The sequence below is a fragment of the Pyrus communis genome, chromosome 1, assembly GCF_963583255.1.
Source record: "Pyrus communis chromosome 1, drPyrComm1.1, whole genome shotgun sequence".
NCBI classification, from domain to species: domain Eukaryota; kingdom Viridiplantae; phylum Streptophyta; class Magnoliopsida; order Rosales; family Rosaceae; genus Pyrus; species Pyrus communis.
The window spans coordinates 18,215,156-18,287,244 of NC_084803.1; the positions used below are offsets into that span (position 1 = coordinate 18,215,156).

At 36.1% G+C, this 72,089-nt stretch overlaps 5 protein-coding genes and 1 pseudogene across 5 annotated transcripts; 2 read left to right on the forward strand and 4 right to left on the reverse strand.

Moving 5' to 3' along the window:
- Positions 1 to 15,007: 15,007 nt before the first annotated feature.
- On the forward strand, positions 15,008 to 16,525 carry LOC137719508 (dof zinc finger protein DOF2.4-like). Its single transcript, XM_068458557.1, has one exon. The coding sequence runs from the start codon at positions 15,259 to 15,261 to the stop codon at positions 16,297 to 16,299; it is 1,041 nt and encodes a 346-aa protein (XP_068314658.1). The 5' UTR covers positions 15,008 to 15,258; the 3' UTR covers positions 16,300 to 16,525.
- A 7,735-nt stretch (positions 16,526 to 24,260) lies between these two features.
- LOC137716923 (uncharacterized) lies at positions 24,261 to 27,730 on the reverse strand. The gene is made up of 6 exons (XM_068456290.1): positions 26,634 to 27,730; positions 25,650 to 25,844; positions 25,425 to 25,558; positions 25,250 to 25,337; positions 25,056 to 25,161; positions 24,261 to 24,953 (listed from the first exon to the last, which is right to left on the reverse strand). The coding sequence occupies exons 1-6, from the start codon at positions 27,728 to 27,730 to the stop codon at positions 24,261 to 24,263; spliced, it is 2,313 nt and encodes a 770-aa protein (XP_068312391.1).
- A 14,238-nt stretch (positions 27,731 to 41,968) lies between these two features.
- LOC137717009 (L-ascorbate oxidase homolog) lies at positions 41,969 to 44,665 on the reverse strand. Its single transcript, XM_068456353.1, has 8 exons — positions 44,519 to 44,665; positions 44,311 to 44,420; positions 43,944 to 44,214; positions 43,446 to 43,545; positions 43,013 to 43,358; positions 42,447 to 42,812; positions 42,267 to 42,348; positions 41,969 to 42,166 (listed from the first exon to the last, which is right to left on the reverse strand). The coding sequence occupies exons 1-8, from the start codon at positions 44,663 to 44,665 to the stop codon at positions 41,969 to 41,971; spliced, it is 1,620 nt and encodes a 539-aa protein (XP_068312454.1).
- Positions 44,666 to 55,368: 10,703 nt separating this feature from the next.
- On the reverse strand, positions 55,369 to 58,383 carry LOC137743017 (L-ascorbate oxidase homolog). The gene is made up of 8 exons (XM_068482942.1): positions 58,131 to 58,383; positions 57,926 to 58,035; positions 57,177 to 57,447; positions 56,975 to 57,071; positions 56,510 to 56,855; positions 56,056 to 56,421; positions 55,894 to 55,972; positions 55,369 to 55,814 (listed from the first exon to the last, which is right to left on the reverse strand). Exons 1-8 carry the CDS (start codon positions 58,281 to 58,283, stop codon positions 55,611 to 55,613), a joined length of 1,626 nt encoding a protein of 541 aa, XP_068339043.1. The 5' UTR covers positions 58,284 to 58,383; the 3' UTR covers positions 55,369 to 55,610.
- Positions 58,384 to 63,696: 5,313 nt separating this feature from the next.
- On the reverse strand, positions 63,697 to 65,900 carry LOC137717335 (pentatricopeptide repeat-containing protein At4g37170). The gene has a single exon (XM_068456657.1). The coding sequence runs from the start codon at positions 65,850 to 65,852 to the stop codon at positions 63,774 to 63,776; it is 2,079 nt and encodes a 692-aa protein (XP_068312758.1). The 5' UTR covers positions 65,853 to 65,900; the 3' UTR covers positions 63,697 to 63,773.
- Positions 65,901 to 68,607: 2,707 nt separating this feature from the next.
- LOC137717255 (probable disease resistance protein At5g66900) overlaps positions 68,608 to 72,089 on the forward strand; it is a 4,314-nt pseudogene continuing 832 nt past the window's right edge.

Here is a 72,089-nt window from a genome sequence, read left to right on the forward strand (position 1 = left end):
AGACAATCCCCAGAAGAGGGCAAACACAGATAACATTGTCACTGTGGAGTCCAATTCTAATGTGCTCATTTTTTTAGTTAAGAACTTAGACAAGTGATAAAGTAGTCATAGGCAAATTGGGCAACATAAAATTAGACTCATACACGTTGAGAGACTAAACGTCACGTATTAACATCAATAGACAATATGTACTGAACAAGTTATTAGTATATTGTCATCGACAAACAAGAATTTTAAAACGTAATGTCGCCATCAAATTATAGAGTTAGAAAAGAATCATAATAAAGAGACATAATTAGATGAAGAAAACCAACCATATTATATCCTTCGTATTTGTACCAATCTTGACTATTGTAACCCACAAAGTCTTTTCTAATCATCCAAATTTATGAGTCTAATTAGTTGAAAGTGATACAACCTCAGATATTGTTACCCACACAGTCTTCCAATGATGGAATATATGATGGACATAAAAGCAAACATTATTTTAGTCTTGTGGCTACATTTTATAAGATGTAGCAATATGTGATAGAATATAAGATGTAGTAACATTGCAAGCAACTATTGCCACCTTATTAATTAGAGAATAGACCTTTGCAATGACTTGCTGCGTTTTATACTTATCTCAATTCATGCTCTTGATTTTCTATTATTCTATTTAATTTAATGTCTATAAAAATTAAAAAAGAAGGTGGAAGAGATGAAAAACGTATGTATAAATCACTTTATTTCACTCGGCTTGTTTAATTATTTACCCACAAAGAACGTACCGAGCAGTTGAAGATATGCAATCCACGTAACGACACGGTGTTGGGCAGTTGGAGAGTACGCAAACGGCGTACTGTAGTAAGATGAACTTTAACGATAATACATTTTGCATATATAGAATTTATGAGCATAAACATATACATTGAGAAACTGAGCTGCATGATTAAGTTAATAATCTCAATGGTGCTGCCGCGTGCCGGCGTGATTTGGACTGATGCGGCGTATCTAAAACCGATTAAATAATCTTGAGTCCTGATACACCTCGCAGTCCTAATTGCATATAGGGGAGACTAAATTGGAGGTTGATTGTCTGTCTTTTTATTTCCATATTTTTTTCATGCTCTCTTGTGATGTGTGATCACAATTAAATCACGTCAATATTTTATATTAAATTTTTATACAAATAATAAAACAAAAAGTAATAGAAATATAAAATGTTGAACTGACTTAACCGTGACTACACAAACAAAAGACCATGAAAAGAACATGAAAATAGAGAGCAGACAATCCACCTCCGACTAAATTAGCTAGTGACTGATGAGAATATGATAGTGATTATATTTTATTGTTTCTGCAAGGATAAAGGATGGACTTTTGTCAACATTGCAACATTGAGCCTCTATGATTGTTCTTGGGACCCCAATCTCTTAGTCCTCTAGGTTTAGGATTTAGGACTTAGGGGCCTCTATGATGGGGTGTCGGGATTTTTTTTTTTTTTTTTTTTTGTGTGTTTGTAATTATAGAATTATGATTTTGTTTTGATGTGTAATTTTTTTAGTTGTTGTAAGAGGCACATTTAATTTGCCTGTCGTATATACGTTTTGACTAACTTTTAATGAAATTTCTTTCACTCAAAAAGGTCATTACACTAAGTGTAATTTCCGTTTACATTTGATCTAATATTCTGGTGAATATAGTGTCATAGTTTTTCTCCTCTAAATTAATGTAACCGATTGGAATCTTCTCCCTCCTTAATAATAATGAAAATATAATTTTAGTTATATTTCTATATATTTGAAGTGCAAAGTAACTTTTTTTAAATGTCAATAATAGCTTTCTTTAAGTAAGAGTTTAGGGTTAGAAGAATTGTTTATAATAGAAGCCAAAACACGTATAGCTTAAATAACCTAATTATCAATTCTTTTTTGTTTTTGGTCTGGACCTAATTATCAATTCAATTGGATTGTGATATCCACAACTAGAGGCTCGAGTTTCAAGGTTTGCTTGATTTTATAATTATTCGTAATCCATATATATAATATTATCTCAGTTGGGAACAAGTTGCATGCTATGAATATATGATTGTGATATCCACAACTAGAGGGTTTGCTTGATTTTTATATATCCATGTATACAATAGCAACAAGTTGCATACTATGAACATATGATACTATATATGACGGCTTCATTTTCTCAAGCAAGAAATTTTCCACTGTTTTGGAATATGAATTGGAGCTTAAGTATATGTCTTCTAAGTGTGAGAGTTGTTGGAGCGTACCTATTCATATAGGTCCAGGGAACTTATTATATTCTTATTTAATGAAGGCTAATTCAAGTTAATCCCCCAACAGAACACTGCTTTAGGTGTTGTATTATTTGTGTGATGGGAAATCAGCGGTTCTTTTTTTTTTTTTGGAAACTATCAGCGGTTCCTTTTACACATGTCCATCCGTCAGTGTTGGGAGAGAATAATTCAGGCCTTACAATACAGTCCATACCATATCACCACTTAGCTTGGTTTATCTACAAAGGCAATAGGCACTAGGCACTAGGCACTAGGCACTGATCCTTTACAAAGTATGAATATTGCGTCCTAATAATTCAGAGTCATGGTAAGATAGGGCTAAAATTTACAGTCCCAATAATGGTCGTTTACATTCAGGTTTGAGATGATATCAAAAAATGAGCTATTTGTTTTTTTAATGTCCAATCATCCATTAAATTGAGGATTTTTTTTGTTAATGTTATGCAAATATTACTTACATGTTAGCTTATATAAAATTCTCAAACTCTCCACATCATCACTTAAATAAATTTTCATACAATCTATCAATTCAAATCGAGCGAAAACCCGTCGCCCGAAACCTTAAACGATGAAAACACAAATTCTTCAGGCAATTTCAGGTAAACGACATATATCTTTGTTAGGCAAACGTGCATTGACCGAATTGACACGACGAAATCCACTTACCCGACGAATGATATCTCATTGGCTAGGACATAATTAAATAAAGTAATGAGCTTCACCTAATGGGCCAATTGTTGGACCAACTCTAAGAAACCAAATTTAGAATATATTAATTTTTAGCGACAAAAAGTATGTTAGGCTGACATATTTTAATTAAAAAAATTTAATTCTATTTTTTTAAATATTTATAATAAATATTTAACAAAATGTTTACCATCAAAATAAAATTTTTCGTACAATTATATTGTAAAAAAACTTAAATTACTGGGCTGGTTGGGGGAATGGTTGCAAAAGCTAGGCCAGAGGCTCGGGGAATCATGATGCTTGAAGCTGAGAAGGACTAGACTACGACAACAAAGTACAGGCGTACTGATTCTCGATCTTTCGTAGTAGCATGTGCCAAGCACGTTGCTTCCTCTTGTATGCGCTCACCTACTTCCTTGTAGCCTGCTAGCTCTATCCCCGCCTACTGAAGTTTGGAATTAGTCTCAGTTAATAGATTAGAGCCCGCTAAAGAAGAAGATCCCCTGACTTCTCGGACTCGACATTCTCTTTGGTCGCGAACTTCCTTGCCTTTCCATCGCCCAACCTCGTCCATCAGCAATTGGAGAGACACCTCTTGATTAGTTGTCAGCTCCTCCATAGGCACATACCGTTGTTGCTTAGAATGGTTGGAGAGGTACTCCTTCTTTTGAATCATAGAAAGCTACAAAAAATAAAAAATAAAAAACTAAGGGAAGTCGATTGAAATTATCGATCATATTTTAAACCTTATTTATTGTAATGAAATTTACAATTACAACATATAAATGAATACTTAATTAAATTTTGTTCACGACCTTGTTGCCATAATTGGCATACGTCTCCCCCAAACCTCCACCTCTAGGAAATGCTCCTCAGCGTTCCTTGACCTGGTAAGATAGGGATCGAGAACCAGAGTGAAGAAGGTATGACTTCTGCATCCAGTTACCTTTATCTGCAGCCGATTTTTTCTGTCCATTAAAAAATATCGTTTAACATACCTAAAAAAAAACACAAAAATTGAACAAAAATTTAAAATATAAATAAAATTAATTACTTAAAAATTTTCACTCTAAAAATGAGTGCACAGCCATAACCACTCGTCCAACCCTCCAGAAATCCTAGGTGGATCGGTAGGAGTTGCCTTAGGCTATGCACATCTTTTGTAGTACTTGTGTAGCTCGTACTTCCACTCCTTATATTAGTTGCTCCACACCTGGTATATGCAATTGACACAAGCCTTGTGTTAGTGGATATTTATTACACATCATTGTGGGCCTTTAACCACCGATAGTAAAACTTGGCAGACAAACATTATTGTTTGGCAACCAACCTAGCGGACGAAGACTAGATTTATTGGGCAAACTATCAAATATTGTGCGCCATTTTTTCTCTCTTCATATCAAAATTTTTCACAACGAATTTTGACTTGCCTTACGATCACCTTCCCTCGCGTAAAGATTTTGAGTAAACTCTAAATCCTGAGCATCTTTGTCCTACCAACCGAAAAATTCGTTGGGTAAGTAAAGTATGTTTACCCGACGAAATTTGATTTATCAGACAAAATTTTGTAGGGCAGAGCCCAATTTTCTGGAAGTGGCAGCTGCTTGCCACCGATCATAAGCTCCTATAGAGAACAAAATCAACAAATCTGTCTGATTATATTTATTGCACATGGTGCTTTACCGCAGTGTCAGAAAGCAATCAAGCATGTGTAGCCCAGTGCGAGTTTGATACCCACCACCTTCTTTCTTGCTTTACAACTAACAATTTAATCTATTAACACTACTGTTTGTAAAAAAATAAAAACAAAAATATTTAGGAGGATTAACGAGACTCTGGTCATGGACTACTGTTATATAATATAGTACATCGGCATCCCGCTATCTTACAGGATGTATGTCATTGATAAATTCTCTTCACTAGTTTTGAAAATTCTACAATGCTTCGAACTTATAATCTGAAGATTATGACCGTTAAATTGTAGTTAGTATAACTATTTTTTGATTAAATAATCTACACTAAATTACAAGAAAGATGATTTAAATGCAGTATGTCAAATCCAAAGGCGATTATTTTTAAAGGAAAACTAATAAAAAGAGTTTGAAAACTTTGAGTTTTGATGATAAAGACAAAATAAAGGGTAAAGTGAATAATAACAGGATTGACTTTTTAGTGTAAAAATGTAATTTTTTATTAAAATAAACAGTACCGTGAACTTTTCATTAAAACTCTCTATTTTTAACCAATTAAACTACAAGTCATTTACAATTAATATATATTTTATTGATAACTTCGAAATAAAGATTGTTCGGAAACAACGTAAAAAAGTTTCACCTCGGCCCTAAGCTCATGAATCACTCACGCTGTTGAAAGTTCTTCTCCTATCCAATAACAACCAATCCACATGCATGAATAGCTTTGTCAAGCGACATGATATATGCTAGCTCTGCACCAAGAATTTTGTACATCCTAGCTTTTGTCAGGTTCGAAACCCTACCCACTCTCTCCCTTTAGGTTTTGCTGAACATGACCTAGCTATTTGACCATTTCATTTCATTTTTTGTTGTATTTCAATGTAGGGGGACCAACGTAAAAGGGAATGTTTAGGATTAAGAACCATCCATTTTTATCCTTTCAAGGAATTTAGTGTCGACCTTTTCTCAGTGTCCCAGCTATAGCTAGTTAGCTGCAACTACACTGACAATTTCTTATACGATCCGTTAACACGATACGTAAAAGACATGAAAATGACAGGTTTTGGGTCAAAACGATAACTAATCGGATTATTATCGGGTCACAAGATAATAACCCATTAATAATGGGTTCTTAACAGGTTTACACAAGAGTGACACGTGGATAACCTGTTTCAACACGATAAGAAAAAAGTTACTTTGATGACTTTAATTTTTTAAACTACTAAAAAAACTTACTGTGAAATACAATAGATATAATGAATATGTATATATTGTTTATTAATTATTATTCTATTATTAATCTATATAAATTTTAAATTTTAAGTTTTATTTATTTATTTATTTTTATAGTATATTATAGGCAAAGATTGAGATTAAAAATTATAAAACACATTAAAAATAAAAATATCAAGTAATATAAAAATACCAAACACATTAAAAAAATTATAATAATTAATTTATGAAAAAAATATTCAAACGCTCGTAATCGCATCTTCTACGCTTTGAGGATGGGTATATGATCGTTTGAATTTTTAAAATCATACAAACTCTCATGAATAGTATTTTTAAGGGAGTTCAAAATAAACAAAATTCATAATCATTAATGTATAAGTTTGAAAGATATGAAAGCATAATAAACATTCATAATTGCATCCTCAACGCTTAGATGATGGTTACATAGTTGTTTAGATTTTTAAAACCCTCCAAATCTCATGAACAATGTTTTTTATTTGAGTGCAAAATTAATAAAATTAATAATAATTATTGTAGAAGTGTGAAAAATGTAATCACTCATAATGAAAAGTTTTACAACTTTCATGAAGGGGTCAACTTCGAAATTTAGTATGTATATACTAATTTAGTATTATGTTTTACATTTTTTTTGGTCAAATTATGTTTTTCATTTTCATTTTGGGAATTATTATTGGCACTCTAAAAATCTCATTTTTCACTCCAAACTTTCTATAATTAGAAAAAAATATATATACTTGTGAGGAGTGTAGAATGAGATTATTGGAGTGCTAATAACAGTTCCCTTCATTTTTATTGATTTAAAATATATTTTTCTTAACGGGTAATGGGTCGGGTCATATTATCTGATAATATTAACAGGTCGAATCATATTATCCGTTTACTTTAACGGGTATTACACAACACGACCTGTTAAGCTATCGGGTATGACACGAAAACGACACGAACACGAGAAACACGACATGAATGCCAGGTCTAATTGAAACTCTATGATATGATATGCATACCTCAGAAAGAGAAATGGGAAGAGATTCTTTTAAAAGTGGGACTTTCTATGAATTTTCTGACAATTTATGTTTTTGGCATAATGTTTTATAATGTTGATTTATAAATGAAAGTTAAACTGTAAGATGACAAAGAGTTCATAAAAAATCTCACTTTGATATAATTTCTTTAATATTTCTCTCCTTGCAAAAATGCAAAAATGATATTTTCGTTCAAGGAATCTGCTTTCGACCTTTTCTCAGTACCCCAGCTAGCTAGTTTGCTACAACTGTATGATATGAGGAGGCAGATTGTCTGCCCTCCGTTTACCATGCCCTTCCCATCCTTTCCTATTTGTACGGTTACGGTTAAGCTACGTCAACATTTTATATTTATATTGTTTTTTGTCTTATTATCTCTATAAAAAATCAATATAAAATGCTGACGTAGTTTAACCGTGACCGTACAATATAGGAGAAGATGGGAAGGACATGGTAATGGGAGGGCAGAATGTGCCTCCATGATATGATATGCATATCCTTATAAAAACGCAGATATGATGTTTGCATATTCAACAGTTTGGAAAAAGATAATATATATCTGACCAGGATCCCAAGAGAGCAGTATGCAAACAAACCCTAATGACAAAATATGTTCTTTATGTGACATTGAAGATTTTGAATAATCCAAAGCGACTAATATTGTTTTTGTGATCGTACGTAAGATTGATTAGGACCATCAAAGGCCCTAGGGCATATATACAAGAAGTGGATGAGTTATAAGATTTATTTTAGTGCAGCGAACTTTCAATTCACCCGGCCCCCTCTATATGGCTAGAGAATATTTTACGTACGAGCTATAGCAACATTCATATATTCTCAAGTTACTATTTGCAGAAATAATGTATACAATTATATTATAGGCTCTGTCCCTTATAACTTTGTTCTTGATATTGGTAGAGTTCGACTTAGTGGCAGATCTAGTATTTTAACATTGAGCGGTCTCAATATAAAAGTTCTAAAATATGGGGGAAAAATAATATTAAAAAATTAAACAATAAATCAAAATTACATTCATAATCTTTATATAGACAAACAATACAAGCTACAAAGACTAAATTTGACACGATGAGGTTTCATACTCTATAAATGTGTCATGATAGTTTCATTATCAATACACATACAAAAAAAAAAAAAAAAAAGAAGATCGATGATGATTTGGAAATATCCAAAATTGGAGTTGAACTATTTGAAAATTAATATGATTTGAACTATCCAAAATTAGAGAAATATTTGGAAAAGGATTTTTAGAACTAATCGATGATGATTTTTGCTGGTGGTGGCATGGGGATCGGTTGGGTGTGGTTGGAGGAAGAAGGGAATTGGAATTGGGAATTACCCAATTGGAGAAAGTGAACACAAAATGAGACTAGGTAGAGATCTCGGGTAGGAGGAAAGGGAATAGACTCTCTTTATTTTCTTTTATTAAAAAAGGTCTCATCCACGTGGCTTAATAGGAAGACTCGCTTTTAATTATTTTGATTTAAATAGGTTGGCTCAATACAACATTGTTTTGTTCAAATCTTATAAAAAAAATAAAAATAAATAAAAAAACTAAATAGTCTTCTTCACATTCGTTAATCATTTGCAAAACATACACCCGCTGGTTCGTTGTTGCACTCTTCTCCTCCACCAACTGTCCAAACTTGAGTGGTTCTCAGAGGTTCTCGCAACCACTTATCTAAACTTCCGGGTGGTCTCAGGACCACCCGGGTTCCTTAATGTATCCGCCACTGGTTTGACTGCACCTAAATGAGCGATTTATGATGTTTTGCAATTGTTATAGTAGCTAGAGAAATGCTTGTAATGTTATCAGATATCAATACTAAGTTTTACTAAAATCAGAGTCATCAATAATTCAATCGAGTCACAATCATATCATCACTAAATTCACAAATCTAGTACTTATAAATTTTTGGAAAGGAAAATGTACTTTTGTCACCATTGGTTTTAAAGGAAAATTATCATTTTTAAGAGAGTTCACGGCATGTATAATGCATCTTATCCTTCTTGTAATACAAAATTGATGAAAAGTGATAAAAAAACATCATGGATTATTTTTATTTTTATTTTGGTAATATTAGTGACTTCCATTTTGCGTAGTCTTTGTTTAAAACAAATGGAATCATGAATGGATGTGATCTAATGCATCTACTTTAACTCAAGGAACTGAGCAAAGCCAAACCTACATAGTCCATAACTATTTTCGTGTTGTATGTTAAACAATTAAGCGGTACATGATAAATCGTTAAATTCCTACTCTAGGAGTTTTGAAAACGAAAAACCATTTATATATGGTTCCTCTTGCATGAATTGTGCAAAGGAAATGAAAGGAATATTAGTTGGTACAGACTCCGAGAGAGAGAGAGAGAGAGAGAGAGAGAGAGAGAGAGAGAGAGAGAGAGAGAGAGAATTATTGACCACTTGATTAAAAAAGGACGAAGGGTGAGCAGCCCCAGAAAAGATGTATTGCCGCAGGGAATATGATATTTTTCGGATTCTCTTTGTGAAAATTTGAAAGATTTATTAATCGTGTTCGTTCATCGTATATCGTGTGATTTAAAATTATTTAATATAAATAGTACCTAACAAAAATTAACTGTACAATATACGATAAACGAACATAATTGATTGATTATCGGATTTCTACAAAAAGATTTGGAGAGGATTTTTGTCCTTGCTGCATAAGGAGAGGACACATACACATTAGTCGGGGTCTATTTAGAATGTGGAATTCTATCGCATCCCATATTTCCAACCCATGTGCATGTGCTCATCATGTCATATCTAATCCCGTACATTACTTAAAAATTAGTGGTATTATCATATACTCTTCTCCTTTATTACTCAACTTTTTGCATGGAGGTCGGAGGATGAATACTAATTACAGTGATTCTTTTTCATTCAATCCTATGAACAACCTGATAACCGTTGGGTTTTACAAGAAGAAGTTTCAATATAATTAAAAATTGTATTATCAATACAATTTATTTGCATTCTTATGATACTATACTAATTAGAGTAAAGTATAAAAAACTACCTCAACTATTGGTGTCACGACATTTTCATACCTCATCTTTTAAAATTGACAATCATACCTCATCTCACGAATTTGTAACAATTTTAGACCTCCGTCAATTTTTCTGTTAATTTTTTTGTTAAGTACTAACGTGGCTTGATTTGGAGTCCACTTTCTATTAAAATATTATTAAAAAAAAATTAATATTTTAAAAATATTAAAATAATAAATTTATAAAAAAAAAAAAACCTTATTTTTCCCTCCCCCCTCTCAAGAAGAAGAGGAGGGGAAAAAAAAGTGAAAACTGCAACCTAGAAAAAAAAAAAGAAGGAAGAAGGAGAAGAAGAAGGAGAAGGAGGAAGAGGAAGAAGAAAACCCATCAACTCAACCCCCCTCCTGGCCCGCCCGTGGAAGAAGAAGAAGAAGAAGGAGGCGAAGAGGAAGAAGAGGAGGAGGAGAAAAAAAAAAAAAAAAAAAAAAAAACCCAAACTGCAACCCAGAAGAAGGAAGAAGAAGAAAAAAATTAAAACACCCCCTCCTGCGGAAGAAGAAGAAGGAGAAAAGAAAAAAAAAAAAACCCCAACCTAACCCAATTCGTCCCCCACTCAACCCCACCCCCCGGCCCCAAAAAACTCAACGCGCACTCATCTCTCCTCCCTCATCTTCATCTTCTTTCCCTTTTCCCTCTACCTGCAACTCAGAAACAAAAAAAAGGAAAAAAAAAAAAATTTTCGAACCCAGTTTCGGCCCAAGAAGAAGAAGAACCCTCTCTGTCTCCTCCCCATCTTCATCTTCGTTCCCTTTTCCCTCTACCTGCAACCCAGAAACAAAAAAAAAAAAACAAAAAACAAAAAGGAAAAAAAAATTCATACCCAGTTTCGGCCCAAGAAGAAGAAGAAGAAGAAGAAGAGAGAAGAAGAACAAAAAAAAAAAAAAAAAAAAAAAAAAAAAAAAAAAAGTGAAATCCAGTTTCGGCCCAGGAGAAGAAAAAAAAGATGGAGAAGAAGAAGGAGGAGAGAGAAGAACAAAAAAAATTGAAATTGGTGCGGGTGAAGGAAAGGGGATGCCGCATCCCTAGGAATTTTTTTTTGTTTTTTATTCTTAATTTTTTGATATTTAATTATTAAAAATATATTTAATTATTTTTTAATTCAGCTGAATTAGTGAGTTGTTTTCGTCACGTCATCATTCACAGAAAAATTAACAGAGATATAACATTATCACAAATTTGTAAAATGAGGTATGACATTATCAATTTTAAAAGATAAGGTATGAAACTGTCGTGACTTCAATAATTAAGGTAGATTTTTGTACTTTACCTTACTAATTAACTAAACATAGTTTCTTTACTTATAGTAACATATTTTTTTACTGTTTGTGTTGTATTAAAAGGAGCGAACTTCAAACATATATATTCTTATTCAACCAACTCTATCCATCCCTTACCTCCCTTGGTCTAATCTTTTGAAATATGTAAATGAAAGTGTATGTTTTCAAATTAACCAAAACATGAGCCTGCCAAGCTATTTTAGAACAAATGAATATTATATATTTAAAGTTAATTGTCCTAATATAATAGAAAACATGGTTATAGATTTTGAGGGTGATTCGGCGCGAAACGGGTTACTGATTGACACAGAAAAAGCAGCTGATGAGGATTGAGCCAGACAGATGTACAGTAAAGCAATAGAGTGCCCGAAGATCGAGGAACGACTGCCCCACTCAACCCACAACCAACATTGACGGCGACCTTTGATTACCAGCGATGCCCGTTCAGCCCCCGCGCGCTGCCCAGTGCCCATTCCCATGTAATATCATTGACGTCTTCTGTCGTCTTCTGCTGCCCTCACGCTGCCCGACCTTCGCAGGTAAAAGCATGTCGGTCTGCTCCTCGTCTATAATATTACGTCTCGCGCTCCGGACGGCACGCGCGGTCAGATACGTACGTAGACAATACCATTAACGTGGAGCATTTTGTATTTTCCTTTTCATGGGACCTTATTTACTTATATTTTGCTTCCTTTTTCATTCACATATCGTTTTCTTCAGAAGCAAAGTGCAATGTGTGAATGTGTGTTGTTTGTGCCGCTTTAAATTGATATATAATTTCCCTTTGCATGTATAGATGTGTTCATGAATTTAGAACCGAAAAAAGTCCTTTGAATTCAAAGCCAGCCTCCTTTCTCAATTTGGTTTCATGGGTAGTCATTATTTGTTCAGAGACTTGATCCGATGGTAGTGCTTTGGTCAAAGATGAAAACTGATCGATCAGTTCTGGCTTTGATGTGCCCGTTGCTCAAGTAAAGTAGTGTTGCATTTCGCTTTAATGACTACTTATTCAGCTTATGTTCTAATGTATGTATTTATTTAATAATAGCACTCAAAATTCAAAGATGTATCATTACACTAATAGTTAACATTAGGTGACATCTCACATGAAAAAAATTTCTCACTATTATTCATCTTTTACAGACTCTAACTATCTTCAATTCCTTTCGCGCTATATTCATGAATATGAATTTTTAAGCTCTTACAATATTGTATATCATCTTCTCCTGATAGAATTTAACAGTCTTTATGTCTAAATTCACATTCACTCTCTTTCTTTTTAAATATAGTTTATAATGAACCTAGGATTAGGTTGTATTAGATCTGTGTTGGACCTACCCGTTAACTAATCCATTCACATGCTTCACGGAATCAATTAGATTTTGATTTACTGTAGAATTTCAATTGAAAATATATTTTTTAAGAGTAGGAATTTCCAAGATAAATCTGTAATCACACATTAGCCTCTGTGTTTTCTTGTAACTTAAGCGATAAGATTTAATCTTCACAATTAACAATCTTCAAACCAAGATGGCGATTGATCACAGATTGTTCCAAAAATCTGAGACATGTAGACCCCACATAACCATTTTAATTCACTTCTTATATTCCTTCCAGATTCTCAAGTAGTCCAAACAAACACGAATCAAAGTAATTTGCATTCAAACCACAAGCTCTTCGAAGGCAGCTCGTTTCACACAATCAATTAATCTGCTATACGTACTGTGGGTTGTTGTCACAAAGTTAAGAGAATAATTGCTCCACATAAACTTGAATAGCGATTGAATGAGCAGCTAGCTAACCAATAAAAGTTACATCAACCTGGTTAATTTTCAATTTGTCTTATGCTAATGTAATTACTAATTAGGTGGCACACTTTGCACGCTTAACCAAGCACACCAGCCAATTCGGTTTTACCTATATGACCAAGGTCTACTAAATGTTGGAGCTTTTAGCAACATTTCATACTATCCAGCCTCTTCAATGTGAAATAGTTCATGATCGGATTAAGCAGCTGGTCAAGACTGCTAATTTATCTGTAAAAATGATCTCCATGAATGTTTTTCAATACTCATAGGTAAGCTAAGCGATTAGTAACATTGTGACAATCTCTATTGTGCCCTCATATTATAACACATGAATTAGTAACATTTAAACTTAATTTTCATCCCACTTTGACTGGGATAATCTTTTGTATGATAAATAGTTCAAATATTTGTTTTTTTAAGTTAAGATTAATGTTAAATTAATGTTAAACTCAATTGCCACGCATAAGTGATTGACAAAAGTCAATTTGGTTTAGATCTCACGAAGAGCGCCGCACATACAGATTTCAAAAATGAACAGTAATTTTCAAATTATTAACAACAAAACTGATTTCATGGATTCTCGACTGCATTGTTGGAAAGAAACAATGATGAATGTTTCAAATGCAAATGAAATGTGCTCTCGTGCAGTAGTTGTTCTCAGACAACAAACCACACGTTCGAATTATTACTTGAATTAGGTTTAATTACTCAATGTGTTCAACCTAAACCCAATGGCCATCAAATATACATCACTCAGACATGAAAAAGAAGGCTACTTCACTATGAATGGTAACATATGAATTGAGACAAATGCGACGGGTGTCAATTACCAAAAACGACTCGACCATTAACTCAGTCAGCTGGGGCTCTCTGCTAGTTAGCTCTTTGGTGTAGTGTCTATGTCTGTGTCTGTGTCTGTGGGTGTGTGGGGAAGGCAAATTGAATCCATAACTTTCGGGCAGTGGCTTTATAGTTGCTATAGGGCATTGGCTTTACACGTACTTCCATGTCATTAGCCAATTCCTCGAACTTATAATGATGATTCTCGAACAGCATCTTCAGGAAGGAAACACAAGAGACCGCCCCCCCCACCACCCACCCCCCCCCCCCCCCCCCCCCAAAAAAAAAAACACACACACAACAAAGATTATTCTTTTAGAAAACTTGATTGCTATTATCATTATATATTCTCTTCTGTACCCCCACTTCCTGTAATATAAAACTTCTCATTTTATAATGCCAATTGCCAAGCCATTCGTTTATAATTGATACAATGCAAAAGCGTTTGTGCACTAATTTAAGCCCCCCACTTTCTCAAAAATTGAGAAGAAATAAACTTAAATACTTACAAAACACTTGGGATTTGGATAAAACAAATTTGGGTTTTGCTCAATGTATCATTTCATTGGGTCCTTAATCAGAAATTTAGCACACTAGTTAAGTAGCTAGCTAGAGTGACTAATTTTTCAGTATCATATTTAGTTGGCCACTCAAGAGCTGCATGGATAATACAGAAGAAAAGGTGATTTGGATTTAATTAAGTTCCTTCGGCTAACTGTTATTGGAATCGTTAGGGAAATAATGCAGTCTTGTTAAACTTATATTTTTTCATAGGACAAAAGCGTTGGATGATCAGAAGGGTAGAAAAGACTAGGAATTTGGGAAAAGACCATTTGCTTCCTTCCCAAATTAACCACTTGCAACTGAATTCCGAATCCACCAAAATTAAATACCACTTTATGCTGTTTAGCTTAGCTATATAGATCGAAGTTGTCATAAATACTGTCTTCCACATGCAGTAACCCTATATATAGTAAAGCTTCCTCCACTATGCAATCCCTCCATTCATTTACACTCCAAGAATATTTGCCAACAAAGTCCCCTACAACTTAAGTCTTTAAGTCTCAAGGCAAGTCATTTTATTTGAATATCTATATTCAATATCCTCGCACATAATATATATAGTGGCTAGATCACACAAACACTAAATACACAACAAAAACCACTTTCTCATCTCTGTAGCTTTCTCTCCACTAAATACTACTACGCTCAAAAAGATTTTATCTTTATTTGTTTTTCTCTTTGCTTTTGGATTGTTGTAGATCTAGGAATAAGAGTAAATAAAAAAACCAAGATGATCCAAGAACTGTTTGGAGGTGCAGGCCTTAGTAACATAGAAGGAGGAGAGAGGAAATCTTTCACCTTTCATGGTGGTACTACTTGTTCTCCTTCTCTGTCTCCTTCACCATCCCCTTCTTCCTCAACAACTACCACCGCCACCGCCACCACAACAATCACGGCAGGTTTATCAAATACTGAGAACTTGAGATGCCCAAGATGCGATTCTTCCAACACCAAGTTCTGCTACTACAACAATTACAACCTCACTCAACCCCGCCACTTCTGCAAGACCTGTCGCCGCTACTGGACAAAAGGAGGAGCCCTCCGCAACGTTCCAATTGGCGGCGGCTATAGAAAAAACAGGAGTGTCACCGGGTCAACGGCTTCCATAGGCAAGACCGCCGCAGGGAAGTTGAAAACGGTGGTGTCAGAGATTGGCCGTTCAGGATTTGGTGGGGGGTTCGATCAGGAGGTCCAAGCAAGCCCAATACTATGGGGCTCGCCCCAGAATTCTCATTTACTAGCCCTGTTAAAAGCCAGTCATCATCAAAACCCTAACCCTAATCAACTTTGTAATTCTGTAAATGTGAAGGAAGAGGGAGGTATGAATATGATTGGGTCCCACATGATGACTACTGAGGCAATTGCAATGAATACTGCTCGAACCCTGGGGTTGGATCCAGTGTGCCAGGCTCCTTCACTTGGCCTGTGCAGCTCTTTCGGGAGAAACAACAACCAAAATCATCCACCTCCAAGCCATCACCAACACCAACAAAACGGTTTCATTGTTGGTCATGAAGTTCAAAGCAGCAATATTGGAATTCAAGAATTGTTTCAGAGGCTAACACCATCAACATCACAATCAGGTAGTTATTATTCCGACCAACTAAATAATGTGGTGGCGTCTTCATCCTCCTCATCATTGTCTTCATATTCCACGTCATCGATTTTGGATTCGTCTCCGGCGGTTGGCGGTGGCGAAATGGGTTACTGGAACCCGGCGTTTACCGCGTGGTCATTTGATCTTCCGACAACCAATGGTGCATATCATTAAGTCTTTAGCCTCAGTTAGGTTCTACTTTTTCTTTAATTTGGTTGATTTTTTGGTTATGTTTGTATGGGTTGTGATACTTATTATGGCTTTAGCCTCAGTAGCTAATAGCCACTCCTCTTTCTTCTTCTCTGTCTGTATGTGTGTTTTAAGGTGTAAAGGACATATGAGGGTGTACCAACTAAGGACCAGGAAATTAAATGTTCTGTTACTTGTTAGTGGTTCTTGATTTTATCATCACATTATAATTTCCATAAAAATTTAAGGGGATCTGCTTAATTAGATGCCTGAAATTTTGATAAGGAACTGAATTGTTTTTTTTTTTTCAATACATGAGGATTGACAAGAGTATCAAATCAACCTCTAATCTCTCCAATGAATCTGCTGTTATGTCATGATCCCACCAATTAATCTCTCCATATTGTTTTATGTAACTAATTAATAGTTATAAGTTGCCCGTTATAGATTGTACAGTGTCAACTCTCTGATTGTATTTATTCTGTATCAATAGAATGAGCAAACAATTGAGCATTTCTCCATAACAGATATTCTTATTATTTGCTCTATTTCCTTTCTGCCGTTGCATGTTTCTTTATATGGTATCATCCTTTTTCCCAAGCTAACGCTTCCCACAGTACGATCCTCTATGGCTTCTATATTACTTCGCACCCCACCACCTTCAACATCTCCCACACAATCAATTCTCTCATGGACATAAATAATTACCTCAGTTGGAGATCTTAATTTTCAGATATTCCTGAAATTCATGGTATGGAAGATGTCCTAACCACCAATTCCAAACTTCTAAAGAAGCTTGCTGATGGCTCTGTCAATCCAAATTATTCTCGGGACAAACTTGTCCGTCCTCAGTTAGATCAAGGCTACCTGCTCACCCTTTATACGATCTATACTGATTCCTTGTACCTACGGTTTCGATGCTTGGTCTCTTCTATCAAAGTGTTTCTCTCCTCTCTCCAAGACTCACATCCGCACTCTTCGTGGTCAACTCTGCACTCTCAAGAAAGGCTCGGAGCAGTCCATGTCCGGTTATTTGATGCATGCCAAAAGCCTAGCGGATTTACTTCACATTATTGGCTCCAGTACTACTATAGAAGAACTCATTGAAAGCCTCTTAGACAGTCTTGGTCCTGAATATAAAGAGTTTGCAACAGCCGTTCATCTCCGGCCCTCTCTTTCTCTCGTATGATGACTGCTACGATCTGCTCATTCAAGAAGACTATCTCATAAAAAAAAAGTCCACTATTTCCTTTTCAAGTAGAGCTGCTTTCGTCGCTTCTCGTAGCTCTGTTGGCTTGGCAAATTTTGCCCCAAATAATCATCGGTCATCTTCCCATCACTCTTTTGAGCAAGGCAACAGTCGTGGTCTAGATTAGCGTTCATCTAATCAAAACCGTCAAACTGTTGGTGTGCAAGTGTAATTGCTGAAAGACTTTTTAGCCAAAATAGTCCTTGATATTTGCATAATTCATCATTTTGGTTTTTTAGATTTGAAATCAATAGAAGTGGTCACTTATTTTGTCCATCATCAATCATTTTGGTCATTCCTTGAAAAATCTTCATTAAATAAAGATAAAATGACAAAAACACTATTAATTTTTGTCAAATCATTTTGGCCGATTGTTTATTAACTTGAGGGTATTTTTATCATTTGGTCCTTAGTTTTTCAAGGAATGACCAAAATGATTGATGATGGACAAATTCGGGGACCAATTCTATTGATTTCAAATCTCAGGGACCAAAGTGATGAGTTATGCAAATCTCAGGAACTATTTTGACTAAAAAGCCTTGCTGAAATTATAAAGAGGTTAAGTGTAAAACTCGGTTTTAATGTAAGCCCTTGGATCATAGTCCAAGTGTGCAGCTACAATGTAATCTTAGGGTAAGTGATGGGTTGTGCCATATTTCACTATCTCATAGGATAGATGAAATGGATGGTTAGATTTACATGATGTAATGCGAAAATATTTCATTCTCTCTTCTCTCTAACGATATTCAGGTGCACAGTATGTGCATGTGAATGTGATGCATGCAGATGCACATTTTCCATTCTTCTTCTCTCTGCAACTTCCTCTCAAATTCCAGAATCCATACACTACTACAATATATGCTATCACCGACGGAGGAAAAACCGACGAGAAATCAAATTTCTGTCGAAAATTTGGCACAAATCCGACATTAAACAATGTAATGTCGCATTTCAATAGCGACACTATTGCTAGCGTCGCGAAAGGGCTTCAGTGTCGCTTTTTGAGCTTAATCCGCCACTACACAGCGTCGGTTTAAAGCGACACTAACCTTAACGTCGGTTTAAAGCGACGCATACTTACACGTGCATCAACTATTTAATTATAAAGTATGCAATCTACTGTCGCTTTTAATCGACATTATATTAAAATTAAATAAATAAAATATCCCTTAAACCGACGTTAGATAACAATTAAATAAATAAAATATAAAATCTAGCAACGGTCTTAACCGACACTATATTTGTTAATAATAATAAAAATAGATGGACAACTGCATGCAATTTCAATTAATTCCAACTAAAATAAATTATATAATCAAAATAATAAATTTTAAGATCTAAATAAACATTAATGAAAATAAATAACAAAAACAATAGTGCCAAACTGTACATCTAACATTTCACATAAAATCCAAAAAGTCGTCCGTCGTAACAAACATTAAATCCGACATTACAAACATAACATAAAAAAACAAAAAGATAGAACAATTATAGTGTCATATTTAACCGACAAGAAAAAGAACCACTTAAACTACCCAACCGAATCTGCGCCTGAACGTCGTCCAGATCCTTCTGCTTGAGAACCTTCTCCTTGAGATCCTCCTCCTTGAGATCCTCCATCTGATCCAAAAATCCTCGACAAGTCCACATCAAATCCAACACCTGCAAGCATTCCAGAAAACCCCCCAGCTGGAACTTCAGGAAAAAATCCACTAGAAGCAGCCATCTCAGGTCGATATACTGGCACTTGATAAGGTGGCTGCTGCATGTATGGCATGGGCTGCGCATGCATCGGATACACAGGATATGGAGGTTGCTGATTATGGCCAGCATACGGATATGCAGGGGGAGGCTGACTTTGGCCTGACTGTTGAGGAGGTTGACTCTGGCCTGATTGTTGGGTTCCCGGGCTATACGGTGGTTGTGGCTGAAATCTTTGAAAAAACCATGCAAACAACTGATTTTGCTTGTTCTTTAGGTCCGAAATTCGTTTATTATTATTTTCGTCCCTCATTTTCAACTCATTATTTTGAGTCATCAGCAACGCCATTGAACTCTTAGATGATCTCCTGGAGGAAATTGATGTAGAAGATGAAGAAGATGCATAAGACACCATATCAGGAGTCACACCTGGACCGTATCCTCTGACTCTATTATGCCTCTCAGGACCCATAGTATCAACATAAACTTGGGTCCTAAGATCTTCACTATCCTCCTGGCCCGACTTAATCAATGTTTGCAGATTGCTCTCCATTGTTGACTTGCATTACAATTTTTAAAAACAAAAATTCAATCGTAAAACAGAAAAATAAGCTATAGATAATAAATACTAATAAAATCAAATACTAACACGAAAAAATCAATTACCCCTGTATGCTCCGATGTTTCATCAATCCATGTTTTATCTTTTCGTGTATGACATTCACGAAAAAGGTTACAGGATCTGCTTCTTTCCCATGCTTCTTCCGCTTTATCAAAAATAAAATTTCATACAAACAACTTAAGCAAACCTCATACTAAAAATAAATATAATTATTTAAAATTAATCATTTCTTCAAAATGTACAATCCATACATATTCTTCCCGCACTCTTGCAAAGGATTTTGTACCAGTGGTATGGTTCATTGATTTCAATCCCCGATTAATCTTATTTTTTTTCAGCAGCCTCCTGAAAAAAAAACGAAAGAAAAAAAAAGATTATATTAGGCAACTTTAAAGTTATAACGAAATAAATCGGGTAAGGTTTACCTTTGTTTTGTCTCTATTCCAATATGCCAACAAATCATCCCACTGGGCAGGAATCACATCAGGAGGAGGCTCGCTGCGCATCTCTTCTGCTCTTTTAGTATAATACTTTTTTTTAAACTTATTTCTAAACTCTTTGTGCGCATGCTCCGCAATCTTAAGCGTCATATGACGGATCAAAGGCATTTTTACTATATCTGCATCTTCAAAAAAAATATTTCCCTACATACATAAAAACAAAAAACAAAAAAAATCACGCTAGTCAATTATTATTACAATCATTGACTTATTCTTCTATTTTCAACTAAAAATAAAAACACCTATACCTTTATTCTATTCCAGAAAGCTTCCTTATCTTCTTCCGTAACCTTACGCCAATCTTTCTCCAACGGCAGATTTCTATAGTCCCTAACCTCCGCTGCTACATGTTTTGAAAAAGCACTAGCATTATCACTAATGCATTTTCCGGACGAATCAAACGAACAAAGCTGTTTCGTCCATTTAGGAATTGAGGGTCCACGCCTCCGTTGAGATGTACCTTGTTAATACAAACACACAATTAAAAACCAAGAAACAAATGTATATTTTCAGTTTAGCAATAATAATAGTTCAAACACACAAAAAAAAAAAAAAAAAAAAACTGAGATTAATAACAATTCAAAAAAGAACCAGCATCAGCCTCATCCTCTTCCAAATGAAGTTCCTCAGAACGTTGATCTTCACGAGAATTATCCATTGCAAAACTTAATGGAAGGAGAAGGAATATGGCTGAAATGGGGGAAAGAGGAAGCCAGAAATGGGGGATAGAGACGAGAGACAGAAGTGGAATCATGGAAGTGAAGGGAGACAAAGAAGATTAAATATGGATGAAAACTTAGCGTCGAAATATGAACACATTACGTCACTTAAAACCGACACAATGTCTGACTTAAACCTCCACACACGTAACCTGACATACTTTTGACAGAAAGCCTGCACTTTTGATAGAAAACCTGCTATACTTTTCAGTGGAAGACTATTGCGTCGGTTTAAACCGACGTTATCTTGCATAACGTCAAAATAAGGACCTAGTGCGTCGGTTAAAACCGACGTCAGTTTGCATAGCGTCGAAATAAGCACAGGTTTGTGTCGCTTAAAACCGCCACTATATCTGATTCGACCTATCTTATAGCCTGACATAGTTTTGACTGAAAGCCTGACATAATTTTCACATTGCATCGAAATAAGGTCACATTGCGTCGGTTTTAACCAACGTTAGGCCTGACAGATTTTCATAACGTCGAAATAAGATCAAGTTTGTGTCGAAATATGAAAAAGTTTGCGTCGAAATAAGAATTATCTCTGACAGAAAATCCATTGTAGCAGTAGTCTCGAAAGTGTATAATTTTGCATCGGTTAAAACCAATACAAGCACGAGTTGACATGCCAATGACTGACAAAATCTTCCAACCCATTCCCCCCTGCAAAAAAACCGGGAAAACTCCCGCCCAACATAAAAATAAAGTTTTAACTTACAAAAAAAAAAAAGGAACAAGGATAAAAAAAAAAAACAAAAAAAATAAAAATGTTTAACCCAAAATTAAAAAATAATTAGTTATGTTATCTCATATAATATTTTAATAAATCAATTTAATAAGTTGAATCAATTTTTTTTTGCACTGCAATTGTTATTTTAATTTGTTGTTATTTTGATAATTTTTTGTTGTTATTTACTAGAATGGATTAGATGAACATAATTTGAGTTGTTATGAGAAAATGGAATGAATAATATTTATAAGCATTTATGTTAAATTAACAATATTAAATATAACCTAAACTTATAATATTTAGGAATATAAGAATATATTATGTTAAATTAATTTTTTTTGCACTCTAATTGTTATTTTAATTTGTTGTTATTTTGATAACTTTGATAACATTTGGTTGTTATTTACTAGAATGGATTAAGCACCATTGAACCCAAATCAAAGTTGGAAGTGTGGTGATATGTAGAGTTGCTCCACATCGGAAAGTTAATTACCCTGAAGGCTTAGAAGAGTTGAGTCACTCTCTTGTTACTTATCGCTTCAACTTTATTCATAATATTAGAGCATAATAGTGACTTGGCGTACAAGTAAACTAAGTTCATAGGGAATACGAAAAATCTAACCCAAGAAGACGGAATCCTAATCAGATTCTCCTATGTACACTAACACATGTGCTTCATGTTATCTTGTTAAATTGTCAAGGTCTTAAGCTTGAATATTCGGCACACATGAAAGAGTGTGTTTGATAATCTAAAGAATTGTCCCTAGTATTAGAAAGTTAAAAAAAAAAACAAAAAAACCTTGCAAAGACGTATATAACGTTGATCAATTGCTTTTGGAGCTTCCCAAAGAAACCTCCTATTTAAATTACGGTTGCCATTGTAATTAATATAGTTGATAATAACTAATATATATATATATATATATAGTGGTTGTTGAAGCCTTGGTCGAAACTGGAAGGTAGCACATGCAATGAGGAAATGTACTTGATCATGACTAATTAAAGAGGGCAAATGAAACATACTCGGAGTGGGTGATGCATGGAACATTATAAAACCAGTTTAATCGTTATCTGCATATCTCGAGACAGATTATTACATGCATGTTATAAAGGCGTGCGTATATTGATAAAGTGCAATGTAACATTCAGGAAACGCAGCCTATTCATTTGTACTAATTATGTTATTGTTAATTATTTTATAAGATATATGTAAGATAAGATGTCTACCTAAAGCACATGTTTACCTTATAGAACTCCACTGATCATAAAATACTTGTTGTATCAGTTTTTAATCAAGTCAATTAATTAACTCAAAGGTTGTCAGGGTCATGAACTTGTAACATTTTGACCACGTACGTATATATAATTGTGTGCGACCGAATTAATTATAAGATGAGGACCTCAGGACATGAACACAAAGGTGGAAGATAGAAATGTTGTTATCTTATATATAAAAACGCACCGTTTTTGTCCAAAAATGGAGATAGTAAGTCAGTTTGCATTGTGATGGCTGACAATGATATCATAGTAGAGATTATGCGACCAAGTTAAATGTATTTAGAGAATTTCTCAATATTTACATAGTTATTAGTTTCGTAGAATGTGTATCCTATCAAAACGATAGATTCACTAACACTTAAGAGTTTATTCATACTTTCATTAAGTATGACGTAAGATTTTGTGGTATCCACTAGTATAAATATTTTAATTTGAAGATCGAATTCATTCATTGTATTCATATAGGGTCAATGAGTGTAGCTATAAAAAATCATCAAAATCAGATTTAAAATACCCGTTAAATCGTCATTTTTCGTTGACGGTTGCATCGTTGAAATACGATCTCGAATTATATACAAACATGTTTGACGGTTGCATCGTTCAAATTAGTTTCATAGAATGCGTATAATAATTATATATATAATTATTATAGTTTTTAGGGGTGTAAAACCGTTAAATTAATATATAATTATTATAGTTTTTAGGGGTGTAAAACAGTTAAATTAATATATAATTATTATAGTTTTTAGGTGTGTAAAACAGTTAAATTAATATATAATTATTATTATTAGGGGTATAAAACTGCAAATAATAAAAAATAATCGTCCTTATTTCGCATTAATACATATGATTGACAATAGGTACCTTGCGTCGAAATAGTCTCATATTGCGTCGAAATAGGCTAAGGTTGCGTCGGTTAAAACTGACGCCAACTCTGACACACATGTCATATGGTTAACATTGTGTCGAAATAGGCTAGGGTTGCGTCGGTTAAAACCGACGCTAAGTCTGCCCCCATGACATAAGGTTAACGTTGCGTTCAAACAAGTAAAAAAAAAAAAAAAAAACAGAAATATAATTTTATGATACATATCATAGCATACAGAATAAAACAAAGTCTAATTAATACAAAAAATAATTAATATATTTATTCCCTGTCATCATCTGTTAGCTCATCGTCGGTATTGGCATGATTAACGAACCCGGTAGGCAACGCTAATGATTCAAGAAAGGGAGTCTCTTCCACGCCAACCCTTGTATGGAAATTTTCATTATCAAGAATTCGATCATCCAAGTTCGGCGTGGCATAATCATCAATAGCATCACTATCCTCTAATACGTCAAATAAATCTCTTGGCTGAGTTCGAACAACTACGTGCCAATCTTTTTCAATCGTGTCCTCCACGTAAAATGCCTGTAATGCTTGTGATGCTAGTATGAAAGGATCCTCTTTAAATCCCAATTGATTGAAATTCACCATAGTAAATCCATATTGATCAGTCTTCATTCCTCGTGGACTTTCACTATTAACCCATTCGCACTTAAATAACATCACAGCTCGACCCCTATCTCCTGCTTCAGTAGGACCACAATATTTGACCTCGAACATATCTACAACTCTGCCATAACAATTTACTTGCCCAATTGCTCCAGGAACATTTGCAGGTACAAAGACACCACAATTTTGATTCTTATGCTTATCATCCACAAATTTTATACGAAATCTAAATCCATGAACAATGTGACTTTTGTATCTACTCACAACCCTACTAGGATAATTAGCTAGCCAATGCAAGTCTTGAGATATCAATGTGTCATTAGCATCATATCTTGAATTCATCTGTAATAAGTATGAAGATAAAAATTGACAGAATAACTATAAACATGTTATAATTAAAATGCAAAACAATAAATAAATAATATGATTGTTATATCAACTCACATGTTGCTTGAACCATTCTGGAAATTCTTTCTTGCTTAGCTCCTTAATTTGTCGCATAGTTAACCTTTCTCGACGATGTTTAGTTTTCAAGAATTCTTCATGTTGCCTACACAATTATGTCCAATTTAGATAATTATTTTTTCAAAGTTAAGAAAACCAATAAAACATTAAGACGTATGATTAAACGTTCTTACCTTCTAAATGGGCTAACTTCATCACAATTATTTAGAATGTATCTATGGCACTGATCAAGAACATTTAGATCGAGCTCCACATTTTCTCCTGAACCCATATAACATCATTTCGAGTAAAAAATTGATAACCCACCAGATACTCCACGTCCAATACCATCTTCATTTCGGCCTCTACGGGTACGACGAGACTCAACGTCTCTAAGATACATGGAACAAAATGACAAGCACTCATCCACCAAATATGCTTCAGCAATAGAACCTTCAGGACGACCCTTATTACGAACATAGCGCTTCAGTGTTTGCAAATACCTACAATTATAAAACGAAATACAAATTATTATAATTATTAATTAAAGTTATGACTACAATTGTAAAAAAATTATAAAAATTTATTCATTACCGTTCAATTGGATACATCCATCTATATTGAACAAGCCCTGCAAGAGCTGCTTCATCTGCCAAGTGAACTGGGAGGTGCACCATTATATCAAAAAATGCAGGAGGGAATATTTTCTCAAGTTGACATAATGTCAAGGCAATTCTTGAATTCAGTTGCTTAAATCCTTCCTCAGACTCATTCTTACTACATAACTGTCTGAAAATTGTACTCAACTCTAATAAAACCATATTAACAGCTTTAGGCAAAACCGGGCGTATTGCAAGCGGGAGTCACTGCTGCATTAAAACATGACAATCATGACTTTTCAACCCATGTATTTTTCGTTCATTCACGTGCACACATCGCGACAGATTTGATCAATATCCATCTGGGACCCGAATAGTAGACAATACTTTACAAAACGCAGTTTTTTCTTCTCTTTTCAATGTGAACAATGCTGAAGGTCGAAATGTTCTATTTCCTTCTCTACGTGGGTGTTGACTATGTCTTATGTTCAAGAATTCAAGATCTGCACGTGCAACCAATCCATCTTTAGACTTTTCTATATCTAGCAATGTTCCCACCACACTGTCACATATATTCTTCTCGATATGCATAACATCAAGATTGTGTCTAATCAACAGATGCCTCCAATAAGGTAGTTCATAAAAAATCGATTTCTTCTTCCACTGACTGTTACTACTTGTACTGCTCGAAGCTCTTCTTTTGCGTTGCCCAACTGAAGCATCTTTGTTTGGTTTTCCAAAAGTAAATCTCAATGTAGAAAGTTCTTCGAGACATTGTAAACCAGTCCACTGCCTTGGTGCACTACGATGCTCTCGACGACCATTAAAAGTGATGGTTTGCCTTCGAAACCTATGATTATCTTCAAGAAAACGTCGATGCCCCATATAACAAATTTTGCGACTCGCTGGCAAGTAAATAGATTATTTATCATGCATGCAATGTGGACAAGCTTTATAACAATGTGTACTCCATCCTGACAACATTCCATAAGCTGGAAAATCACTTATAGTCCATAACACGGCAGCCTTCATCGTAAAACTTTGGTTGGAATATGCATCATAAGTGGGAATGCCCACCTCCCACAACTCATTCAGCTCGTCAATCAATGGACGCATGTATACATCAATCTCTTTACCAGGACTGCGTGGTCCTGGTATTAACAAAGACAATAACAAATTTGGTTGCTTCATGCACATCCAAGGTGGCAAATTATAAACAGAAAGCACCACAGGCCATGTGCTATGATCATTCCTCATTTTCCCAAAAGGATTAAATCCATCACTGGCCAACCCTAATCGGACATTTCGAATTTCTGACGCAAAATCCGGATATAAATTATCCAAATGCTTCCATGCGGGAGAATTTGAAGGATGTCTCATAAATTCATCCTTAGGACATTCAGTTGCATGCCATCTCATATGTTCAGCCATATGCTTCGACATAAAAAATCGTTGCAATCGTGGTTTTAAAGGAAAATACCACATAACCTTAGCTGCGACCTTTTTCCTCGAGCTATCCTCTGCATTGGTAATTTTATATCTTGATTTACCACAAACTGGGCACACGGTCAAATCTGAAGTATATTTCCAATAGATCATGCAATCATTGGGACATGCATCAATTTTCACATACGACAGACCCAAGTCATTTATAAGTTTTTTTGCCTTAAAACAGGATTCAGGCAAACAATCCCCTTCAGGCAACATTCTTTTAATTAACTCCAGTAAAGTGGTGAAGATCTTGTCAAGCATTCCCGCTAAACACTTGATCTGATACAATCTTACAACTGCTTCCAATTTCTTAAACTCCTTACAACCTGGCCACAAATCTTGATCTGCCTCTTCAAGCAACTTAAAAAAAGTCTGCACCTCTTCTGGACGCCCTTCCCCAATAGGGGGTTCAGTAGATAGCCTAACACCTTCTTCTGTTAATGGTTGGACAAATACATCATTAAGAAAATCATGCATGCCAATCACCTCATCTCCTGTTTCTTTTTCTCCAATTCCCACATTTTGCTCTCCAATGTTTTGCTCGCCATGATGTCGCCAACAAGCGTTTTTATAATCTTTATCCATATCATACAATATGAGATGTTCAACAATGGTGTTGATCTGCCTCTTCAAGCAACTTAAAAAAAGTCTGCACCTCTTCTGGACGCCCTTCCCCAATAGGGGGTTCAGTAGATAGCCCAACACCTTCTTCTGTTAATGGTTGGACAAATACATCATTAAGAAAATCATGCATGCCAATCACCTCATCTCCTGTTTCTTTTTCTCCAATTCCCACATTTTGCTCTCCAATGTTTTGCTCGCCATGATGTCGCCAACAAGCGTTTTTATAATCTTTATCCATATCATACAATATGAGATGTTCAACAATGGTGTTCCTAACAAAAGTATATCGATTACAACATCTTTTGCAAGGACATCTAAACTTATCAGGACCAACACCATTTGCAACTGCTTGATCCAAAAATAAATTAATTCCAGTTGTATACGCTTCAAAATTTTAGGGTATTGTCAACCAACTCTTATCCATATTTTACCACTTTACGAAGGTAAAATATTACGTTGACACTAAGATGCCTACAATCTTTCAATCCCTATCATGTAGGCATAACTATCAAAATTTTCAATTTCTATCTTTCACCCCTTGAACTCTATCACGATTGCAATCTTTTAATTTTCAACACCTATTATAGTAAAAACAAATTAAAATAACAACAAAAAGTTATCAAAATTATGCTCATCTAATCCATTCTAATAAATAACAACCAAAAGTTATCAAACTTATCAAAATAACAACAAATTCAAATAACAATTAGAGTGCAAAAAAAAATAATTAATATATTCTTATATTCCTAAATATTATAAGTTTAGGTTATATTCTTATATGAAAGGTTATATTCTTATATGAAAGGATATTCTTATATTATAAGTTTAGGTTATATTCTTATGAAAGGTTATATTCTTATATTCTTATATTCCTAAATATTATAAGTTTAGGTTATATTCTTATTAGAGTGCAAAAAAAAAAAAAAATTAACATAATATATTCTTATATTACTCAATATTATAAGTTTATGTTATATTTAATATTGTTAATTTAACATAAATGCTTATAAATATTATTCATTCCATTTTCTCATAACAATCCAAATTATGTTCATCTAATCCATTCTAGTAAATAACAACAAAAAATTATCAAAATAACAACAAATTAAAATAACAATTAGAGTGCAAAAAAAAAAAAATTAACATAATATATTCTTATATTACTCAATATTATAAGTTTATGTTATATTTAATATTGTTAATTTAACATAAATGCTTATAAATATTATTCATTCCATTTTCTCATAACAATCCAAATTATGTTCATCTAATCCATTCTAGTAAATAACAACAAAAAATTATCAAAATAACAACAAATTAAAATAACAATTAGAGTGCAAAAAAAAAAAAAAAAAATTAACATAATATATTCTTATATTACTCAATATTATAAGTTTATGTTATATTTAATATTGTTAATTTAACATAAATGCTTATAAATATTATTCATTCCATTTTCTCATAACAATTCAAATTATGTTCATCTAATCCATTCTAGTAAATAACAACAAAAAATTATCAAAATAACAACAAATTAAAATAACAATTAGAGTGCAAAAAAAAAAAAAAAATTTTAACATAATATATTCTTATTTTACTCAATATTATAAGTTTATTTTATATTTAATATTGTTAATTTAACATAAATGCTTATAAATATTATTCATTCCATTTTCTCATAACAATTCAAGTGACAAAATTAATTAATTTGACTAAATTTTTATTAATTTAACAAAAATAGTAGAATTTTATCTAAGTGCTTAAATTATAATTTTTAAATAAATAAACTTGTGTATTATACAATTTAAAAATTAAAGAAGTTAGTGATACAAACCTGATTTGTTGAAGAATTTCGACGTCAACAATTCTTTATGTACTCAACCAGCTCAAAAAAATTTCCTACAAAAATAAATTGTAACTAAAAATTAAACATAAGAGGAGAAAATAAAAATATTATAAGGAAGAAAAACTTACTGTTGTGAAGAGGAACAAATGAAGTTTGAAAACGAAAGGAGAAAGCTGAAAGAGAGAGAACACGGGAGACTTTGTAAATTGGAAGAACGAATAAGAAAAGTGCAAGAGAAGAAAAAGAAAACACGGGGGAGAGCATATAAAGACCATCAATGTGTTGCTTACAACCGACACTGGTTTTCAAAATATATGTCGCTCAAAACCGACGCAGGATTTAAAATATTAAAAACAAGAATTAGTGTCGCCTAGAAGCGACACCCATAGTTTATGTCGCTTAAAAGCGACACTATTTTATTTAAAGCGATGCCAGTACTTAAAAATATTAAAATATATGTCGGTTATAAGCGACACTAAATTTTTACGTCGGTTTAAAAGCGACATAGAAATTTTATGACGCTTATAAGCGACAGTAAATACGACGTCATCTTCAATGAGTGTCGCAAATCTCTTTTTCGCCACTATATAATATTAAACCGACGCAACAACTGACACTATTAGGTCCTTTTGTAGTAGTGATAACCTCCAATTCTCATTGATTGATTTCATATATAAGATAATAATCTTATGAACGTTAACATGGCCTCAGAGTCAGGTTCGATCAATTGATACTGGGCATTTAGATATGTGAAGGAACTACCAAGAAACTCAAAATCGAGCTTGAGTTGTCTGTGAACTGAGTCTAACATGGCAGGGTCTGGTAGTAGCGAGTTGAGAGCACATTCTTCTTCTCTTTACGACTTCCTCTCAAATTCCAGAATCCATAATCTCTAATTCTCATTGATTGATTTCATATATAAGATAATAGTCTTATGAATGTTAACACAGACCAACTGGAATTATCCTCGGCCTAACCCAAGTCCACTTCAAGATAATAAACCACCTCTTCTTCCTGCACTGTCGCCACCCAAGGCACCTACATTTGGATATGTTGAATACTATCAACTTTGTGAGGAATATAGTCACCAAGCCAAGCAATGCGTCATAGGTGGGAATTTTTCCTATCTCGCTACTACTGACGTTGACTCTCAGTCATCAACACCATGGGTGGTTGATCCTGGTGCCACTAATCACATCACTAATGACCCTTCCACCCTCACACAAATCTAACCCTATACGTGTACCGATTCTGTAAGTGTGGGCCAAGGTGATCAATTTCATATCTCTCATGTTGGCAACTACTCCATATCTGGTTTACATAGTTCTATGTTACTTAATGATGTATTATATGTTCCTCCCATTAAAAATAACTTGTTAACCCTTCGTTGATTTGTTATGAGAATCATTGTTTTCTTAATGATCATTCTTTTTGTGTGAAGGACAAGCACACGTGCCATGTACTTCTTATTGGGCATAACCATGGTGACCTATACCTACATCCGTACTGCTCCTATCATCAGACAAAAACTTGTTTTTTACGACAAACAGACAACTCATGATGTATGGCATACTCGTTTACGACATCCCTCTGCTTCTGTTTGTCAAGTGTTTTCTAATAAAATACCACTTACTCATTAGCAGTGTTGCCTCCTTCAATCAGAAATATCATATTGGCCCGTTAGGCAAAACATGTAGACTACCGCGCATCCATTCTCTCATGGACTTGATGTACTTCAGGATTCTCAATCCATTGAACCCATCAGTCACACTCAAGCCTCCAAATATTTGCACCAGTAACAAGCCATGGAGGAAGAGTATAAGGTTCTTCTCGAAAATAAAACCTGGTCCTTATTTCCAACCACTCCCTATATGAATATTATGAGATGTAAATGGGTCTTTAAGGTTAAACGCATGACGGATAGCTTCATTGAGCATCACAAGCTCGAGTCGTCGCCAAAGGATAGAATCAACATGCTAGATTGACTATGATGAGACCTTTATTCCCTTTGTTAAACCATGTACTATTTGTACCATTCTTGCCCATGCAGTCTCTAAACATTAGTCTTTGCAACAACTTAACATCCGCAAGGCTTTCTTAAATGGTAGCACGAGGAAGTTTATAAGTAAAAACCACTTGATTTCGTCGATTCACATCAATCTAAGCATGCCTGTCATTTATACAAAGCTCTTTACTGCCTCAAATAAGCCCCTCGTGCTTGGTTTCAGCGCTTAGCCTCGTTCCTTCGTAGTCATGGCTTCTTCCACGGTAAATCCACCACTCATCTACATACTCACTCTATGTTTTGGTGTATGTTGATGACCTTATTATAATATGTTCTAGCTCTGATGCAGTTCCAAAGTTACTGATCAATTATGCATTACCTTTGCCAATCGCAAGTTAAGGGAGCTTAATTTCTTTCTCGGCATGGAGATCACTCGATATGGCAATCATCCCTCTCTCTTTCAAATTTGTTATGCCTTAGACTTGTTGAAGAAATTCAAAATGGAACTTTGTAGGCCATGCCATACACCATTTCTCTCATCCACACGCTTGTCCACTCATGATAGTGATCTCATCTCTGATCCTGAAACCTTTTGAAGCATGGTTGGTGGTCTACAAGATTTGACTTTGACATGCCTCGATATTGCTTATATCGTTAATCAAGTTTGTCATGCACAATCCCAAATCACCTCATCTTCAAGAGTCAAACACATCTATTATTATATAAAATGCAACGTTGAGTATGGCATTCTCTTCCGTTCATCTCATGATTTCTCTCTTCGTGGATTTTTCGGCGTTGACTGGGCGGGTTCCATTGATGATTGCCAGTTTATCATTGGTGCTTGCATATTTCTTGGTCCTAATCTCCTTACTTGGACAACCAAAAAAGAGTCCACTGTGTCTCTCTCTAGCTCTGAAGCCGAATATTGCGCTCTTTCTGTGACGGTAGCTGAATACAATGAAATGCAACGTTGAGTATGGTATTCTCTTCCGTTCATCTCATGATTTCTCTCTTCGTGGATTTTTCGGCGTTGACTGGGCGGGTTCCATTGATGATTGCCAGTTTATCATTGGTGCTTGCATATTTCTTGGTCCTAATCTCCTTACTTGGACAACCAAAAAAGAGTCCACTGTGTCTCTCTCTAGCTCTGAAGCCGAATATTGCGCTCTTTCTGTGACGGTAGTTGAATACAATGGTTTTGTTATTCCTTTCGTGAACTGGGCATTCCACTTTGCACTCCACCATGCATCTTTGTCAATAATGATTCTGCTCTTTACATGACCGTTAATCCTATTTTTCATGCGTGCAATTGTCACATAAAGATTGATTACCACTTTGTTTGTGAGCTTCTCGCTCAAGGAGTCCTCCATACTTGACAAATTTCTTCTCATAATTAAATTGCTGATGTCTTTACCAAAAGACTTTCTCGGGAACGGTTCTCTTTCCTTGCTTCCAAGCTCAATCTACACTTTGTTCCGTTTCGCTTGAGGGGGGATGACAAGAGTATCAAATCAACCTGTAATCTCTCTAATGAATCTGTTGCTATGCCATGATCCCACCAATCTCTCCGTATTGTTTTATGCAAATAATCAATGATGCAGTGCATAACAATTAATATGGTCCCTAAATTAAACATGTTGTTGGTGACTTTTCATCTTTCAAAGCCATGTTTTAATTAGATGCCTAGTAACTATAATCTTTAGTATTACGTTATTTATGCTATTAATGTAAGGTAGCCTCCTATTTAAAGGGTTTCATATGTAAGATTAAAAAGTCAATTGAGTGAACTATAATCAATCTAAGAAGAGAGTGATTTTCTCCTTCCTTAAATCAAGGGTTAGGCTTGGTCGTGTTGAGTGAAATCCATGATTAGCGACGTGAGTGATTTCATTGCCCATGATTAAGTGATTCCTAGATTCTATCTCCCTAGTGACGTCTAGCAAGTTTCGTTGCCCTGGTTAAGTGATTCCCAGGTTATTATCCCTTGTTATATTCATTTACCCTTGGCTTATCCTGTTTCAAGTGGCATCAAAGCAGATTTTCTGCTGTAGGTTTAAAGGAAAAAAAATTGTCTTGTTGCTTCTACACTTCTTCAAATTTCAGTTTTCTCAGTCTGAGTTACCCAAAAGGTTACATATCATTGGGAAGGTCTTTGAGTACACTTTCCAATAGAAAAGACAGTGCCTCAGTCAAATTTTTATGGAGGAATTTGCTAGCAAAATAGTGAAGGGTGTACGTTTTGTGCAAAATCTGCAAGGGCGATTTCTTTTTCAACGAAGAGAAATACCAGCATCTAGTACCAATGAATAATAATCAGGTATATGAAAGTCACACTAGTGAGATATTTTTGGAAGATTATATGTTTTATTCACAAAGAATTGATTGGAATTTGCCTCCAATTTATGATGAGTATTTGGAGGATGGTGTTTTGATGATTGTTATTCAAACAATTGCTAACATTGAAGTGGTTGATGAAGAACATGATTTGGTAAGTGTTTGCAGCTTGGAAAGTTCAGAATATGAAGCATTTGAATTTTTTCAAGATGAGAAGATTGATAGTCTAATGTTAAGTTCAATAATGAACTATGGACTTGTACAGATGTGGTCACGACAAAGTGATCAAGAATCTACTTAAATTTGCTTTGAAATTCTCCAGCACATTGTTAAAGATCAAAATTTAGGAAAGCTACAACCGATGGAATATTGTTGGGAAGGGAGAAAACCTAAATTCAAACCAAGGCTAAAAAAAGATGCAAACTCGAGGACGAGTTTTTTCAGAAATGGAGAATGATACAGTGCATACCAATTAATATGGTCCCTATATTAAACATGTTGTTGGTGACTTTTCATCTTTCAAGGCCATGTTTTAATTAGATGCCTAGTAACTACAATCTTTAGTATTAAGTTATTCATCCTATCAATGTAAGGTAGCCTCCTATTTAAAGGGTTCCATATGTAAGATTAAAAAGTCAACTGAGTGAATTATAATCAATCTAAGAAGAGAGTGATTTTCTCCTTCCTTAAATCAAGTGTGAGACTTGGTCGTGTCAAGTGAATTCATGATTAGCGACATTGAGTGAATTGGTTGCCCCTAGTCAAGTGATTCCAAGTTCTATCCCCGTAGCGACATCGAATGACTCTGTCCCCCTAGTTGAGTGATTTCCAGGTTATCTCCCCTGTCTCTTCAAGACCCTTGGTTCTTTCTCCTACGTCAATCAATAGTTATTAGTTGCATGTTATAGTTTATACAAAGTCAACTATCTGATTATATTTTCTTTTTAACAAACGATATTATCTACATTAAAGAGAATAGGCGGGCTTAGCCTCATAATGGGCTAACAATAATGTTGGTCAAATTTACCTTTGGCGAGAATCGAACCTAAGACTTCTCACTTACAAATGAAGAGAAGTACTACTAGACTGTAGTACTAAGTGGCATCTGATGGTATCAATAGAATGAGCAAACAATTGAGCATTTCTCCATACCACATATTCTTATTCTTTGCTCTATTTCCTTTTTGCTGTTATCTATTTCTCTATATGGATATATGAGGGTGTTGGATTAGTTTTCAAACATATTTTGGTGTGTAATTTTGGAATTTTTTTAAGGAATTGATTTATTTATTTTATTTATTATTTATTTATATATTTTTTTTTCACACCCTAGTTTGTTTTGAGAGTAATGCAAGGGAGACTAAATTTGGATGGGTAATGCTAGGGAGACTAAATTCGAAGACAAAGTTTTGAAAACTAAAAGACATGGAAGTTGATGATTGGTTTATTAATTAAACGTTGATAAACGTGCTTATTTCTATTGGTAACACATGCAAATTTAGTCTCCAAATTTAGTCTATCTAGCATTACTCAATTTGGAGACTAAATTTGCAAACTAAACGATGTGTCACCAATAGTAATAAACATGTTTATCAACGTTTAAGTAATCAACCAATCATCAACTTCCATGTCCCTTAGTTTTCAAAACTTTGTCTCAAAATGTAATCTCCTTAGCATTACCCTTGTTTTTATCATAAACGTAAATGTACAGAGGTGTGCATAGAAAGAAAGAGAAATGTATGTAAATTATTTTTCTTTATTTATTATCTTGGCCAGGGGATTTTTTATTTTTTTTGTCGAAAGATAGAATTTTATTGAATTAAATGTGAGTAGCTACATTTGCATCTTCTACTATAATATTAAAAAGAAACTTTGGACCCAACTCATCCAACCAAATCTCCCGTCTTGCTTAACAACATACGCTGCCACTGAATGGACTGCACGATTGCATTACCGAGGGGTAAAACAAATTTTTACCAACTCCGCCATCCTCCAAATATCTTGGAGATAAATTTCTAGAGTCACGTCAACCGTGACCTCCTTGTTCAGCATCTGAATCAGTCCCTTTGAATCCGATTCCACCACCAATCTAATACCATCTTTCATAACCTCACTCCCGATAATCGCCTCCAGCCATTCTCTAACAGCTTCTACCTCCGCCGTAATTGTAGCCGCATACCGTAACTTCGGGATCCTAACAAAGTCCCTGAGCACCCATCTAATCCCCCCCTTTGTATCACTTCTCCAAGCAGCATCACAGTTCAACTTTAATTCTCCAAATATAAGCTACCTCCATTGAAGACCATCGCCCTCCATTCCTACCACTGACCCTCCCTGCACCCTAGAGTCCTGCTGATTCCACTGCTCCCCTTCGTCCACTGCCGTAGCCTTCCGGAACTTTTCCACTTGCTGTCGCGACAATTCAACGACAACATGTGGAAGTATGCGATTCCCTGTAAAGACAACCTCATTCTTGCACTTCCATATTCTCCATAACCCAAACGCCTCCTGCTGTAAAATCAAGTTCGCATCCTTCTCTTTCTTTATTCTCTCCACTAATCTCTACCATCCTTCCAGAAAATCCCTTGCCCCCATATCCATCATATTAATTTGCAATGTCGTCCCAAACTAGAATGCTCGACTAAATTCACACCCAAAAAAGAGGTGAGCCTCAGTTTCATCAGGCTTACCACACAGTTCACACTTATTCACCACCCGAACTCTCCGTCGCTCCAGATTATGCCTCACCGCCAATGCCTTACGACTGGCCTTCTAAATGAAAAACCAAATTTTATTCGACACCAACAGGGACCATATACTCTTCCACGTCCCTCCCACCACACCCGAAGAACTTGAGATTCCTCCTCCTTTGCGTCCAAAATCTTCGTTTTTCATCATTTTCATTGCTACATGGTATCCCAACCGCACCGAATACCTCCCGTTCTTCGTGTAATGCCATATCCTTTTATCCTAGCACCCACTTATACTAATTGGAATAATGTGAATCAACTCCAAGTCCTCCGGAGGCACCAAAGTCGCAACCTCATCTATTTTCCATTGCTGCCTATCGTCAGTGATCAACCCACGCACCTTCAAATTAGGAGCCTCATTCCATAACCTCAGTTTGAACGAATACGGCTTAGGGATCCATGGGTCACTAGCTATCCTGATAGATTCCCCGTTATCCACCCACCACCGAAGCCCACGGTTCAGAACTTGTCTCCTTAGTAATATACCTTTCCACCCCCACGACGATTTATTCTACTTATTTGCCACCAAGAATGAAGAGTTAGGAAAATACTTATCCCTTAGGACCACACCAAGCACCAATTCCGAATTATGTAACACCCGCCAGCTAATTTTGGCAAGCATAGCCAAATTAAATCCCATAAGATCACGGAACCCCAACCCTCCCAACTTCTTGCTTAAGGTCATTTTATCCCACGCCACCCAATGACATCCTTTAGTCTTTGCCTATCCTCTCCACCAAAATTGAGCAATAACTCGTTCCATTTCCTTACAAATACCCACCGGCAATTTAAAACACGTCATAGCATGATTCGGCATCGCCATGGCAACTGATTCAATCAAAATTTCCTTCCTCGCCAATGACAAAAATTGCTCGGCCTAACCAGCGATACTACTTTCAATCCCTCGCCGAACTGATTCAAACACTGCCTTCTTAGAGTGCTCAAAATCAGCTTGAATCCCCAAATATTTACCAAATCCATCTCTAGCCTGAATGTTCATTCTCAACACAATTCGGTTTTTTTCCTTCTTTGGACAACCCTTACAAAAAAATATAGAACTTTTCTCCAAGTTAATAATTTGGCCAGAAACCTTCCCATATTCCTCCAAAATCTTAATCACCTGTTCTGCCTCCATTTCATCCGCTTTACAAAAGACCACCGAGTCATCCGCGAATAACAAGTGAGTGATAGGAGTAGCAACCAGCGCCACCTGTACCCCACTGATCCGGCCCTCCATCTCATGCTTCCGAATATACGACGAAAGCACTTCCGCACATAAGAGGAATAAAAAAGGAGACAATGGGTCGCCCTGCCTTGATCCCCGTTCTGATCGGAAATAACCGGACGAAACGCCATTCACCATAATTAGGGAAATGTAACAATTTTAAGGGTACCTAGCTAGCATATCCATAAGACCTAAATAAGATTGTATGTAGAAGAAATATTTAAGAATTAATTGGAATTGAGAGAGAGAGAGAGAGAGAGAGAGAGAGAGAGAGAGAGAGAGAGAGAGAGAGAGAGAGAGAGAGTTAAGCAAAAGTCCTGGTTGGCTAAAAAATTGCTTGAGGTTTAACTAATTTTTAAGTGAGCTGTGAGGGTGATGTTGGGATGGTGGAGGGCACATGAAGATTATGGGAGAGTAGTGTTTGGTTACGAGAAAGTGAAGAATTAAGTGTAAAATTCGCAGCCTCTTTGGAAAGAGTTTCCCTTTTTTGTTTTAGCAATTTGATTCTTATTATAGTCGGCCGTCGGGTGATTCCTTCTATAACTACAGCCTTATCAAAACTTGCTTGCTTCGTCTCTGGAACTTGCTTATCGATACTTAAGCCCTTTGGGTGCTCAAACCTTAATTATTGCCACAGATTGCACTTCTTTTGGCATCAGCGTGCAATTTTATGAGGATTAAAGTTTCTGAAGTTTTTTACTCCATAAAAGCTTTGATCCATGAAGTTTTGATGAGGGGCTTGCTACTAATCAAAATGGGGAAGAAAGATTGCAAAGGGAGTACAAGAAGTTGGGTCTCTGTTTATAACTAACTAATTAATTTTATCGTCGAACATCAATTTTTCTTAGCTAATGATGGCTTGTTCTTTTTTCACTTAGTATTATTGTAAGTGAGAGGTCTTTGGTGAGAAATTTGAACCACATTATAATTAGCCCATTGTGAGGCTAAGCCCACTCCCTCTCCCTTAGTATAGATAATATCGTTTATTAAAAAAAAAAAATTATAACTTCTTTTTAGTTACATTGGCAGGAGTTAAAAATGAAATATTCATTCAATTATCCAACCGTCCCTCACCAACTAAGCTAACACCAAGGTTATGGTTGATATAAAAATTAATTAATTAATAAACTAAACCCACAAAATTCCCTTATCCACAAGGGAAAAAAAAAAAAAGCAATGAGTTTGTAATTTAGTTAGTTAAAGCACTCATTCTTATATCTAAGGACTCAAGTTTGATTTTTCCCTCCCTCTTGCATAAAACAAAGAAAAAAATTACACAAGAAAATAGAAGAAAGCAAATTAATAATTTTAGAAAAATAGTGGCTAGGGAGAGGTGTAGTATCCCACATCGGCGGGATGAGGGTTGGTCCCTAACCTTATATGTACATGCCCCTCTCTTCCTAGCATGCTACGTTTTGGGTAGCAAGGTTCTCTTGCCCAGGAACAAATTCGTGAGGGCATGGCCCAAAGCGGACAATATCGTGCTACGACGGAGTCGGGATGTGACAAGAGGGGGAATCAAGACGACGCTCAATTAACCTTCCTTTACTTATTTATTGCACATCCTTACAATATGTACACCGTTAGGAAAACTATATTTGTACACTATATGTGATCCATATACCACCATTCAATAACGTAAAGTCATTTTTTTGCATGACCTGTACATATTCCTTGCCATAGACATTCACCACAAGAAAACATAGATTAGGTGACAAATTTTTTGTAGTGCATAAAAGTTCATCACATTTGGGTAAAAATAATTGAGTTTTTTAGAAATCGTCACATAAGAATTTTTTGAACACCAAAATATTTTGTATCACATAAACATTTTAGATTCTCCACAATCTATTGGACGAGAAATTTTACGGCCGAGTATATGACGAAAGTTTAACATTCATCACATAACAACAAAGAAGGTCAAGTGCTAGGCAATTCATCAATATAGTATTAAAACTAAAAAATACCGGTATATTAATATCATAACCACCAAATTTTAAAGCCTATTTCGTTATGTTCTCACCCCGTCCCGTCTTTAGCTCCCCTTCGTTCCACCCTCGCACCGCGACTCAGATGGCCAGCCACCTGGTGGTTGCCACCTACGGCGACCACCACCTATCATTCGTCTCCCTTCCTCAGGCACTCTCTCTCACCCTCTGGTGCTCGTTCTCTAACTCTCTTCTCTCTTTGACATAACAAGACCTAAATTAAGGAAAGAGAAATTGAGTTTTTGTATCGAGTTCTTAAGTCGACAACGAGGTCCTTATTTGTATCTTATATGATTTATTTATTTATTTTTAATTTTCATCTTCGATCAGTTCTTTGCTTGACAAAACTTAGACACCCAATTATCAATTTCCTTTCTCTTCCGAATGAATAATGATTGTTATTCTTCTATTTTCTCTTTTAAATTTGTAGGTTATTGGCATTTGTGAACAGAATCATTTGATTGGTTATAATTCTATTATTATTTACTGACTTAGTTAGTCCAATGACCTAACATTGGAAACTAAGCCAAAAGCTTTTTTTGGGAGGATATATGGGAAGCTGAAACTAGTAAATTGACTGAACATCTACAATTTAGTTAGTCAGCTTTTAAAATTTCATTGTTATGCTTTCATGTAATTATGCTCTGATGCAGATTTACCTTTGTATATACATATATGAAATTCTTATATTTTCATGATTTTCAGGATTAAAGGTGCTAAAGCTTGAGAATTATTAAGTACAAGAAAAAAGTTTCAAGTCATGTTGTCTTTAATACTTGCAATTTACAATGACATAGTATTCATGCTACCTCTAGTCAAAATTATTATTGCGTCTGAATAGTAATGATGTGTATGAAATATTGAGCATGTAAATGCTGAAAGCATTCTGGTTTTTCTGTTAGATTATTGCAAATTTTAACACCTAGCATGTTCTGTGTGACTCCAATATTTTCTAGTACGTTTGTTTTAGCAACTAGTTGCTCTTGAGCTAGAAATATGTGAATTTTTTAAATTGAGTTTCTTGACTTTTTTGTTGTTATATTATATGTTTGTCTTAATAATTTTACGTATATTTTATTATGGCAGTTTATTGAAATATGTCAGAGTGTGCAGCTCAATACTAGGACTAAAGTAACCTGACTTCGTGCATAGACAATGGATTAGTAGTTGGGGTTACCTCCAAATATAGAGCACCATTTGAACGAGAATAATCAAATACCATGTCCTTGTAGAGTTTGCACTATGATTTAAGGGTAATGTTAGGGACACCATCTATTTAATCTATATGACGTGATTGTTGATAATTAAATTATTACTCAAGTGTTGATTAACATGTTTATTTGATATTGATAACATATCACATAGTTTGCAAATGTGATCTAAAAAGTTAATCTACCCAGCATTACTCATATATATTTGTATTAATAGTCAGTCGAAGGTAGTTTGAATTTGAACACCTGTGGAGTAAAGTCTGGAGCTTTTGTTATTGCATCCTTGTAGTGACTAGTGCTTTTTGTTTAGTTGGGTTTCTGAGTGCTTTCTGTTAGGTTGGGTTCAGTTCGGTTTCCATAATGGTTTTTGTTAAAACCGATTCTAGGGTTAAACCGATAAAATACGGACCGTGCTATGAAAAAACTTGTAAACATTTCCATAAGTTTCTGAGGAACCAAACAGAAAATTTCTTTTCCTTTCTTTTATAAGAAATTGCTACAATGCTATCTTGTGGCTAACTGTAATGACCTATAATATATAGGCAGGAAAAAAAAAAGAGAAGTAAACACTGTACTGGGGACTATAGAAGCACATAACGTTATAGAAAATGAACATGTAAGAGAAATGAATCCTATATAGGACGTGGTAGCTAGCAAGACATCTAACTCAGACACTTTAAAACATCTTGTTTCCCTCAACCCCAAGCCTGTTTCCCCATTCTTTTTCGACAGTCATAGCCTCGTAACTGAAACTTAAGAACTACCAAATTTTCAAAAATAAAATTAATGAAAGAACAACATACGGAGAGATACATGATCAAAGAGTAAATAAGTTCGCTATCAATGCTGCTTGGCCTTGCCACAATGCAACGTGTTCAAAGGCATATCGTTCTCAGTAAACAGGCTGTGTTCGTTGTTCCAAACTCTGATGTACAATTGCTGCCCCAAATACCTCTTAGACCAGATTGCAGATCTTAAATTCCACATACCCTTGTTGTCCAAAGAGACTAGTACAGCAGTCCAACCAAGTGGATATACCTTTTGTACACCAAATAACATTGATCATTAATGAACGATAAAATTTCAGAAAGTATGCTTAAATCGGATGATGTTGATCGGTACATGTTCTGTCAGTTACCTGAACTGTGTGTCTAGGTACAGCATCTACCAAATTGTAACGTCTCCTTATAGCTGATGTCCAATTAGCAGCATGGCCATATCTGTAAAGACCAACAAATATTATTAGACATATTGTAAGAAAAATATTATGTTTGGGTAATATGTTGTTGTACACGTGACTATTGGTCATAGAGCTTACGCAACAACATAGACGCTGTATCCATCCAGATGCCAAGATTGAAGTGTGGCCTCAGTGTTCTGGAAGACAATTTCCACAAAATCATGAAGGACAGTTCCTATGACAGAGGCGCCATATACTGCAGGGCCTGGAGTAGGTGTGTCCTTGATTGTGTTGAAGTTAAACACGCCAGGGATGTTAAGCCAATCGGCGAGCTTCAATGGGGTCTCCGGATCTACATAGGAGACCTTGTTTACGGCATATCGAAGCTTGCCATCGAGCTTAGTAGCAGTATTGGCCAAAAGTAGTCTCCTGACAACTGGAATAGTTCCATAATGAAATGAGCCCTGTGGGTTAGGCCTGGCTGCATTTGCTGTCAAATTCAATCTTCGCCCAAAAGATAAGAGAAATCGTCAATTACATAATTAGCAAATCATCAGACAATATTGGAAGGCTTACTAACTCTGATCGCCAAATTAGGTACTGAGACACTGTCACATAATTTGGGAACAAATTCTATGCACCAAATATATTTGTATATGCTTCTGAAACTGGCAACAGAAAAGTCCCCAGAAAGTGATTGCTACCTGATTGTCCTGGCTTGCTTCATAGACCAGTAAATGTGATAGGTTGGACCAATTGGCAATGGTTTCGAAGCAGGGGTGTTAGAACCAGCGTAGCGGAGAATTCCAGTGGTCGTGAGGATTGGTTTTGTGAATCGGGTAGAGGCAACGATGAAATAGTCCCTGACTGAACCGTGTGGTGTGACCAAAACAGCTACGGATTGGCCTGGATGAATGTCAAGTGATTCATACACCTCTTGCAAGGTATGAGCTCCTTCAACTTCAACAAGTGTCATTGTATGGCTCTGAATCCTGAAGTTAATTGAAGTTGCTATCCCCACATTTGAAACCCTGAACTTGTAGGTCTTTCCTGAAATAACCCAACAAAACTTTGATTAGAAAATCTTCAAAAACAGATAGTTTTATACAGACACTTTTGAAGAGGGCTAATGGTTACCTTTTTCGCCGGTGAAGACGGCATTTTTAAGAAGCCCATTGATAAGAAGACCATCAGGAAGTGGAAGATTTTTGCCAGAGTCCAATGTTTGCTGCAACTCCTGAAAAAATAAGAGCGTTTATCAGAAAACAGAGGCGTTTCGCAGGGATAGCAATTCCTGATACAACAGTTTAAGACACAGATGGTTGATAACAATTTGCACTCCGGATGTGGGGATAGCACTCCAACGAAGCCTAGGCGAGTTTTTTGCCAACTCCCATAAAACGAAGGTGAAATTGCTTTCACCCCGCCTTTAAGGTCTCCTAGACGTGCTCCGAGGCGAGTATTTTAAAACAATGATGGTTGATAACAATTTGCCTCCGAAATGTTTTGACCAATCTGACAACCTAATACGTCATGCTGTATAAAAAAAGTACATTTTCCTACTTCTAGCATCGACGCCTAAGAAAGTTAGAGTAAATGAAATGACGACTATCTGTTACTTTATGAGTTACATACCTTGTGGCCGGTCTTGTACCAGTCACCAACAAGCAGGGTACACTCTCCAGCAGGAATAGGATACGGCACTGCAATGACAGACCTATGTGCAACATTGAAACCCCCAAAACCACCAGCAGCTCTGTGCAGTTTAGTTGAAGGGAAGTAGGAGAAGGTTCCAATCTGATCTTTCGTTTGAAACTTGTATGTCCAGTTTGTGTTTGGAGGAATCGGGCATTGCGTTCCAAGCACTCCGTCCTGCCACGTGGTTTTTCGCTGTTTGATTCCGTTCCTGATTTCCCACAGCACAAGAAATAAGTCATATGACAAGCCATGCATTTTAAATCTACAAGACTACAACCATTACAACTGCCAACAAAATACTCACCATGTAATGAGGAAAGGTTCGTCCAACTTGTTAATAACGTTGACGATTACGTTGTCATTCGTCACAGCTTCAATATTTGGCCCAGGAAATTGATCATTAATAAGGATACCCTGCATAATTAATCAAACTTTCTAGATTAATTAAGCAGAAGTTATACATACAGAATTATATAATAACATTGTGTTAATGAAGGATCAAAAAGCCAAACCTTTTGAGGAATACCCAAGGGAGAAATGGTTCCATATGTTACAGTCCATGTATAATACAAATATGGATCTTCTGCATTAATGGTGCAGAAAGAACTCAAGCAAACCGAAATTCCAACGACAAAATGCACGAAAATGGTTGGCCTCATTGTGTCAGATCCTATATGTAGTCCAAGTTTCAGATTTCTGCACAAAAGAAACACGTTTAGGCAAAACGTACTAACTAGTGCAAATTGCAAAAGCTACGCATTCAAACTTCCCAAGTATGTACGTAGCTAGAAATTATGAAATACGTACTCGAATTATTGTCAATCCTCCCCAAGAGAGAGATGAGGAGGATTGATTAAAGTGAAAGTGTAGTACTATTTGTAGCCGTGTGGTTGAGCTGTGCAAGTTCAGAGATGGGAGGGATTATATATAAATGGAAAGGGAAGGAAGCAGCTGAAGAGCCTAGAGGAGGCAATGCCAGCGTGGATATATGGATGTACGCGAAGAGCCATGAAGAATCGAAGCTCGTTTGCGGTGCACTTCATGCACAAGCAGTCAGCTACCTGCATATGCTACTCATTCACAACTCATGGTTTTAGCTCACGCATAATCGATGATTAATTATTGGGTTATTATACAAAATGGTTCCTGAAATTTGCATGATCAATGGAAATGGTCCCTAAGATTGAAAATCAATAGAAATGGTCCCTGAGATTGTCCACCATCCATGATTTTGGTCCTTCCGTTAAAAACTCTTTGGGCAATTTTCAAAGCTTCGTAACTCAATCGATTCTTAACCAAATGCGACCCATAATATATCAAAATGAAGATAAGAAAGTGTAGAACAAGATTATACCTATTTGGGAGCCCAATGATTGCCAGAGATGACCGTAAAATAGCTTGAAAGGTGACTGATCCGTGGGAAAACTGGAAAACTCGCCGGAAACTGGGTAAATTTTAAACATTCATAACTTCTTTAATACTCAACGAAATCGAGTGATTAAAAAACTAAAATCATACTTCTCGATGAGATGATGAATAAAATGATATCTTTATTTACTGTTAACGCGTCGTGGTTGGGCCGGAAAACTGATCGAAAGTGGCTAACTCGAAAATGGTTAGCCACTTTCGAGCCGTTGTCCGACCAAACCACAGCTAGTTAGCATTTTAAAAAGGTACCATTCTCTTCATATCGTCAAGAAGTATTATTTTCATTTTTGAATCACTCGATTTGGTTGAGTATTAAAGAAGTTATGAACGTCTAAAGTTTACCCAGTTTCCGGCGAGTTTTCCAGTTTTCCCGCGGACCAGTCACCTTTCAGGTTATTTTCTGGCTATCTCCGGCAACCATTGGGCTTTGAAATGATATAATCTTATTCTACACTTTCCTATCTTCATTTTGATATATTATGGGTCGAATTTAGTTAAGAAACGATTGAGTTACAAAACTTTGAAAATTGCTCAAAATTGTTTTTAATGGAAGGACCAAAATCATGGATGGTGCCCGGTGGACAATCTCATGGACTTTTTTTTTTTTATTTTCAATCTCAGGGACCATTTCTATTGATCATGCAAATCTTAGGAACCATTTTGTATAATAACCGTTAATTATATTAAATATAATTAATATATATGGGTATAGTAAGTATTGTGTAATTAGCTCTATGCTGCTATTCATTTGTTAGAGTTAATTGATTGGGAGGTTTCTACTGATTTGCTCCTCGCACTTGTTAGTCTACTAATTTCTACACTAAATTTTAGCGGTCTCCCTAAATTTTTATAAATAGCCAATTACCTTCTTCGTCATTGTTAGATTACTCAACATTGCATCAAAATTTCGTTCATGTTTGTCACATAAACAACACGTGAGCTAATAAAGAGGGTAAAAATGGCATGTTTCATACTACGACATATGTTAATAGATCAGACTTGCACAATTTGGAGAGAGAGTAGAATTGGTTCGCACATATGGATTTTTGTGACTGACGAAAAGTCATCATAACCTCTTAAGTGGTTCATTAGATGTACACATGATGCGTGACAAATTTATGGAGGAAATTAACTATTTACAAATTGTTCAGGAGTACAAAAAACTAAAATAAAATTCATGATGAAAATTAGCTAAACCTCATTAATTGGACTTGTGATTTTTTTATGCGAAAAACCGACCAATGAATGAATGCGATTTTGTTTTAAAAAATTTTTTGATAGTGATGAAAATGTGTTGTACGTCTACGCGAGGATGGTGGTGGTGGTGTGGACTTTGGACTCATGAATTCGTCTGTGGTGCGTAGTGGCGGGGAAGGAAAGAAGAGATCAAAGGCGGGAGCCGCGCAGCTTAGAACGGATCCACATTGATAGCATTTAATATATGATATGTTTCTTTTTTGAGATGATTATAATTTTAAAATCTTAGATTTCCTGATCTGACTGATCTTTGTGGTTGAATTAAAAGAGTTCTTTGATCACTCACTCAGAAACCCCACAATGGTGATGAAAACAAGCAGAAAGCCAAAGACAATGGAAGGGTAGAGTGGTCAATTTTCCACCATTGTCATCTGTTTTTCTTCACAAACTACGAGTCCCTGGCCCCTTCTTCCCCCTTGTTGGCCGTTGACAGTTGAAAGGTGCAACTCGAGGTTCTTCAGTCTCGAACCCACCAACACACTCTTGTCACGAAGAGATACTCTGGTGCAATCGAATATGCCATATGGCAGCTTTTATTGGACAAAGGATTCACGTTTTGAACACGTGATTAACATTTTTTTTTTATGAACGACGCTACTAAGACTATGCATTGGTTGCAAAAGAAAATCTCTCAATGTCACATGCAACTTTTAATTCGGTCATTCTCTCTTAAAAAGAGTTATTGTGATTATCATATTAATACGTGTTATTGCTCATATTATAACACATGAATTTATATATAAATATTAGCATATCAACTTTGTAATTAATCTAATTTATAAAATATAAATTAGTAACCGTACGTATCATTTAACTACTCACACGTAAATTGGTTTTGGCAGACAATGCATGCAACACCTTCGAGGTTCTCGAGAGGTGAGAATAGCTAGGGTTACTCTTTGAAATTTAGTTAATTGTATCGGTTCTCATCCTCAAGAATAAAACGACCTAAACCTAAAATATGTGTCCGAGTTGGTATGGAGACTGGATTTGATTTAGTGAGAAAAGTACAAAATAGAAATGTTTCCAAAAAAAAAAAGTACAAAATAGAAATGGGATGCTTCATCATACTCTTTGAGACTAATAGTGGATTAATACAAAATATGTTTGACACTTAAAATAATACAAATCATCGATAGCGAAAAATAAGTGTATAAGGATGTTGTTTCCTTTGTGCCAAAAATAAATAAACAAATTGACAATCTGACACGCATTAATAATTTACGACATTGGGAAGTATCTCTTTATGACATTATTTGGTTGTATTTACATGGATAATGCTCGGCCACCCATGAATACATATTATCTCTACAAAAAAAAAAAAAAAAAAAAAAAAAAAAAAAAAAAGAAAACAAACCTAGGGAGACATTTAACTGTTATCAAACAAAATAAACAAACCCCGATGTTTTAATTAAACATCGAATCCACACTGTTAATCAAATGTCAAATGCTTTTTATATTTAAGAGTGATCTGGAAAATTAACGATTTTGATAAAGAATCCAACTGACAAAACAAAAGCAATCCAAACAGATTATATTCCTCTTGTTATAAGTTCCACTCTCAATCCTATTGTTTTGAAGTCCATTGGCACTTGTAAATCCCTCGGCGGATATTTAAACACATTATTAAGGAAAGAGATCCTCTCCAGATTACTTCCATTAAATTCATTAAATTTGGAGATTTGGACAGCTTAAATTTGATACAACGACTATAATTATTATAACTTTTAAGGGAGCCCCATGTTTGTAGCCGTTAAATCAAATTTCAACAGCCCAGATTCCCAGACTTAATGGATTTGATTGGAAGGGATCTGGACAGATCCCTTCCCCATTATTAATGCAAGTATGAACACTTGGCCTCCTCGACTCCTAGGAGAAATTTTTTAAATTATTAACTTTTTAACACACATATGTTATCATTTGTATAATACCACATGATATATTACCCCGTGTGCCGATCATACTGAAAAATCTCTCGACTCCTAATGATATAAAGTCAATAAAAAGCTTCTTTGATGGGCAAGTCAACTTTTACAGTAGAGTTGGCAATGGATCCAAGTAGAGATCTCATAGGGAAAACAAGACCATCATCATCTTTTTGCTCAAATTACGCATGTTGCGTGGAACTCAATTCCAACACCCGTGAAATTCAATTCTCATCATGTGGCCAATCCATGATATGCGTTTTTACTCTGAATCCAATTACTCTCGCTCTCTCGTTGTTCTTACGCTTCTTTCTACGTACATTCATAACCAATTAGTATAAGACAGAAGCTTGCAATTTGCGCCAAAGCAATATTACTCTCACTATCACTCTATCTCTTGGCGCCAAGCAATTTACATTCATATAGTTAATATAAAGTTCCGAAAAATTAATGTGACTATTTCAATGGACTAGTTACAATACTTAAAAGTATTTAGTGTTGTGCTAGGATAGCACCAAATCAATTTTGGAACCAACTCAAGCTAACCCACAGGAAATATATCAAATAAAATGCAAGAACAAAATATAAAAGACACCAAGATTTTAACGAGGTTCCTCAACAGTCAGTGTAACTGGAGTACGTCCTCGGAGCAGTAGGAGCTCACCCAATAATCCACTATCAACCAAATGGGAGTTTACAAAGTGTTGGCAATCTCACAACCCTTAACCCCAATACACCCAAAAGCTCTCACACACCAAAGAAACAAATAGAGAAGAAAATATAGTGATTAATTTCTTCTCTATACAAAACTCAAAGCTATTACAATTACTTTGATGAATGATTACTAACCAAAGAGAAGAGCACCTTCTTCTATTCGAAATGGGGTTGCTGCTCCAGATTTCTTCTTCTTCTCTGCCCTCTGTTTTCAGCTCTCACTCTCTCCCTTAAACAATGAGGATAATTGATATCCTTAATTAAAACCCCAAAGCCATCCGTGACTTTTCCCATGGGTCAAGACAAAAAACAATTCCATGTTTTCCTCCCCAAACCAAGGAAGACACAATGATGTTGTCCACCCTTTTTTTCTTTTCAACAAACATCATCATTCCACTTGGCCACTAATACAACAATCTCCACCTTGGCCAAGTTCCGAAAACGCCATGATAAGCCAACCAACACAATTGACACAAAAAATCACTCCCAAACACTAGCAAGAGAACAACTCATGCCGAGCCAATTCTCCAAAACTCCTACTGCTCAACGCCTTCTTTATATAGGCAAAATGTGAGCCAAGTTCAAGCAATGAACAAATTTGGCTACACCAACAACCTTAGTCAACATATCAGCGGGGTTGTCTTTAGTTGGAATCTTCTGGAGAATGATTTCTCCTTCACCAACAACTTCACGAACAAAGTGATAACGCACATCTATGTGCTTGGTCCTCGCATGATGAACCTGATACTTAGCCAAATAAATGGCACTCTGACTATCACAATGCACCTCCACCTGCTTCTGATCAACCCCCAAATCTCTAATCAGTCCATGTATCCAAATGGCCTCTTTTATAGCTTCAGCAACTGCCATATATTCAGCCTCTGTAGTAGACAAGGCAACAGACGACTGCAAAATGGACCTCCAACAAACTGGCCCTTTAGCCATAGTAAATACATAGCCTGTAGTAGACTTCCTTCCATCTAGATCACCTGCATAATCTGAATCAACATAACCAACTGCAAAATGACCAATACCAGAGTCATCTCTCTCAAAGCATAAACCAACGTCTCGAGTACCATGGAGATACCTCAATATCCACTTAGCTGCATTCCAATGCTCTTTACCAGGATTATGCATATATCGACTCACCATGCCAACTGCATGAGCAATATCCGGTCTAGAGCATACCATTGCATACATCAAACTACCAACCAAATTTGCATATGGTATATTTTTCATTTGTAGCTTCTCTTGATCAGTTTTAGGACATTGTAGAGAACTCAATTTAAAATGATGAGCCAAAGGGGTACTAACCGGTTTAGTTGAATCATGAACTCCAAACTTCCGAATCAACTTCTCAAGGTATTGTCTTTGATTCAAACAAACCAAACCCTTCTCTCTGTCTCTAGTGATCTCCATGCCAAGGATCTTCTTTGCTTCACCAAGATCCTTCATCTCGAACTCATTCTTCATTTGCTTCTTCAATTTCTCAATCTCTTCGACATTCTTTGAGGCAATCAACATATCATCAACATATATCAATAAATAAATGAAAGACCCATCTTGCAACTTCTTGAAGTACACACAATGATCATATTGACTTCTAGAATAATTTTGGCCTCTCATAAATTTATCAAATCTCAAATACCATTGCCTTGGAGATTGCTTCAAGCCATAAAGTGATTTCTTCAACTTGCACAACAAATTTTCTTTCCCTTTCACTTTATACCCATCCGGTTGACACATATAGATCTCTTCATTCAAATCACCATGTAGGAAAGCCGTCTTCACATCAAGTTGCACAAGTTCAAGATCATATTGTGCAACAAGAGCTAACATAATGCGAATTGATGAGTGCTTCACAACTGGAGAAAAGATTTCATTGTAGTCAATGCCCTCCTTTTGTGCATACCCTTTAGCAACTAATCTTGCTTTGAATCTGACATTGCTTTTCTCAGCAACATCTTCCTTCTTGGCATACACCCATTTGCAACCAATAGCTTTCTTACCCTTAGGCAATTTAGCTAACTCCCAAGTCTTGTTTTTCATGAGAGAATTCATCTCGTCGCCCATGGCATTGCACCACTTCTCCTTTTCCTCACTCTCAATGGCTTCCTCAAAATTGGATGGAATCTCATCAGTGATAATAGGAAGAGCAAAAGCAACATAGTCACTATACCGAGCTGGCTTGGTAATATTTCTCTTTCCTCTGTTCTTAGCAATAGACTCTTGAGGTGAAACTTGCTCTTCAACTTGAATAGAATCTTCAAGTTCAACTTCTTCAACATCCTCATGGTCTCTCACTTCTTCACTTGTAGTGGCTTCGACATCAGCGGAAATAGGATTTGAAGTACTAGAGGCAACTTTCTCAAGCTCCACCTGTTGGACATCTTTCACATTCTTTTCAGAGTCTCTGAACATATTTTCTTCATCAAATGTCACATCTCTGCTGATTACAAGTTTTTTCATCTCTGGGCACCACAACCTGTAACCTTTGACACCACTACTAAAACCAAGAAAGATAGCCTTTTTGGCTCTAGGATCAAGTTTATTTTCAGTTACATGAAAATAAGCAGGTGAACCAAAAATACGAATATAATCATAATCATTAGAAGGTTTTCCAGTCCATACCTCCATTGGCGTCTTACCCTGAACAGCAGCTGAGGGTAATCGGTTGATGATGTGACATGCATAAGTAACTGCCTCTGCCCAAAACGACTTGCTCAAACCCGACTGAGATAACATGCATCTAACCTTCTCAAGCAAGGTTCGATTCAATCTTTCTGCAACTCCATTTTGTTGTGGAGTTCCCTTGACACTGAAATGTCTTACAATCCCTTCTTCTTTGCAAACTTTAAAGAAAGGGTCGGATGTGTATTCACCACCATTATCCGATCTCAAAATCTTAATCTTTCTCCCAGTCTGGTTCTCAACCATTTTCTTCCAACCCAAGAAAATGCTCAACACCTCACTCTTGTGCTTCATAGTGTAGACCCAAGACCTTCTTGAATAATCATCAACAAAGGTCACGAACCAATGTCTACCACTCAAAGAGGGAGTCTTTGTAGGACCCCAAACATCCGAATGCACATAATCAAGAATGCCCTTCGTCTGATGTACAGCAGTACCAAACTTCACTCTAGTTTGCTTCCCCAAGACACAATGCTCACAGAAATCAAGCTTACAAGTCGTGGCACCTTTTAGAAGACCTTGTTTCACAAGCCCTTGTAGAGCTTTCTCACCGGCATGGCCTAATCTCATATGCCACAGTCTAGTAGTATCAGAATCGGATGTGCCCATATTTTCTGAGACTACAGATGCTTCACCTGTCACAGTGTTTCCTTGCAATAAATACAAATGGCCACATCGAGGAGCTTTCATCACAACAAGTGCACCATAAGTCACCTTCAATGTCTGCCCATCTGAATGAAACCTGAAGCCCTTGGCTTCCAAAGTTCCCAAAGAAATAAGATTTTTCTTCAAATTCGGTACATACCGAACACCTGTCAACTCTTTAACCATGCCATCATGCAACTTCAAACGAACTGTACCAATCCCTTTTGTTGTGCAAGGATTGTCATCTCCCATGAACACAACACCGCCATCAAACTCTTTCAAGCTTGAAAACCAATCCTTGTGAGGAGTCATATGATGAGTACAACCCGTATCCAAAACCCACTTAGTAGCACAATCAAATGATGAGGAAGTGGTTAAAGCAAAATCAGAAAAATCTGTTTCAACCTCAGCAACATTAGCTTCAGAACTTTCTTTGCCTTTGGTCTTCAATCTAGGACAATCTTTCTTCCAATGGCCCTTATTACGACAAAAGGCACATTCATCCCTTTCCAAAGGTTTTCTACCTTTAGAGTTTCCTCTAGGTCGAGACTGTGATTTTTTCCTGCTAGAAGAGGATCTCCTCTCCGATGATCTACCTCTAACAAATAAAGCTTCAGAGGTACTATCATGATTTTTATCTCTATGCCTCATTTCATAATTCATCAAGGCATTTGACACATCTTCAAATTTCACAGTTTCTTTACCATGCATAATAGTGGTAACAAAATGCTCATAAGAGTCCGGCAAGGAATTCAACAATATTAAGGCTTTATCTTCATCCTTAATATCCTCATCTAAATTTAACAAGTCGGCAATCAACTTATTAAAAGCATCAAGGTGTCTAATCATTTTTGTACCTTCTTTGTATTGGAAGCGGTAGAGCTTTTTCTTCAAGTGTAGCCGGTTCTCTGCACTCTTCGTCATATACTTGTCTTCTAATTTTTGCCACAACACACTTGCCAATGTCTCCCGCATCACAAAATACTTCTGAGTTTTTGCAAGGCACAACCGAATTGAAGAGCAAGCCCACAAATTTAATTTCTCCCATTCCAGTTTCGACATAGCTTCAGGCTTCTCTCCCAAGGCGGCAAGAAGATCTTGTTGAGCCAACACATCTTTAACCTCACATTGCCACATCCCGAAGTTGTTTGTGCCATCAAACTTTTCCACTTCGAACTTTGCATTTTGCACCGTAGTTCTTGCAAACCCGGAGCTGCTTCCAAAAGGATTCTCATCTTGCCCGTCTGACATCTTTGGCAACTAGACAGTACCCAAGAGCAACCAGTGCTCTGATACCAATTGTTGTGCTAGGATAGCACCAAATCAATTTTGGAACCAACTCAAGCTAACCCACAGGAAATATATCAAATAAAATGCAAGAACAAAATATAAAAGACACCAAGATTTTAACGAGGTTCCTCAACAGTCAGTGTAACTGGAGTACGTCCTCGGAGCAGTAGGAGCTCACCCAATAATCCACTATCAACCAAATGGGAGTTTACAAAGTGTTGGCAATCTCACAACCCTTAACCCCAATACACCCAAAAGCTCTCACACACCAAAGAAACAAATAGAGAAGAAAATATAGTGATTAATTTCTTCTCTATACAAAACTCAAAGCTATTACAATTACTTTGATGAATGATTACTAACCAAAGAGAAGAGCACCTTCTTCTATTCGAAATGGGGTTGCTGCTCCAGATTTCTTCTTCTTCTCTGCCCTCTGTTTTCAGCTCTCACTCTCTCCCTTAAACAATGAGGATAATTGATATCCTTAATTAAAACCCCAAAGCCATCCGTGACTTTTCCCATGGGTCAAGACAAAAAACAATTCCATGTTTTCCTCCCCAAACCAAGGAAGACACAATGATGTTGTCCACCCTTTTTTTCTTTTCAACAAACATCATCATTCCACTTGGCCACTAATACAACATTTAGTACAATTATTATTTGACGGTTAGATGTAATTCTTGAAAATCATTATAATATATATGATCATTATATGGTAGTTGTATTAACTACTTGCAAGCATCGTATCCAAATTCTGATAAAGTGAATTTATTTTTGAATTCAAATAAACTTTGTAAATAAACAAATCGGAATACTTATTAAGCCAACCATACATGTCATAGTTTAGTTGTACCGTTTTGTGAACCATCATCTATCCCACGTCTAGCTCAACTCTCTTCTTCGGGCCAGAGGATCTGCAAAAAGCATTGGCACTAGGAAACAATTTCCTTTTTAATTACTCACATTCGTAATCAGTTAGGCTATATTTGGTTAGGAGATTGAGACCAAGTTTTCCATTCTATAACGGACGTGAAGAAAGGATTTTTGATATTGTATTAAAAATGTGTCAATGTCATTATTGCCAACAAAAAAAAATAAAAACTAACGTGTTGTCGATATAGTTTTTACATTACAGGTGCACACTTGCTTTTTAATAAGAACAGACTTCTTGCATAATTTTTTTTTTTGTCAATTAGAGACAGCAATAATGCTCATCATGTTCACGATTCATGACCACCTCACTTATCATGTTCCATGTGTTAGTCATAAATTAAAAAGGATTTAATGTGACAGATGATTAGTTCTTCTTTTTGAACAATATGACAGAGGATTTGCTGGTGCATCATAGTTGAAAGTGTTGAGTGAAATGAACTTGCAAGTCTAAACCGACGTTACCAAAATGATGAAAAACATGAAGAGAAGCAAAGTTTAGACCTTAAATTCTATATATCTAGAGAAATTATATAACCGTAGCATACAATAAATTTTCGTAAAAATGCAGACGAATATTCATCTAAATTTAAAGTTATACTACTAAGTGAAAAGAAACATCAAATATGAATCTTCTCTTTTGCTTTCTTTGCTGCAGTCTGTCTTCCCTTTAGCCAAACCTTCATGACTCAAGAAAACAGACTCCGAAGAATCAAAGGTCACCTTATGTGTGTCGTCCTACAGCTTTTCCACACAGCAGAGCATTTGAAGGAATGGTGTATTCGTTAGCAAGGTTTTGGACTGGATTCCAAACCCTGAGATAGAACTGTTGCCCAAGATACTGCCTTTCCCATATAGCAGACCTCAAGTTCCACATACCTTGGTTGTCAAGTGACGCCAAAATAGTTGTCCAAGAGTTTGGATACACCTTCAAAGAGCAAAAAGATTAAATTAGCTAACGAAAAGTTGAAATAACCAAATATTAATCAGTAACAGCCTTTATTTACCTGAGCAGTATGTCTAGTAAGAGTATCAACGAGATTGTAGGTTGTTCTCTTGGCTGGAGTCCATGGTCCGGAACCATAACTGCATTTGTTCAAACAATAAAGATTATATTCTACCCATTGATTTTGTAAAATTTTAAGCATAAGAAAGCACATTTGACATACCCAACAACCCAGAAATCATAACCATCTAAATGCATGGATTGGACACTGTTTTCATTGTTTTGGAAAACAATTTCAATGAAGTCATGGTGTGAGACTGGCATAACAGGGGTAGCTAAGGATGCAGAGCCATCTGAGGGAGCGGTTTGGATGGAGTTTAAGCTGAAGACTCCAGGGATGTTGAAGTAATCAGCAAGCTTTACAGGGGTATCGGGGTTAACATAAGAGACCCTGTTGAATGCGTATCGCTGCTTTCCATTTATCAATGGTGCTGAATTGGCTAACACAATTGTCTTTGTCGGTGTGACCTTGCCGTAATGGAATGAACCCTGAGGATTAGGCCTGGCTGCATTTGCTGTCAGATTCCACCTGTAAGAAAAACAATGTTCAAAAGGATCAAACTAAATCATTATAATCGAACAAGGGCTCCTCATATTTGAATTTCACATATTTATACCTGAAAGTTCTGGCTTGCTCCATAGACCAGTGTATTTGGCCAGTAGGACCGGCCGGCACAGGTCCAGAAACGGAGGTGTGCGAGTTTGTGTAGTGTAGCACTGAAGTAGCCGTAAGAACAAGCCTAGTGAATCGTGTGGATGCGACAATGTAGTAGTCCTTTGGAGCCTGATTTAAGGTTACTAGGACAGAGACTGATTGGCCAACATGTATGTCAAGGGAGTCATATGAGTTCTGAATTGTGTGAGATCCTTCGCATTCAACTAACTTCAGTTTGTGACCTTCAATCCGGAAGTTCAATGAGGTTGACAAGCCGACATTTGAGATCCTGAACATATATGTTTTTCCTGAAATCATAATACGAAAAACATAGTTGAGCATTAATCATTTGAGTAAATTGTTAAACTAGTTCCCCAGAGATCTAAGAATAGTTCAAGTGTTTGAGGAATCAAAGATTGAGAATTACCTTGGTCACCACTGAAAGTGTTACTAGTTTGGCCATTTATAAGAACACCGGCAGGAAAAGGAAGAGATTTTCCGGAGTCCAAAGATTGCTGTAAGGCCTGAAAAGATCAAAACAAAATGAGAACATAAGTACGTTAACATACAAATCCCTTTACAAACACTTTCAAAGTACATGTAGAATGGCAGTCATATGTTTTTCTTACCTTGTGGCTGCTCTTGTACCAGTCGCCAGCAAGCAAAGTGAAATCCCCATCAGGGGTTGGATAAGGGACTGGGATTCGAGGTCTTGCGTAGACATTGATCCCTCCAAACCCTCCAGCAGCTTTGTGAAATTGAGTTGATGGGAAATATGTGAAGGAACCTATCTGATCCTTGGTCTGAAACTTGTAGGTGTAGTTTGAGTTCGGCGGGATGGGACAATTGGTTCCCAAAACCCCATCTTGCCATGAGTTTTTCCTCTGTTTAATCCCATTCCTGGTTATGAACAAAGAAAGATATTATTAGAATGAATGCCACGGCCAAATATTCAGATATTGAACAAAAGAACAGAAATGAAGAGCTAATCTCGTCTAAAATCCTAAAAGAAGAAGTACGTCATTGTTTCGTTCGGTTGCAGACAAATGTAAGGGAAAACAATACTCAACAAAATATTCAAGCTCAGATTTCTCATTAATTAAAATCTGGGAACAAATTTCTCCACACAAGTAAGCCTAATGCAGCAATTTGGCTTAAATTCTTACAATTGCCCTTCTAATCCTTTGAAGCTTAACATAAATTAAATGGAAAAATATGCTCCTGAAGGCCACTAGCAATTTTTTTAACCAGACACAGAACCAACATTCTTCAGCAAATGAAAGCTCTTAATCTAAAATCAATGGAAAACAGTTATAAATAAAAAAAAATAAAAACTAAAAAAAAGGACAAGAAGTGGATAGGAGGATGAAGAACTTGCCAGGTTAAGAGGAAAGGTTGGTCCAGCTTGTTAATTAGGTTGAGGATAATGTTGTCATTGGTGACAACGTCAAGTCTAGGGCCAGGAAATTGGCCATTGATGAGAATTACCTTAAAATATCCGAAAACAAAGAACCAAATTTTAGAAAAACCTAAAAGCTCAAAATATAGAACTGAGATTGCAAAAATGGCAAAAACCCACAAACCTGTTGAGGAACACCAAGAGGAGAAAGAGTCCCATAAGTCACAGTCCAAGTGTAGAACTTATATGGGTCTTCTGCTTTCACCACAGAAGAACTCAGAAGCACTGCCAAAACCCCACAAACCAAGTGGAGCAAGAAGCCTGCTTTTTGCTCCATTTTTGCTCTCCCCGCAAAATGCTCCTCCAAAAACCACAGAGTTGGGTTTTAATCAACTTATTTGTTTCTCTTTTTGTTTGGGTGGCATTGGGTTGAGAGTAGTTGGTGACAGCCTTTTATAGCAGCAGCGCGGGAAAAAGTGCCGCACCAGATATGTCCTTTTGCTCCAATTTTTTTAAGGAGACAATTTCTACATTTGTCTTAGATTTTGGTTTAATCGGAGGTTTAGTTTAAAAACGAAGAAGTTATAGGTATCGATTATTGAAGTTGTGACAATGTTTAATCATCCTTCTGGGTAATATTATTAGAATTTTCATTAAAACGGATTTAAAGGGACAGATAAAGTATATAATTTTCAATTAAGTTATTCAAATTACCATAGTTCGTATTTTGACAAATTCAACAATCAACACACGTCAATCGAATGAGTTATTCAAAATTATCATTGTTGGCATTTTGATATATTCAAAAATCAATACTCACAAGTTTTCAATTTAAAGACCAAAGTTACAAATTAAACTAAAATTCACCGATCAATGCTCTAATTTATTTTTAATTTCATATATGATCAAAACTGCTTTTTCAAAAATAAAGTCCGCTTTTTCAAAACCATCAATGTTCTGGTATTGGGAACATAGACGCGTTTTCGCGTGATGGTAATTCTCATTTGCTTTGAACGAAAGCCAAGTTTAAACCCAACCCATCATTCAACAACTAAAGTGAAACTGAGTTTGAAAAAAAAAAAGAAAAAAAAAAGAAAAGAAAGTGAAACTGAGTTTGTTCATAAACCCGCCTTTAATTGCGCCCCTGATGTTGAAACTATATTACTTTTTCCCCTTTCGGCCTGTTTTTCTTTTTCGTTTAGGGTTTGTTTTCTCATAAATATTGAACATTAAAGTTTAGGGTTTTCTCATAAGTATTGGATAATGATAGGTGGTATATTTATGATTCCAACACCCCTTCTATATGAAAGAACAATGCTTTGCTCAGCCAAGTAAATGTAACCCACTTGTTTTTTTTCATATTTATTTCTTATGAAAGTTTGGTAGTTTTGTTGAGAATGCAATGTGATTGTTGATATTGGTGTCACATGCGGATCATATTGTTTTCCGCCATTTTTCTCATTTTTCCAACAATTCTGCAACTTTGGAAATGGCCGTGACCGGTAGGTCTGTAACAGGAACATATATAAATTGCAGCATAAAAAATAAACCTTTTGGGTCCACTAGCCAATTTATGTCAAGCTCTAACTGTAATACTCAACTAATGAGCGCGTGTAATCGATTGTAGCATAAGATGTATAGTATTTTATGGCATGTATTAGTTGATTAGACAATGTACCAACTAATTTGTCAATTAACCATTACAATAATCGATGTACATAACAGCTGGATCAATTTGATCTTGCATATATGCTGGTAAAGTATGAGAGCATTATTTTGTCTCTATGGAAGACATACAATGAGTTGACAGACAATTTATATATGTGACTATATGAGGCAGCTAGATATATACCAGTACCATTCAAAATTAGGGTTAAATTAAGGTACAACCTGGTTCAGCTTAACGAGAAGCAAATGTCCCATATATATGGGAAACTTCGTGAAGTTCCATTCCCTCATTTCTTATGGGCTGCATATATATGTGGTTCAGTCACTAACTACAAGACTTTTTATATAACTTTTATACCGATCTTGACGTGAACCGACTCTAAAATTTAACACTAGTTTTAATTATGTGCATGTGCATGCACAAGATTTTATCCCACTTCCTCTGCAAATCCTCAATATGTGAAATTTGGGTAAAGTCAACCCATACCCTGTGGGACAGCAAGATATTGGGTAGGTGGGGAAGCAGACATGAGTATTGGAGAAATGCATATTCCGTGATGGTACATCCAGCCCCATACTTGCACATCTGGCACGCAGCGAACTGACCTTTTTAACTAGTTACCTATAGTGTTTGATTATCTCTTCATCCTTGACTTAAACCTAAAGAAGGTTAAAAATGTAGGGCGGGGACCCTCTAATCATGTCACCCATGTGATATTCGACAATTGCATGGCCCAAGTTAAGTCGGTGCCACTCAGGTCTTGCCAGAAAACAGAGAGAAAGATGAAAAGAAATTAGGAAAACAGTGGTATTGCTACATGCACAGGGTCCACACGTATTGCCACTGTACAAGAGAGAGAGACCGGGAGGAGATGCCGGACGCGGGTGTGGAATTCCGTTGACGTTATCTGCATTATTTTGGAGCGATCAGAATTTGAATGGAGTTGGATTGTATGTTAGAAGCTGGTTGCAGACCAACTCAGTATTCCTAGTCTTTTTTTTTCTCATTCTGAAAATTCGTTACAAGTTCGAATCCTCCTCTCATGTACTTTTACTCACAGAGAGAGAAGCAAAACAAGCCAAAATTATTTTGTTTTTGTTGCATGCAGTATGAGTCATGATTCAATTTAGAAGTCATTATAACAAGTTGACCATTATGATCTATGTTGAATTATAACATGGATTATTGTCTGATTTGATTTCAATAGTTTAATTATTTTGAAGTTAAATATGCAGATGACAGTACTTGAAGTTGAACTACTACCACATTTGATCAAACATAATATACAGGTTGTTGATAACCAATAGGACTAGGGAGGGGTCGGAACAATTCAACATTTTATGAAATAAACCACACAAAGTATGAAAGAATTGGTTGAAGCAATAAGTGACATGTTCATTAGCTTTATGATGCTTCATCGTGATGGAATAAAGTGTTCGAACTGTTGGGAACAACATGGACCAAAAATAATGATGGAAGACTAATCATTGCCGTCGGTGATAAAATAGAAAGCAATGTAGAAGAGAGAAATTTTGAAGAAAATAGAGTGCTATATATGAGGGACATCTTAAATAACCATTGAATTTTGGTTTCTTATGCAACAATTCCTGTTAGAAGATTTTATATGTTACCATTCTAAAGCCACAAACTTTGGTACAAGATTTTTTTATTTTATCTTTTTAATACAGTACAACTTTTATATAGTCATAATTAAAGTTGAGACCAAACCAATCTTATAACTTTAGGAGATCATTAGCTATCTCTTCGTCGTTTGGGCAGAGAAATCTTACAAATGCATTATGCATGTTCAACACAATCATGTAAAGCTTATTGAATTAAGCCAAAATTAGTAAAAAAAAATGCCAATTCAAAAGTCTGAGGGCCTTTTTAATAGGAGAAATTTTTAATTGTGACGGGAATACGAGTAATATACCACGTGTTTTTATGTAAGTAATAAATTTTTTTATTTTTTAAGTTATTAACTTTTTAACACACATATCCCACTATTTATGTAATGACACGTGGTATACCATTCTGTATGATGATCACACTAAAAAATCTCTCCTTTAATAGGAGCCCTTAGATTAATCTAACAATAAATTAACCTATAGGTTTAAAATATCTCACTTATACTTAATTAAAATCCTAACCTAGAAATTAAAAAAAAATTAAAAAAGAAGCAGCTTTCAAATGTGAAATCCCTTCCATAGGTAGAGCTTCGTCCATAGGCGAAAAACTTTTCCTTTGCAAATTCAAAATTCAAGCATCTCTTATCCTTCTGAGCTAAACCATATGAAAGCATTTAATTCTTTTGAACTTGGATTGGCTACCAAAACCCTAGAGTTTTGTGGCTATGGCGCTCTGGTTCTTAAAACACGTAGGGAGCGAGTTTTTATTTTCTTATGAAACATGTAGCTTTCCAGAATTGTTTTACTGATCTTGTTTAACATCTTCAAGTGAATGTAACTAGTACTTTTTAAGCAAGTAAATTGGTTAGATTCCAATCTCAAATCATTTGTTAGTCATTTGCTTCTTAATCTCACTAATTTTTTTTAACAAACGATATTATCTACACTAAGGGGGAGGGGTAGGCTAAGTCTCACAATGGGCTATTAATAATGTGGTTCAAATTCGCCTTTAACAAGAATTGATCATAAGAGACGTCTCACTTACAAGTGAAGATGAATATCACTAGATCATAGTACTAAGTGACTCAATCTCACTAAATTAGATGGAGAGGATCGGGAACTATTTTTTATGGCATGAAATGCTGCACTCTGGGGATGACTCGACCTGGTTTATCTGCATTGGGGGTCACTACCTACTCTATTAGTTAATAGCTCTATCTTATATAAACTGTTGAGTCCACGATTGGACTTCTAAAGTATTTGTATATCAAATCGTCTTATTTTGACCTTGGAAAATCATAATGCCACAAAAACATTCGGTCAAGTTATATGTGATAATCAAGTGCATTTCACACCACTTTGAATCCGGTCTTTCACAAAAGAACCAGACACATAAAAATTGACTGACACATCGTACGAGAGAAGGTTCAAAGTGGAATGATCAGGACATCTCACATTTCAGCCATGGAATAGCTAGCCGACATCTTCAAAAAGTCACTGAACTTATGGGAGTCCATCTCCTTGATTACTGTACCGTCATTTCAGATTACTTTTCAATTACGTAGGAGTCTAACTCACGAAATAGCGTGCATAGGCCTTAGTTTCAGGATCTAATTCCATGTATTTGTATAAGTGTCTTTCACCTGGTACTCTTTTTCTTAATGGAAACCAATCACACAGAAGAGAGGGTTTTACTGGGAAGGAGAGTTTTCGCCATCTTCCTCCTCTCCCCCTCCTCCTCATTCATCGTTCTTTTTTTAGCTTCCTAATTTCTTGCTAAGATGCAAGTGTGCAGCTAATTTAGGTAGGTGACAGTTTTTAATTTATTCAATTGGAGCTTAATTACAAATTTATTGATGAAATAGAAGAGTTAGGCAAGCAAATCGTGTACGAAAGAAATGCGTGCAGGTGTGTTGGATTCTAGGGTCGAGTGAAAGAGTTTGTATTGGGTCACATTCTTGTGTAGCATGAAATAATGTAGGAAGAAGTTAGGGTTAGGCCATTTTTATGTAGCATGTGGGGTGTCCGGTATCCAATACAAGTTGGAAAATCATTGGCGACTTGCGTCTGGATCCGTTCATCCTACAGACAAACATAGTTTGAAACTATTTTTTGTTTTGCAATTTGAATAATTAAGTTTGAAGTTAGATTATGATTTGTAGTTAAATAGAATGACTATGATACTAGTTAGGGGTGGGCACAGTTGGTTCAGTGCAGTTTTGAGTGAAATCGAAACTGAAATTTTTTGATTCGTGTTTATCGAAACCGTTTCCTAACTGCAAAACCAAACCGTTTGATGCGATCCTATTTGATTTGTGTTTCGGTTTCGGTTTGCAGTTCTAAGTGCCCACCCCTATGTGCTATTAGTTGGAGAAAATTTATCATATCATCTCCGCACGTGGGTGTTGAAGATGTAGAAAATTCAGATTCTAGTTCTTTCCAAGCTCCCAGATTGCACAGAAGACATTAAGCTTATGTTTCTGTAATCCTACTCAAATAAAATGCTTTACAGATTACTGAGTGAGTCAAATCACCAATAATCTCGACATAAACAGATCCCGCCCTCAAAACAATGGAACCGATTTGAATCCCGGACTATAATTTTTCTGTTAGCAATCTTAGAAACAAACTTAATCGCAGTATGACAATCTACACATGTTCTTAAGTTCTTAAAAACCTTGATCGGTGTTCCTGGCGGAGTAGAAATAATGCCAAATGCAACGGCGAGCTTTTCACTGTGGTAGGAGAGGTTCTGCTCTTTCTGCTCCTCTTCAACATCATGCAGCACAAAATTCGTGTCGGGGACATACCCTTCTTCCTTCATCCTCTTCGAAAGCTCATGCAAATAGTGATGTATTTCATCATATCTCGGGTGGGACGTATCTCCCACTAAGAAAACATGCACCTCTCTCTTGATCTCGATCCAACTCAAACCTGGTTTCTTTATCAGCCCTCTTTCATCCATCATCTTTCTGACCTCTGTTACATCACCCCACATACCAGCAGTAGCGTAAATGTTGGCCAGAGTAATATAAGTAGTTGGATTCTCAGGTTCTATCTCAAACAACGCATCTGCAGCTCGCTTTGCAAGCGTGAGGTTTCCATGAATTCTGCAGCCACCGATTAAGGAAGCCCACAAGTACTTATCTGGTTTCATTGGCAATTCATTAATAATATTCTTAGCTTCTTCAAATCGACCTGCTCGAGCCAATAAATCAACTACACAGGAATAGTGGTCTGCGGTATGCGTTAACCCATGTTTTGCCTTAATTGAATGGAAGTATTCAAGTCCCTTATCAACTAAACCAGCATGAGTACAAGCGGAAAGAACACCCACAAAAGTAATGTGATCAGGCTTAGTACCTGAATCAAGTAGTAACTTAAACAACTGAAGGGCCTCATTAGGTTGACCATTCTGAGCATATCCAGCAATCAGGGAAGTCCATGAAACCACATCTGGGCAGGGCATCTCATTAAACACCTTATTCGCATTCTCAATGTTTCCACACTTTGAATACATATGAACAAGTGCACTGGCTGCAAAAGACAAGGGGTCAAATCCAATCCGCGTCATGTACCCGTGAACCTGCTTGCCCAGGTTCTCAGCAGCATGCTGAGCGCAGGCATTCAAAACCCCTGCAAAGGTGAACTCGTTCGGTCTAATGCCGGACTTCATCAACTCCGAGAACAGAGAAAATCCCTCTTCCTTCTTCCCATCCTCAAAGTATCTATCAATCATTGCTGTCCACGTAACAATATCTCGATTCACCATCTTATCAAAAATGCGCCTAGCTTCCTCTATATTCCCACATTTCCCATACATATCCGATAAGGCACTCCAAACGACCTCATCCGAGTCCATCCCGGTTCGCATTATATAACCATGAATCTCCTTCCCCATTCTCAAACTCTGAATGGCTGCCGAAGCAGCAAGAACGCTAGACACCGTGAACTTATTAGATTTAGAATTCTCGCTCCTCTGCATCATCCTATACAACCACAAAGCATCTTTTGGCCTATCATGACGAACATATCCCGATATCATCGCAGTCCAAGAAAAATTATCTCTCTGAGGCATTTCATCAAACAGTTTCCTAGCTTCAGCAAGCTGCCCCACTTTCGCATACCCAGAAATCATAGTATTCCAAGAACACAAATCCCTCTCAGGCATTTCATCAAACACCATCTGGGCATCCACAATGCTCCCGCATTTCACATACATGTCAATAAGACGGTTACAAATGAACATCCGGGGCACGAACCCGGAGGCTCTGGTGTGGGCATGGACCAATTTGCCCTGCGCAAGAGCTCGTTGGTGAAGACAAAGCTGCAAGAGGGTGGAGTATATGGAAGCAGAGGGTTTGTCTATGTGGTGGAGCAACTGAACTGCTTCTGATAAGCGCTTTTGGTGGCAGAGGATGTCGATGGCTTCTTTGAATTTTCCGTCATTGCATAAGCGGCTTATGAGGGCGTCTTTGGTGTTGGATTTGAAGAAGGTTTTCTGAATTTGGGGTTTATTTAGTTGGGGGGTTTGAGAAGATGATGAATGGGTTCTGTTACATAATAGCAGAGAAAAATGCCTGGAAACTTTTAGATTCAAGGATTTCATAGCTCAGTGGTAGTGGCCGTGCCCGTGGCGGAGGTTGGTTAATTTAGTTTACTTTGTGTTTTCAAGGTTTATTTATGACAACTGATTTTTTTTACGCGCCGAAATGATTTGTGGGAAAAATTTGGAGACAATTTGGAAAGGGACACCTTTTAGTAGATAGAGTTCCTTGACTGAAATTTTGTTACTTTCGTGAATTTTGTACACTATCATTATTTTTTTTATAAATATATTTTCATGTCAGTTTTCTTTTATTTTACTAAAGTACTTAATTCTCGTATTTTTATTCTGCAGTCAAAACGTCAAAGAGTTTTCGGAACAGAAAATTCTAAAATAATCTCATTCGATTGACGATCTTCAATTTTTTTATTTTTATTTTAGTAAATAAAAAATTCCAAAATAATCTCACTAAATTGACGTTCTTCAAATTCATCATTACTATCTTTGATATGAATCTTTAAATTCAAATTTTACCAAGATTTGAACCTAAATCATATTTTATCTATGAGCTTTAAAATGAGGGTAGCTTTTAGCCGAGAAACTTCTAAGCTAAAATTTGAGGTTTTTTTATTTTTATTTTGTACTCATAGTTCTATTATACTAATTTGTCCCTATAGTTCGATTCTTAATGTTTTAATCTTTGTACTCATATTGATAGGAAGTGTAGTATGGTTTTTTCGTTTCCGCACTTGTTTTGCATGTCACATCCCGACCCGGGCCCCTACCACATATCAGGCTCGACTCCACCGTAGCACGATATTGTCCACTTTGGGCCCCAATCACACTCTCGCGGTTTTGTTTCTGGGAACTCACACGAAAACTTCTCAGTGGGTCACCCATCTTGGGACTGCTCTCGCGTGAACTCGCTTAACTTCGGAGTTCCTACGAAACTCGAAGCTAGTGAGCTCCTAAAAGGCCTCGTGCTAGGTAGAGATGAGAATATACATATAAGGCTTACATGATCTACTCCCTTGGACGATGTGGGATGTAACATTGCATGTGATAAATGAAGCTCTTGTGATATTTTTGTCATGTATTGGGGAGGACAAATGATTTTAGCATGTATCTTATAGTTTTGCAATGTTTTATAATTTTTGTGTCTTACGGTTAAAGATTTAACTAAATGATTGTGGCTTATTTTTAGCCATGCTTCTGGAAGTTGATTTTGATACCACTTTGTTTCCTGAAACTCAAAAATCGTGATTTTGCTCCCTGGAACTCGATTTCGATCTCACATTGCCCTCTAATTCTAAAGCTGTCACTTCACTTCTTGAAACTCAATATTCACTCCACTTTAGCTAGTTTCTATGTATAATTTTGTTAAATAACCGTTAAGTTTTCTTATGTGGCATAATTAGAGCACACTTATAGCTAACAAAGCACAAGTATAAAACTTACATATTCAATCAAATAGTACCACATAGATTGAAACAAAACAAAATAATAATAATAATAATTTTCAAACATTGTATAACTATAAAAAAGGAAAAGCAAGAAAAATAGAAAAAACAATTCATTGGATTCATCTCTTTGATCCCTCTCTCTCTCTATAATCGTTGTCAATACATTCATTCCTTCTCCCTCCATCGCCAGTCACCTTATAATTAGTTCCATTGATTTTGTTATTTCTTATGTTCTTAAATGAGGTGGTTGAAGGAGAGAGAAGAATTTTTTGATTCTTTATTACTATTCATTTATTTCAATGGAAATTTGGCATATTACCAATTATAAATTTTGAATGGATGAACTTATTCTAGAAAAACAGAAACAAGACAATGTAGAGTGAATTTTGAGTTTCAAGAAGTAAAGTGATGAGTTTCAAAGATCAAAGTGAGATCAAAATCGAGTTACAAGAAGTAAAATGACAACTTATGAGTTTCAAGGAGCAAAGTAGGACAAAATCAAGTTTCAGAAAGTAAAATGACGAATTTTAAATTTTATAAAATAAAATGAGATTAAAATCGAATTTGAAAAAATGTAGCTAAAAAGAAGTCAATTATTCTTAAAATCCTCAACCACTCTTTTGCCCGTTCATTCATTCGTAGGAGAACAGCCTAAGACAACAATTTATAGGCCCAAGTTGATAAAATGGGCTAAAATTTTTCGGTGGAAAGTTTTGTGTCGAAGTTAGTTGGGTTTGTTTGGGAAATTTTATTATATTCCAATTATACCCTGCTTGTGTAGCGGTCCCAAAGCTAAAGGATATTAAATAAAGATGGGCAGACCAGTAAATTGACTATTATTTTAAAAGTCGGTTACTTCTTTTGGGTAAAAAATTTGCCGTTATTTTCCCAGCTCTTTCTAAGAAAAGAAGTGAGCAGTGACTGGAGAAAGAAAATGCGACTGAAAGGTTCCAACTTGCGACCGATTGCGATCGAACACAACACTTTTCTGAGAGGGATGGGAATTGGGTTCTGGTAGGCGGATTCCTTGTCCCCAAAGAAAGAAAAACAAGAAATTCACCCATGCACACCACTGTTTGCGTTGCCTTCCCCAAAATTGGAGAAACAAAAATAAGCAGGGTCAATCAGGTCAACGATTCCAGTTGCAGAGTAGTTTTTAAAATTTTAAATATTTATTTTAGTTTTTTATCTTTGGATCAATGCATTGTAATTACACTCTCGTCGGAAGCCATGAATGTGATGGGTAGGTGTGATATTTTGCTTAGAACCAGCATCTTCTTGGTCAGTCAATGGCTCCGATTCGAAGTTTCTCAGGAATCAGCTTTGCAATTTCCTTTGGTAAGTCAATGGGGGAGGACCGGTAGGTGAAAGTAAAAGTCAGTGGATTGAAGCAGAATCAAGAGAGCATTTTTATTTTGGTTTTTTCATACTGCTATGGTCTTCTCTTGTCTTCAAGTTTTGATTGATATGATTACTAGTTAGTTTTCGGATTTGATATGATTACGAGTTAGTTTTCGGATTTGTCGGTGTCGGGTTTCGTTTGAGAGAAGCTGGAATGGGAGGAGTTGGGGATCTTTTTGCAGGTGCTGCTGTAGGAGCATTATTTACTGTGCTGTATGAGGTTGTTAAGGATGTCAAGGACAAGACTATGATGTTTAGAGAGCTCCTCGGAGATCTCGATTCCACATTAGAAGCGTTAAATCCACTGATCAAAGACATAGAGAGATACAAAAAGGTGTTGGATCAATCAAGCAAGGAAGTGGAAAAGATTGTGAGACAAATAGCGGATGGGAAAGAGCTGGTTCTCAAGTGCTCCAAGCTTAGCCGGTGGAAAAGCTTCAAAAAGTATAAATACGCCAAGCAACTTCTCGATTTGGATAAATGTCTAAACAGGTTGTTGAAGATACTGAATGTGGAGGGAATAAGGAACGGGTTTGAGAACTTGGATATTTCGAGGGAGAACTTGGCCGTGTCGAAGGAGGCCTTGGCTGCTGTCCAGAAAAATGGTTTGGTAGGAAACAAAGAAAATGTTGTGATACAAAAGCAAGAAGGATTTCATGATCTGGGTTCAGTTCCTGAACCTCCACGTGTTACAGTTGGATTGGATGAGCCTTTGAGGGATTTGAAGATCCTGCTTCTTAAGGACGATGTCTCGATGCTTGTGTTGACTGCTGCTGGAGGATGCGGGAAAACCACATTGGCAATGAAATTCTGTCAAGATGAGGATGTCAAAGGTATGATGATACTTTCTAATTGCTAAGTGAGAAGTTTTTTAGTAAAAGTAATCGGTAATTTAACATCTTTTTCTCTCGATTAGTACTAGTAGTATGTTATAGATGTCGTTCGTTGAGTTGAAGCCTTTTGTATGAGAATTAACAACACCTACTGATATCCAAATCAAACCCAGCTGCAGATATATAAACTTACATAACATCACAGTTAATCCACAATTGTTGTAATATATCAATTGCTTGAATAGTATGTCTAACTGGATATATGGTTCCGAAATTCACGCTTTCTTTTTGCCATGACTAATATGTGGTGTATCTTGGATATTTTAGTCTCACTCATGCATATATCAGTAAAGAATCGTTCCTGTTGCTGATATACAGTTCCTATCTGAGTCTTACAGGGATATAATTCTCATTGATAGGAATTTTTACGTGTCAAGAGTAACCAAGCATTTACTACACTAACTTTATGATTGGAATAGATTCTATAAAGAAAATTGATGCACCCGTTCCCTAATCTTCGCATATACTAGGGCTGCAGTTGAGATCAAGATTTAATTTTTCTACCTCAACATTGCCATCGTGTATGTTTCTTTGTTTTCACATGTATGTAACATATTTCTTGTATTGTATTTTGATAGATAAATTCAAGAAAAGTATCTTCTTTGTCACTGTTTCAAAAGAGCCCAACTTAGATGTTGTACAAGAGCTATACCAACGCATGAAGTCTCAGGAAGCAGGACAACATCCTGTACTGTTGGTCCTGGATGATGTTTGGTTGAAATCCAAATCTCTTCTTCAGAAGTTTGATGAATTGGAATTGCCAAATTACAAGATCTTGGTGACATCGAGTTCTGAATTTCCAGGATTTGGCACTCCGTATAATCTCAAAGCTTTGAATGATGAAGATTCAATGACTCTTTTGCGTCATTCAGCATCCCTGAGAAAAAGCTTGTCTGTTCCAGAAGATCTTCTGAGAAAGGTTTATTTCTTACTATGCCATCCACCACATTTATGCTAACCGATGCCTCACAAATTAAAGGGGAATCAAAATGGGGAAAATAAATTGTTTTGGTCTTATGCACATACAGAAGTGAACACCCATTTTACGATATCAACCTGCAACGACCATTTACGTACGATGTTACTTAAGAACTAAAACTAAAATAAGAAGGAAGATAAGTAGATAGTCATCAACCATTTTCTCATTTTCATGAAACCATTGAGATGTTAAAAGAAACTTGAACTTTCGGTCTGCAACTCAGATAGTAGTTGAATCAGGACAAAACATGGTCTGCAGCAAGCGGTGAGGATTCCGTGTTGGACTGGGAGTTCGTGTTAGACTGGGAGTCTATTTGTGCAACAGATATAGACTGAGTTGGAGTCGGTTTATCAACTAAAGCACTGTAAGGGAGTTCCCCTTGCCATTACAGTGACTGGAAATTCGCTTCGTGGACAAGCTACAGAATTCTGGCGTTCTAGACTAACTGAATGGTCTAAAAGTTCGATTCTCGATTGTGAGACTGAGTTGCTTCTTCGGCTTCAAAGTAGCATAGATGACTTGGAAGAAAAAGAGGCTGTCATCAAAGAATGCTTCATGGACCTTGGCTCATTTCCTGAGGACCAAAGAATTCCTGCTGCTGCTTTCATTGATATGTGGATAGAGCTATATAAGCTAGATGACGACTTTCTCTGCATTAAGAACCTCCTTGAGCTCACCACCAGAGGCCTCGCAAATCTTGTCATCACTAGGTACGCAAGCTTCTATGTTTCTCTTATGAAATACTCTTATTAAAAATGTCTATATTTACGACTAACTCCTACCATAATATGCAACTGCAATGTATGCTTACGAAATCTTGAGTTTGGAACTTTGGATTGTTACCAGGAAGGAGAATATAGAGATTGTGGATGACTACTACATCGAACACTTTGTTAGCCAGCATGATATGCTTAGGCAGCTGGCTATCTACAACGCGAAACTAGACCCAATAGAAGATAGAAAAAGACTGATTGTCGTTACTGGACACAATCAACCCAAATGGTTGACGGAACAGAAGTCTCAACCCATCAATGCTCGCCTCTTATCTATCTCCTCTGGTTGTCCCATCTCTCTCTGTAGAAAATGCATATACGGGCACATCTGCACATGTACCTATGACCAGCACACGTAAACACCCACATGTACATAAGTAGTCGTGCGTGCACACAGTGACACACACACACACACACACACACACGCACGCACACATACAAACGAACATGCATGTGCACACACATGCTAATATTTGAATAGAAATTTGATTTAAATTCTTCCCATACTCATATTTCATAGAACATTGTTTGCAGATGGAATGTTCTCAGGAGAATGGCAGAGCGTTCATGTACCACAAGTTGAGGTTCTAGTTTTGAATTTTAAGACAGAGAACAATGCCTTGCCTGAATTTGTGGAGAAAATTAGTAAATTGAAGGTTTTAATAGTCACAAACTATGGTTTCTTACCTACTGGTTTGAGTAATTTTGATCTTCTGGGTTAATTATCAAATCTAAAGAGAATCAGGTTAGAGCGCATATCAATTCCTTCCATGACCAAGAACTTCGTACCA

Bases quoted from the DNA above. Each gene is read 5' to 3' on its own strand.
- LOC137719508 (XM_068458557.1), top strand. From the start codon at position 15,259: ATGATCCAAGAACTGTTTGGAGGTGCAGGCCTTAGTAACATAGAAGGA.
- LOC137716923 (XM_068456290.1), bottom strand. From the start codon at position 27,730: ATGGATAAAGATTATAAAAACGCTTGTTGGCGACATCATGGCGAGCAA. The intron at 25,338-25,424 runs GTAGAGGCCGAA...ATATGGGTTCAG, and splicing joins CGTTGAGTCTCGTCGTACCC to GAGAAAATGTGGAGCTCGAT. The intron at 25,162-25,249 runs GTAAGAACGTTT...ATAATTGTGTAG, and splicing joins GAAGTTAGCCCATTTAGAAG to GCAACATGAAGAATTCTTGA.
- LOC137717009 (XM_068456353.1), bottom strand. From the start codon at position 44,665: ATGAGGCCAACCATTTTCGTGCATTTTGTCGTTGGAATTTCGGTTTGC. The intron at 44,215-44,310 runs GTGAGTATTTTG...GTGGGAAATCAG, and splicing joins GAACCTTTCCTCATTACATG to GAACGGAATCAAACAGCGAA. The intron at 43,359-43,445 runs GTAACCATTAGC...GGGTTATTTCAG, and splicing joins CGTCTTCACCGGCGAAAAAG to GAAAGACCTACAAGTTCAGG.
- LOC137743017 (XM_068482942.1), bottom strand. From the start codon at position 58,283: ATGGAGCAAAAAGCAGGCTTCTTGCTCCACTTGGTTTGTGGGGTTTTG. The intron at 57,448-57,925 runs GCAAGTTCTTCA...GTTCATAACCAG, and splicing joins CAACCTTTCCTCTTAACCTG to GAATGGGATTAAACAGAGGA. The intron at 57,072-57,176 runs GTAAGAAAAACA...TGATCTTTTCAG, and splicing joins GGTACAAGAGCAGCCACAAG to GCCTTACAGCAATCTTTGGA.
- LOC137717335 (XM_068456657.1), bottom strand. From the start codon at position 65,852: ATGAAATCCTTGAATCTAAAAGTTTCCAGGCATTTTTCTCTGCTATTA.